Raw genomic sequence first — 72,089 nt, forward strand, 5'->3', positions numbered from 1 at the left:
TAATTTCTAAACTAAATTAACCTACCCAATTAGGTTAATCATTCATCATAGTATTTACAATGATTAATTAAATCCAAAATTTAAAGAAAAACTATAAAAATTCAAAATTAAAGAGTTAAAATGCAAAAATAAACTATTTTTTTTTATTTTGTGATTTTCATATTTTATAAAACAAACTAATTTACTAATTAATCTAAAAAAATATAAAATTAAATACTAAATGCAATGCGTGATATTTTTGCTATTTTCACTAATTAAAATGCACAAACAAAATGCAAACATTTAATAGACAATGCCACAAAAATCCACAAAATTGCAAACACTGAAAGAAATTATTTTGTTTTGAATTTATGGGAGTAATTCATATAGGGCAAAAATCACTTGCTCACAATCATATCTTGCCAGACTTAGCAAATCATTAAAAAGCTTTAAGCTTTATTACTCATCAAAAAGCCTTAATATTTTACCTTATTTTTCAACATTGTCTTCATCACGAGAATGAGTTGAGTTATTTGACAATGTTGAACCGTCATTCATAACTTTGTTTGATCTCTCTGAACCTACCTCTTGGGATCTCCAGTCTGCTAGGTAGAGTTACCGCCATGATGACTTGTCTTAGGCCTTAACCCCATTCCCTTTGATGATCTTTCAACTGCCGCTCTAGATAGGCCTTTTGTAAATGGATCCGACACGTTATCTCTTGACTTTACGTAGTTAATTATGATAATACCACTAGAGAGTAGTTGTCTAACGGTATTGTGTCGCCGTCGTATATGATGAGATTTTCCGTTATACGTAACGCTCTCTGCCCTACCTATTGCCGTTTGGCTATCACAATGTATAAAAATAGATGCCAAAGATTTGGGCCAAAATGGAATAGCTTCCAAGAAATTTCGGAGCTATTCAGCTTCTTCACCGACCTTATCTAAAGTTATGGATTCATATTCCATTGTAGAACGAGCGATGCACGTTTGTTTGGATGATTTCCAAGACACTGCTCCACCCCAATTGTGAAAATATATCCACTCGTGGATTTAACTTCAGATGATCCGGTGATCCAATTTGCATCACTATATCCCTCGATCATGGAAGGATATTTGTTATAACGCAATGCATAATTTTGGGTATGTTTCAGATACCCCAAAACTCGTTTCATTGCCATTCAATGTATTTTATTTGGATTACTTGTAAACTGACACAATTTGCTAATAGAGCATGCTATATCTGGTCGCGTACATTTCATGATGTACATCAAACTTCCCAATACTCTTGCATAGTCCACCTGTGAGTCACTTTCACCTTCATTCTTTTGAAGTGCATAACTCACGTCAATTGGAGTCTTGGCAATTTTGAAATCCAAATACTTGAACTAGTCAAGTACCTTTTCAATGTAGTGAGACTGTGATAATGTTAGACCTTGTGGAGTCTTGTGAATTCTGATTCCCAAGATCACATCAGTAACTCCTAAGTCTTTCATGTCGAATTTGCTAGCCAACATGCGCTTTGTAGCATTTATATCTGCCATATTTTTGCTCATTATCAACATGTCATCAACATATAAATAAATAATAACTTCATGTCCTCGAGTGTTTTTAATGTAAACACATTTGTCACACTCGTTGATTTTAAATCCATTTGCCAACATTGTTTGGTCAAATTTTGCATGTCATTATTTGGGTGCTTGTTTAAGTCCATAAAGCGACTTAACAAATTTGCACACTTTTTTTTCTTTACCAGGAACCACAAAACCCTCAGGTTGTTCCATGTAAATCTCTTTCTCTAATTCTCTATTTAAGAAAGCTGTTTTAACATCCATTTGATGGATTTCAAGACCAAACACGGCCGCTAGTGCCACTAACACTCTAATAGATGTTATCCTTGTTACTGGCGAGTAAGTATCAAAGTAATCAAGGCCATCCTTTTGTCTATTGATAATAGGCTAGATTTATGTAATTTGGCGACTGCTTATTCCCCAGCTTGACTAGGTTTGACTGTTGTAGGATAGTTAAATGATGGTAAATTGTCTCTAATTGTGAATTTCATGATTTACAGGAGCGAGTTACGCATATGAGGACTTAGAACTATAATTGGATATAGATTGAAGCAAGGGAAGCCCTCGGAGCTGAGTACATGGGAAGAAGAGAGAATGAAGGGCTGAAATGAGAACCCAAACTAGTGCGCCCACTAGCGCGACCGCGCTAGCCCAGGAATTTGAGGCAGAATGGTAGGCCATATGCACGGCCTTTAGCGCGACCGCGCTAGTCCAGCTCCGGAAAAATGAATTTCAGGGGTAAACTTGGAAGTTCGGGGGCAATCCCACAAAACCTAAAAGAGGTCCAGTTCGCCCAGAGGAGGATTATCAAGATCTGGATAGCAAAGTTCAAGGGAGGAGAAGCAAGAGGCAAGGAGGAGACTTCAACATAGAGTTCTTTATTTCTTCCTTTTGTATTTTACTATTTGTGATGAATTTGACTATTGTTATGATGAACACTAGTATGAGTAGCTAAATATTTAGTCTAAGGTTTTGATGGACCCTATTGAAGGATGAACTTCTTGTTATGTTAATATAGATTGCTTGGTTTAATCTCTATTTGTTTCAACTACGTTCTTGTTGTAGTTAATTGATAGGATCCTCAATTAGTTGTGCCTATCTAGTATGCATAACTCGGTAGAGAGTGCATATTTAGGTAATTGTTGAACAATACCACTCCCAGAGTATATGAGGGATCAATAACCGAGGGTTTAAAGGCGGGATTAGGGATAACGTAGCCTTGGGTACAATCTAAAGTTAGTTGTAATAAACAAAGCCAACTAGTGTAACTCGGGAGAATGCGTCTAGTAAATTATCGTGATTACTCGGGAGAAATTTACGGTAATAAGAGTACTCATGACTGATAGAGGCGATTAGGCGAATCTATGTGAAACATAACTGGAAGGGATTCCATCAATAGGGGAAATCATAACCTTAGATCCTTCTCTTTGTTGTTTACAACTTGATCATAGTTAGACTTTGTTTACTTAATTGCAGTCTGTCATAGTTAGTAAAAATATCCTTAATTGTTATTCAAAACGTTTGGGAAGTTGATTACGTATAATTAAGTGAGTCTGACAAGAGTAATTGATAGGTTAATTCTTTATGGGTTCGACTCTGGGCGAAATACTCCGATTATATTTGCAACGTCCATTTGTCCCTTTTTAATAAGGCATACTTGGGCGTGATTAAATTTTGGCTCTACTGTCGGGGACTTAATGGTGTTAGCAATTACAATTGAATGAAGTACAAAAATTCTTAGCGTGGTCAGCCTCTCTATATCCAATATATACATAGAAATTTTAACGTTTGTTGACTTGGTTGTATAGGTGCATGCCTAGAAACTCATCGAGAACTGATGAAATATTTGAAGCATTATCCGATGAATCGGGCCAATCAGAAAAACAAAAAACTGAACAATTCGAACCAGACATGGGGGATCACGAAGTAGACCCAGCTGCGCCATTAGCGCCCGTAGCACCTCTTGTGCCAGAGGCTGCGCTATATGACTGGGCACAACCCACAACAGAGAACTTAGCCACATCGATTTTAGTCCCGCAGATACAGGCTGAATCATTTCAAATCACGAATAACATGTTGCACCTGTTGCAAAACAAGGGACTATTTTCGGGGTCACAAATCGAAGACCCTCAACAGCACTTGAAGAATTTCCTGTCAATCTACAAAACTCAAAGGCAACCCAACGTAACTCAGGAAGCAATCAAACTGTTATTGTTTCCATTCTCAGTTACAGGAGCTGCCCAAACCCGGCTTAACTCACTCCTCATTAATTCCATAACAACTTGGGAGGAGTTAGTCAAGCAATTTGTGAACAAGTTTCCCCCACCCAACAAGACTGCTCAACAAATTGATGAAATTTTGAGTTTCAAATAGAGACTAATGGAGACACTGCAAGAGACATGGGAACTATTTAAAAGAATGTTGGTTATATGTCCGCACCACGGTATCCCAGATCAGATGTTGGGGCAGCGGTTTTACATGGGTTTGGCAGATGGTGTAAAAGGTAATGTTGATGCTTCAGCTGGTGGAGCATTTTTGAGCAAAACATGGAGAGAAAGCCAGAGTCTGCTTGACAAGATGACACAAAATTTGGGGTGGACAACCAGGAATGCACCTATCACTCTAGTAGTTCACTCAGTGCCTTTAGATCCATCCAACACTCTTGTTGAAAATATGGCCACGTTGATGACAATGAGCATACTCACCAAAAGAGTGGAAGAATCAAGGCAGAAGCAGCAGGTACATATTGTGGATACTACCAATGGGGCTTATGCACATCTTGCATTAATTAACCAATTGATAACTAGTGGAATGCAGAAAGTGATCATCATTACTATCATGAGGACATGAATTATGTGTCTAATTATGGAGGCCAGAGACAGGGTGGTCAAATTGGGGCCAACAAAATCTTCCGTACAGGCCAGTCCAGCCGCAACTCAACAATGGAAACATGGGAGGTATGAGACCTCACAATAGTATGACGCCTTACCAAAGGCCACAGGGATATAATAATCAAAATCAGCAGCAAGGGTATCGTCCTCCTCAACAGCAGCAGCATGGTGGAAGGCAGGAAGATGGGTTTGCTAGACTCGAGGCAATGATGCAACAGGTTATTGGGTCAAATGCAATCAATGAAAGAGTAGATACATATGAGTCAACTATTAAGAATATTGAAGTGCAAATGGGTTAGATTTTGATGTCTTTGAATAGTCGTCCTTATGGGACACTACCTGCAGACACTCAGATAAATCCAAAAGATCAAGGCCTAAAGTAGTTGATGGCAGTGAGTCTACGTAATGGCAGAGACTTAGACTTGGAGCAAGAGAGGATTCGAGAAAGCAGACAGGCTGAGACACTTGTACCAGTGCCCATTGAGCTAGATGAGTCAACGAGACTGACAGAGGTAACAATGCAACCTGCTAGGAAGTACATGACTCCCAGACTGAGGCTGAGAAAAAAAGCCGAGACAGCCCAGGAACTGGTAGTTGAGGTGGTAGTTGACAAAGAAAATACCCACATCATTTTAAAAAAGAGACCTCCCGCACCATTCCCACAGAGGCTGGCCAAATATCAAAAAGAGGAGCAATACAAGAAATTCTTGGAGATGCTGAAACAAATCCAGGTAAACATTCCATTGATTGATGCTTTGAAGGAGATGCCTGGTTATGAATAAATGATGAAAGACTTGATGTCCTAAAAATTCGATTTTCAAGACTTGGCCACGGTAACTCTTACTTAGACATAGTGCAGTGGTGACTAAACCAATTACTAAGAAGCTGTCTGACCCAAGGAGTTTCACAATTCCCTGCACTATTGGCAACTTTGCTTTCACCAAAGCACTTTGTGATTTGGGGGCTAGCATAAATCTTATGCCTCTGGTGATCTATAAGAGGTTGGGGATTGGAAGAGCTAGACCCACTTCAATGTTGTTGCAACTAGCTGACAGGACCGTGAAAAGACCCTCTGGTATCTTAGATGATGTGTTGATCCAGGTAGGAAAATTTGTGTTCTCTACAGATTTTGTGATGCTAGACTGCAAGGTGGACGAAGAAATTCCCATAATTTTGGGAAGGCCGTTCTTGGCCACTGGGAGAGCTCTCATTGGTTGTGAGACTAGAGAGCTAAAGATGAGGTTGAACGATGAGGAGATAACATTCAATGTGCAGAAACCTATGAGGCGACCAAGTGAATTCACCAATTGTTCTCTTATTGATGTCGTGGATGTAATCGTAGAAGCTGATGATGAGATGCTAACAATTTAGGACTCCCTTGCTGCATGTTTGGTAATTTGGATGAGGTGATGGGGGAAGAACTGACAGAATGGGTGCTGGCTTTAGAGGGCAGAGGGTTTTGGGATAAAACTCTTGAATTCAAGCCCCTACATTTAGAAAATAGAGAAACTCCTCCAGCCAAGCCATCTATAGAAGAACCACCAAAGTTGGAACTGAAGCCACTGCCCACCCATCTCAGGTATGAGTTCCTAGGACCTAACTCCACACTACCTATAATTATCTCATCTAGTTTGTTAGATGTGCAGGCACAACAACTTTTGCAGGTGCTTAAGGAGTGTAAGACTTCCATTGGGTGGACCATGGCAGACATTTTGTATGCATACAATTCTACTGGAACAGGGACACAAACTTTCCAGGGAATATCAAAGAAGGCTGAACCCCAACATGAAGGAAGTGGTGAAGAAAGAAGTGATAAAGTGGTTGGATGCGGGAATCATTTTCCCAATCTCTAACAGCAACTGGGTTAACTCGGTGCAATGTGTGCCTAAAAAGGGTGGCATGACAGTGGTAAAAAACGATAACAATGAGTAGATCTCTACAAGAACCATCACAGGATGCAAAATTTGCATGGACTACAGAAAATTAAATCTAGCCACCCGGAAAGACCACTTCCCGCTTCCCTTTATTGATCAGATGCTAGACAAATTGGCAGGGAGGTCTCACTTCTGTTTTTTGGATGGGTACTCAGGGTACAATCAAATTTCCATTGCACTAGAAGACAGAGAGAAGACCTCCTTCACTTTCTCATATGGCATTTATGCTTTTCGGAGGATGCCCTTTGGCTTATGCAATGCACCCGCCACATTCCAAAGGTGCAGGATAGCCATATTCACTGACATGGTAGAAGACATAATGGAGGTATTCATGGATGATTTTTCAGTGGTAGGAAACTCATTTGAAGATTGCCTTATAAATCTGACCCGTGTACTGAAATGATGTATTGAGACTAACCTGGTTCTTAATTGGGAGAAGTGCCATATCATGGTACAAGAGGGAATAGTCTTGGGACGCCGTGTATCAAGTAAAGGAATCGATGTGGATCATGCCAAAGTTGACGTGATAGCAAAGCTGCCTCCTCCCACTTCAGTCAAGGCAATCAGGATCTTCCTCGGCCATGCCGGTTTCTACCGGAGATTCATAAGAGACTTTTCAAAAATTGTCAACCCTCTCTGTAAGTTGTTAGAAAAAAATCATCCCTTCTTGTTTTCTGATGATTGCAGGGTAGCATTCGAGGAGTTAAAAAAGAGGCTAGTCACAACACCCATCATTATTGCCCCCGACTAGGAGCAACTATTCGAACTTATGTGTGACGCTAGTGACTATGCAGTGGGGGCAGTGCTGGGACAGTGGAAACACAAGCTAATGCACCTGATCTACTATGTAAGTAGAACGCTGAGTGGAGCCCAACTAAACTACACTTTGACTGAAAAGGAGATGCTAGCTGTGGTGTTTGCATTTGACAAGTTCAGATCATATCTGATTGAATCTAAGGTAATAGTATATACTGATCATGCAGCTCTCGGGTACTTGATTGAGAAGGAGTCTAAACCACGCCTGATTCGTTGGGGCTGTTACTGCAAGAGTTTGACCTCGAAATTCGTGACTGTAAGGGCATAGAAAACCAAGTCGTTGATTATCTATCACGACTTGAGGGAGCCAAAAACGTAGTTGAGGTTGAGGATATTCTGGAAATCTTTCCAGATGAGCAGCTGCTCGCTACAAGTCTTGAGGAAGTGCCATGGTATGCAGACTTCGCAAATTACCTGGCAAGCAGTATAGTGCCTTATGACCTTTCTTCTGTACAAAATAAAAAGTTTTTTCGTGACTGCCGCATGTATTATTTGGATGAACCTTATCTGTTTCGAATATGTGTTGACAATATGATCCGGAGGTGTGTCCCCGAGATAGACCAATCTTTGGTTTTGTGGGCATGTCATTCATCGGCTTATGGAAGGCATTTTGGAGGAGCCAGGACGGCCGCGAAAGTGCTAGAGGCCGGGTTCTATTGGCCAACAGTGTTCAAGGATGCTTACTAATGGGTGAAGGGCTGTAATGAATGTCAACGAGCCGGGAACATCTCCCATCGCCATGAGATGCCCATGAACCCAATTCAAGATGTTGAAGTGTTCGATGTCTGGGGGATTGATTTCATGGGCCCCTTCGTTAGCTCATTTGGCAATAAGTACATACTTGTTGCTGTAGATTACGTGTCCAAGTGGGTGGAAGCTGCATCACTTCCCACCAATGATGCAAGAGTGGTAGTGGGGTTTTTGAAAAAGAACATATTCACCCATTTTGGGACACCAAAAGCTATTATCAATGATGGAGGCACTCACTTCTGTAATCGAACTTTCGAGAACTTGCTGGCAAAGTACGATGTGTGCCACAAGGTGGCAACATCATATCATCCTCAAACCAATGGACAAGTCGAAGTGTCTAATAGAGAGATCAAGAGTGTATTGACTAAGACTGTAAATGCCACAAGAACTGATTGGGTGAAAAAGTTAGACGATGCACTCTGGGCCTATAGAACTACTTTTAAAACACCGATTGGTATGTCACCATATAAGTTGGTGTTCAGGAAGGCCTGCCACTTGCCAGTGGAACTTGAACATAGAGCTTGGTGGGCACTGAAACAGCTGAATCTAGACATTGAGGCTACGGGCGCAACGAGAATCACAGAACTGCATGAGCTCGACGAGTTTTGAAGTATGGATTTTGAAAGCACAAGGTTGTACAAGGAAAGGATGAAGAGGTTCCACGACCAGAATATTGTTGAGCAACATTTCAACCCTGGGGACATGGTATTGCTCTATAACTCAAGATTGAGGCTATTCCCGGGTAAGCTCAAGTCACGATGGTCTGGCCCATTTCGAGTGGTCGAAATATTCCCTTCAGGGGCTGTAGAGATTGCCTCAGAGAAAGACTCTCATACATTTAGAGTCAATAGGCAGAGATTGAAACTATATGTAGGCATGAATGAACCAAAGGAAGCGTCAGAGATCCACCTGACCGAACCTCAGAGGTCGAGCGAGCCTTAAAGATGCTTGTCTTCGTCGTGCCGCTATATTAAATCAGACGCTGAATGGGAGGCAACCCATTGATGGCAGTAGTTGTAATTTTGAGTTTAGGGAAATACTAACCAATGCAGGTGAGCTTGGGTAAGTTACAAGCCCATTGGCAGCGGAAATAACAAGTGAAAAATATGGGGAAAAAATTTATTCCCAGGAGCGCGCCCGCACTAGTGGTCGCACATATGGGCAAGTATTCTGCCTCAACTCCAAAATATTAGCACGACCGCGCTACAGATCACACACATGACCGCGCTAGTGGCCGCGCATATCGCCTAGTCTTCTGCCTAGACTAGCGCGACCGCGCTAGTCCAGCGTAACTGATGCGTTTTTAGTATGTTATTTTAAGTTGCTATTACTTTCTTTTGTTATTTTAGTAAGTAGTTTTCCTTTAGTCTAAATAATCCCTAATATCTAATTCCCAATCCCTTCTCATTCCCAAATCCTCCCAACACTTAACAAAAACAAACGACCCTCAAAACCCTAAGCCCCCTTCTTCAAGAACTCCATCTTCTTCATCTCCCATCTTCTTCAGATTTCCAACCCACCTTCCCCAAACTTCAAGTCACGTTCTAACTTCTTTTCTCAATTCTCCTCCCATTCTTACTACAGGTATGTTATCTTTGTGCCATTTTTCTTTTTCTTTTATATATATATGTTTTCTGATTTCGTTTTCTTTTCATTTATGTTTCTTTTTGTTTCTTAGTAGAATTTGTAGCATATGTTGTTGTGATTGAGGGTGGTAAGGTTGGTGGAGTTGTAACTTGAGTTAGTTTCTGATTTTGGGAACATTGTGGTTGTTTTGGGGTGGTAACATGTTTGAAATGGGGTGTGAGTGTATAATGCCCACAAGGTGTTTGTGTAAATGCCTCAGTAAATGTAATTGTGTAATTGTGACCCATTGTGCGTGTGAAGTCTGAGTAACCGCATTGCGTCACAATTTTGTTTTGGGTCGTGCTAATGATGTTCCGTTTTTCAGGTATTATGGCTCCATTTAGGAAATGCCGCACCACGGGTACCTCTTCTAGCAGTCAAGCTGGATTGTCCAGGGGGCGCGGGTCAGCGCCTGCTCGTCCCTTCGATAGTAGTAGGTTTGTATCTGCCAAGGCTCAGGATCGTTTTGTGGATAAGGCGCCTAAAAAGTCGATCCCAAAAAGGGTCATTGATATAGGATCGGTCCAGCTAGGTTGCCCTCACATGTATACAAAGCTGGTGAGGCGGGGGTTACAAACTTTCATTGACGAGTCGGGCGAGTGAATGTGATGGTGATTAGAGAGTTTTATGCCAATGTGAAAGAGCATGTCGATGGCATAGACACTGTGTGCTGAAAGGCGGTGAATGCCTCTGTTGAGGCTATACGGACGATGTACCAGATGCACCCTCTTGTGGTTCCTTATGATGACTATTATGAGGGATATAGCCGATCACACATGCAGTGAGCGAGGTTCTTTGAAACAATTTGTATACCCGGAAAGGAGATAGTATGGATGAAGTATGGTCGGAAGTTTCATTCCTCGGTGCTAACCTTTGAAGGGAAGTGTTGGTTGTATATTATCAACAACCGTCTGATCCCATCCTGCAACACTATGGAGGTAAATGGACCTCGAGGGGCCCTGATTTGGTGCTTCATTAATGGTCACAACTTTGACGTGGCCAAAGTGATTTATGAGGAGATGTTCACCCGTTGCCCAATCAAAAGGTATGAGTTCTTCTTCCCTTCGTTGGTTACTAAACTTTGCAGGGCGTCTCGAGTGCCGAAAAATCTAGATGTCAATGGGAGAGTGCCAAGAGACCACAAGTTCCGAGCTGACCAGGTGACTACTGGTAAGGAGCCGATGGCAGGTGGTGGTGATGCTAGTGATGATTATGATGACTCTGAGGAAGTAGAGGCTGAGCAAGAGGAGGCGGAAGCCGAGCCATAAGCCCATGAGCAAAATGAGGCAGCTGCAACACAATCTGGGACAGCAACACTATCTAGAGCTGCTCGGGTTACACGGTTCACAGCTTTGGAGCAGGAGGTGTCTAGATTGTGTACCTCGGTCACTGACTTGGGTACCCCTGTTGATGCAGTGGCTGACAGGCAGGTGAAATCGGAGAAGAAAATATTGGGTTGGTTGAGAACTCTGGGTCGTGCTTGCAATTTGAACCCAGACACTGTCTCCGACCAAGAGTGATCCTTCAGGGAAGTTCCTTTACCTCACTATTCATTATTTTGTATGCCATGGGGACACGCCTTCATTTTGAGTGTGGGGTGGGGGTTACTTGAATGTATATATGTATATGTAATAATTTGACTGATTAATGTTCCTTCGTTTCTTCTTGATTGTTTTTGGTGTTTTGAGTAATAGTACATTGGTTAAGTTTAAGGTAGGTAAGTTAACTTAAAAAGATGAGAGGAATATGAGGACTCTTCCTGATGACGGATCTTTTAGATAGTCTTCTTGAGGGGAGTAAGTCAAAAGAAAATACCAAAAAAATTTCGTATTTTTCTTGTTTTGTTTTAGGTAGTGTAGCAACTCCCCCTTGATTTTTCTTTGGGTCACGGTTCTTTTCTAAGGGTTTATCTTGAACTAGGTGTAGTTACTTTTTGTTTATTTTAGTTTTTTTAGTTAGTATTGATGGGATACGAGTTGAAATAGAAAGAGAAACCCTTGGCGTTGATACACCTGAACACAGTAGACACTAGAGTGTAACGCTTAGTCTCAGTGGTTGACTCTTGCTAAAGTGCCTTAAATTGTACATTTCTAACTGACTTGAATACTCAAAAAAGAGTGTCTGGATAAGCCAATCTGAAGTGAGTCATATGCCATGTGTGTGTGAGTTGTACTGTATTCTATGTTTTACATTTGATGCCTAGAACTTGCCCCGTGTGTTTGCAAAGCGAAATAGTAGCTTCATTCAGTCTTAGAAGTAATATAGGCATTTCTTTGTTGAGCCAGATATATAAAGTAGACCCACCTAAATGTAATACATCGTAGTCAACCCCGTTGACTCTTTAAGCCTGTTTCTTTGGCAACCACATTGCAAACCTTACCCAATTGTTTGAATGGACATCTATTTGAACCTCGTTACCTCATGTAAGCACTTGAATGGTAGTGAAATATGCAAAAGCTAAAGTGTGGGGTGGTGGTTTGGTTTTTAAGTGAAATCGATGAAATAGAGGAAATGTGCAGTTATTTGGAAAAGTAAAAGAATAAGCACCATTAAAGAGTAATTGTAATAGTTGATAAGTGGTGATTTGATAAAATTGCACCTAATGGAATGAGATGTTATAAATAAAAATGTGGTGAATGTCTGGTTGACATAAATATGGTTTTGAAAGTTAATGTAATTGTATTAAAAGTTCTTAGGGAGGTTAGCCACTATATCCAAATATATCATACCCGTCCCTTAGCCTACATTACAACCAAGTGAAGTCCTAACTGATCTTTGACTGAATGGGTTCGATTAGTAGAGTAGTACACTACGGGCAAGCCTATGGTGCGTCTTTGTGGCATATGAATGTTCTTTTTTAGAGTGAGCGGATTTTTTTAATCTAAGCTCCTAAATGTTCTCAATATTAATATTTGCGGAACTACTCTCTTGTGTGATGTGAGGGAATGTGATTCACGAAGGAAAGGTAAGTCTTGACTGATGTATTGAGTAACTTGAGTAAGTATGAATATTGCACGGCACGTGAGAGTCAACTTTTGAGGCAAAGATTGTTCACTACGAGGTGTAACTTTGGTGATTTGTTCTTGGTATGATACGTTAGAGGAAAAGACTTAGCGAAGGGACCTTTATAGAGTGTGATGGATTGCTCGAGGACTAACAATGATTTAAGTGTAGGGTGTTGATAATAGGCTAGATTTATGTAATCTGGCGACTGCTTATGCCCCAGCTTGACTAGGTTTGACTGTTGTATGATAGTTAAATTATGGTAAATTGGCTCTAATTGTGAATTTCATGATTTGCACGAGCGAGTTATGCGTATGAGGACTTAGAACTGTAATTGGAGCTAGATTGAAGCAAGAGAAACCCTCGGAGCTGAGTACGTGGGAAGAAGAGAGAAAGAAGGGCTGAAATGAGAACCCAGACTAGCGCGACTGCGCTAGCCCAGGAATTCGAGGCAGAATGGTAGGCCATATGCGCGGCCTTTAGCGCGCCCGGGCGAGACCGCGCTAGTCCAACTCCAAAAAAATGAATTTCATGGGTAAACTTAGAAGTTCGGGGGCAATCCCACAAAACCTAAAAGAGGTCCAGCTCGCCTAGAGGAGGATTATCAAGATCTGGATAGCGAAGTTCAATGGAGGAGAAACAAGAGGCAAGGAGGAGACTTCAACATAGAGTTCTTCATTTCTTCCTTTTGTATTTTACTATTTGTGATGAATTTAGCTATTGTTATGATGAACACTAGTATGAGTAGCTAAATATTTAGTCTAAGTTTTTGATAGACCCTATTGAAGAATGAACTTATTTTTATGTTAATATAGATTGCTTGGTTTAATCTCTGTTTGTTTCAACTATGTTCTGTTGTAGTTAATTGGTAAGATCCTCAATTAGCTGTGCCTATTTAGTATGCATAACTCGGGAGAGAGTGCATATTTAGGTAAGTGCTGAACAACAACACCTCCAGAGTATATGAGGGATCAATAACCGAGGGTTTAAAGGTGGGATTAGGGATAACGTAGCCTTGGGTGCAATCTAAAGTGAGCTATAATAAACAAAGCCAGCTAGCATAACTCGGGAGAGTGCGTCTAGTAAATTGTCATGATTACTGGGAGAGATTTACGGTAATAAGAGTGCTCATGACTGATAGAGGAGATTAGGCGAATCTATGTGAAACATAACTGGAAGGGATTCCAACAAAAGAGGAAATCATAACCTTAGATCCTTCTCTTAATTGTTTACAACTTGATCATAGTTAGTCTTTGTTTACTTAATTGCAGTCCTTCATAGATAGTGAAAATATCCTCAATTGTTATTCAAAACGTTTGGGAAGTTGATTATGTAGGATTAAGTGAGTCTGACAAGAGTAATTGATAGGTTAATTCCTTGTGGGTTCGACTCTGGGCGAAATACTCATATTATATTTGCAACGTTCGTTTGTCCTTTTTTAATAAGGCATAGTTGGGCATGATCATCTATACCCTTTGACAACAAGTCTTGCCTTATATTTGTCAATAGTGCCATCAGCTTTAATTTTTCGCTTAAATATCCATTTCGAACCTAAAGGCTTATTTCCCGGAGGAAGATCAACCAATTCTCATGTATGGTTACCCAAAATTGATTGAATCTTACTATTGACTGCCTCTTTCCAAAACACTGACTCAGAAGAGGACATAGCTGCTTTAAAAGTTTGAGGCTCATTTTCAAGCAAAAATAACACAAAATTTGGTCCAAAGGAAGTAGATGTTATTTGACATTTACTACGCCTTGGATCTTCTATACTTTGAGTATTTTTCCTTTGGTTCTTCCCCAGGTCGTTTAGGTCTTTCACTTAACAACTCGCATTCAGTTTTATATGGATAGATGCTTTCAAAGAATTCAGTATTATTTGATTCCATTACCGTATTGAATCTCGGGATTATCGGATTTATGAACCAAAAATTGACATGCTTTACTGTTTGTAGCATATCCAATAAAAACGCAATCTACTATTTTTGGTCCGATTTTAACCCTTTTAGGTAAATTAACTTGTACCTATACTAGACACCCACACACTTTGAAATATTTCAAGCTGGGTTTTCTTCCTTTTCATTTTTCATATGGAATAGATTGTGTTTTGCTGTGGGTTACTCTGTTGAGTATTGGGTTACCTGCAAGGATAGCTTCCCTCCACAAACTCTGCGGTGATCCGGAAATTATTAATAAAGAATTCATCATTTCCTTTAATGTCTGATTTTTCCTTTTTGCAATTCCGTTGGATTGAGGTGTGTAAGGTGCAGTAGATTGATGGATAATTCTATATTTCGAACATATTCTACAAACGGAGATTCATATTTTCCACCTCTATCACTTCTAATCATTTTGATCTTTTCATTCAATTGATTCTCCACTTCTTTATTGTATTGCTTAAATGCTTCAATTGCTTCATCTTTACTATTAAGTAAATAAACATAACAATATCGAGTGCAATCGTCAATAAAAATAAAATATTTTTTCCCACCTCGATATGATGTCGACTTCATATCGCAAATGTCAGTATGAATTAAGTCTAAAGGATTTGAATTCCTTTCAACAGGCTTATAAGGATGTTTTACAAACTTAGATTCAATACATATTTGACATTTCGATTTATTACACTCGAATTTAGGCAATACTTCTAAATTAATTAACTTCTGCAAGGTTTTATAATTGACATGTCCTAAACGAATATGTCATAAATCATTTGACTCCAATAAATAAGAAGAAGCTGAAATTTTATTTATACTGCCAACAACCATTACATTGAGTTTGAAAAGGCCCTCCGTGAGGTGGCCTTTTCCAACATATATTTCATTCTTGTTTACAATAACTTTATTAGAAACAAATACACATTTAAATCCATTCTTTACAAGTAAAGAAGTAGAAACTAAATTCTTCCTAATAGTAGGAACATGAAGAACATTGTTGAGCGTTAACACCTTGCCGAAAGTCATCTCCAGGAATATCTTTCCATAACCTCCAATCTTGGCCGTTGCATTATTTTCCATGGAAATCTCTTCTTCGGGACCAGCAGTAGAGTAAGTCGCAAATGCTTCTTTGACAGCACAAATATATCGAGTGGCTCTATAGTCAATCCACCACTCCTTCGGATTTTCAACTAGGTTGCATTCTGAAAGCATTGCACAAAGATCATCAATGTCATCATTCTTCTCTACTATGTTGACTTGTCCCTTTTTCTTATCCTTTTTCGGGAGATGACAATCAGGGGCTTTGTGACCAACTCTTCCACAATTGTAGCAGTTGCCCTTGAATTTCTTTTTGTTCTGCTCCTTAGTCTGTCCAGAAGACCTCTTCCCCTTCTTACTTTTTGGAGAAGTCTCCTCAACGATATTAGCTCCCATGATCGTTGAATTTCCACGAGACTTCTTCTCGGTTGTTTTGTTTTCTTCTTCAATCTTTAGACGTATCACAAGATCTTCCAACTTCATTTCTTTGCGCTTGTGCTTAAGATAGTTCTTGAAATCTCTCCACGAATGAGATGATTTTTCAATCATTGCAACCACTTGAAATGCTTCATTCACGACCATACCTTCAGCAATAAGGTCGTGAAAAATAAGTTGAAGCTCCTAAACTTGGGTTCCCACAGTTTTGCTGTCTATTATTTTATAGTCTAGAAACTTGGCAATCACGAACTCCTTCAAGCATGCATCTTCCGTCTTGTACTTCTTCTCAAGTGCGTTCCATAATTCTTTCAAAGCATTCACCGCACTGTACACATTGTACAAGTCATCCTCTCAAGTGCTTAAGATATAGCCTTTGCAAAGAAAATCTGCCTACTTCCACGCCTCAACAATCATGAACTTCTCATTGTCCGGCATGTCCGCAGCAGGCACTGGAGGCTCTTCACTAGTGAATTTCTGCATACCAAGTGTGGTAAGCTAGAAGACTACTCTTTGCTGTCATCCTTTGAAGTTGGCTCCAGAAACTTTCTCCGGTTTCTCGGCCGGAGGAACAGTAGTGCGTCTTGACAAGGCTATCGTCGTTGCAACAACAGTCGCAAAAGGATTTCCGTTATCAATTGTAATTTCTCACTGTCAACAACAGAAGAGTTCAATTAATGGCAAAACAAGAACAGTAAACAATACTGTAATCAATAAACAATACGTATGATAAGTAAAAATCGAAGTTTTGTATACTGTTTCACAGAAAACGATGAAGTTTTTATGTTCTTCAAATTGTTTTCTGAATTTCAATACTATGATGAAGTTTTTATATGTTCAAATCAGAATAGTAAAATTCAGACGGAGTAGAAATCGTTTTCTAAATTTCAATACTGTGATGAAGTTTTTATATCATCAAATCAGAATAGTAAAATTCAGACGGAGTAGAAAATCACATAGGTTTTAATCTCCACAAACAGAATACAAAATATAACAAAATAATTTCCTTAAGATTGTTATTAAAATTGTATTGCTATAAAATCAATAAAACAATAAACTTTCTGAAAAAACAGAAACAGAAAGTTAATAGAACTAGAATGTCAAAATAAATTCTGAAAATAGTATAGGAACGTCAAATAAAATTTTGAAAACAGTATAGGAATAAATCGAGCTCACTGAATACACAGTGTGTCCTTAAGGAAATTATTCCCCTCGAGTACCCAAGGTTCTGGAATATATCCTCCCAGGATAGAATGATTTAACTTACCGGAGTGTTGGTACCAAAAATGCCGATGAACAACGAACCACTCGAATGTTGTAAAACACATCGGATTTTTTATGTGCAAAAGAAGAAGAAGATCAGAAAATTTCGTAAGTAAAAATTCTGGGATTGAAGGAATATTTATAGCCAATTTGGCACTGCTTCTGAAAAGGTTTGCAACCTTTTAGAACAACTATAGCTGTTGGAACATGTGAGGAAAAATTGCGGGAAAAACAAATGGATTTAAAATTAATCCGGGAAAGAAAACGTGCTGGACCGGATCGCGGGTCATGGATTATTTCGGATTGAATTTTTGTTAATTAATTAATTAAATAATTGAAAAGAATTTTGTCCAAAAAGATTAATCAATCAATCTTTGACCAAATCCGAAGCCGAAGCCGAACGACGACGACGACGCGAGGCTTGCCTTCTTCTTAACTCTTTAAGAGCTAAAAGATAAGCTTATCTATCAAAGATTTTCTTTCCTTCTACCAATGACGGACAAAGTGCATTAGTAAAGTAAACTAATTCAAACTTTCACTTCCCTTTATTTCTTTTTTCACCATTTTCCGTTCACACATCTTTTGTTATTAATAGCAAAACCCAACAAAGTTTAAATGCAATTTTCTTTTTGGAGGAAGTGTTTTAATCTCGAGTAGATTTTCCTTGACATAAATTTGGATAAGTCAGGCCAATAGATTTTAAATACTATACATCTAAACCTCCGAAGAAGAAAAAGAAGAAGAAATTACTTAAAATAAAAAATAATTAATGAGAAATGAGTCAAATGCAACAAGTACAATCTAGTGCTTATGTGATTTTTCTTTTTAAAAAATGTGCACTTTTGACTCAATAAATTCTAGCGGTGTGCTATTTAAAAGAAATCCTGAAGATATACAGAACGCATATGTAAAACGCGACTTAAGTATAAAGCATAAGAAAAATAGACCCAAATTTGTAGTTCTTACAAACCATATGTCGGATGTGTCAAATGAACTTTTTTATTTTATATCTCACACAATTACTATTAATTGTGTGAGGTTATGGTGCTTTTTCAAAAATAAATATGTAACTTGTATTTCTTTGTCATGTTGTGATCATACTTTCTTTGAGCTGGTCTATCGGAAACACCTTCTTTACTTTCACAAGGTAGGAATATTTGCATGCAGGGATCTTTATGCAAATAGTCATTCATATTTACTGTTTATTTTTTTTTAGTCATATACATATATTATACATTAATTATATATAATTATACACATATAATATATAAATTGTGCGTATATTATACTGTAAGTGGTTGGGTGGACGGCTATTTGGATTAATTCTTCAAATAACCCGGACAACGTGAGAGAAGTGGAATGACTATGAGGCAGGGCCCACAAAAATCCAGATGTCAAAGATATGGCCTTACACAACTATGGTTAGTTATGTAAATGGCCAAATACATATACAACCCATTCAACTTGGCACCATTTTTCATTTGACACTTTATCTCTACCTTGTTTCATTTTGGCCCTCTAACTCTATTTTATATGTTCCATTTTGGCTCCCCAACTCTATTTCTTACGTTTCACTTTAACGCAAAAGCTGAAATCAGTGCAAAAAATATAGCTTGTGTGTATACACAAATATGAGGTGTAATAAATATCCAATTAAATATTGCCACCTGTTTTTTTATCCATGTCTAACGGGTCAATATTAAAATACTTGAACCCAACCGTATTTTTTCATCCATTGTTGCCCCATCTTCATACTAAGTTCCAAAGCTTTCATCTGCCGATTTCATACCTGGCCCGTTTAGATGAAATAAACCCACAAACAGGGGGTACGCAAGAATTTTTGTTAGCGGCGTCAAATTTATAGATGTACAGGAATTATAACTTCAAGTATCATACTTATAGACAAAAAATATTCTTAGTCTATCGGTTTTGTTGAATTCCAAGTTAGAAAAAGGTCCTGGATTCAATTCTAATTCATCACAATTTTTAACCATAAAGACTCTTTCAAATATTGGCAAAAAAAATATGCTAGTTGAGGTTCGAACTCTAAGTTTTTAGAGCAAAATCAAGCACATAACCAATGCACCAAGAGACAATTTATGTCAAGTGGTGTCATTTTTTACTACTTATCTGTTTCCTCACAGTATTAATACATATATTTAGTAAAAAATTTGACGAAGCGGTGTCGCGTGACACCGCTTCGCTAAGTGCATCCGCCTCTGCCAACAAAAAAGATGGTCGGGTTCAGGTATTCTAGTATTGACCTGTTTGACATTGATAAAAAAAATAAGTGGCAATTTTTAATTGGATATTTATTACACCTTAGATTTGTGCATACACACGAGCTATATTTTTTTGCACTGATTTCAGCTTTTGTGTTAAAATGAAACATAAGAAATAGTGTTGGAGGGCCAAAATGGAACATATAAAATAAAGTTGGAGGGTCAAAATGAAACAAGGTAGCGATAAAGTGCCAAAATAAAAAATGATGCAAGTTGGATGGATTGTAAATGTATTTGGCATAGAATAATAGCCTGTTTGGCCAAGATTTTTTTTGGGCCAAAAGTGTTTCTTTTTTGTCAAAAACACTTTTGCCCAAAAATTGAGTTGTTTGACCAAGCTTTTGAAAAGAAAAAAAATGCTTTTGAGGAGAAGCAGAAGCAGTTTTGGAGAAGTAGAAAAAAATAACTTTTCTCCAAAAGCACTTTTCTGAGAAGCACTTTAAGAAAAATAGACTTAGAAGCAGTTTTTAAAAACTTGGTCAAACACTAATTACTGCTTAAAAGTATTTTTCTAATTAATTAGCCAAACACAAACTATTTCTCGTCAAAAACACTTTTTTTAAAAGTACTTTGGAGAAAAACAAATAAGCTGATTTATAAGCTCCAGACGAGCTATAAATTTAGTTAAACAGATCGCTATGGTTCCAGCGACCTACAAGTTTCATTTTTTTTCAAAATTTTTTAATTAATAGGAGTAACTGCTATTTCCTCAATTTAAAGAAAGTAAAATTAATATTAATATTATATTCTATTCTCCTTAGTCCACCTTTCTTCTCCTCTCTCTCTCATCAGTCATCTTCTGTAGCACTTTTGTGTGTGCGTGTTTTTGCTGCTTCTCTGCACCCATTGCCCAAAACAAAAACAAATAATCAGATCAAACCTTAGATTCTATTGCTTCACTTTTATCAGCTGATCTCTCTCTCTATCAAATTCACAAGCAGTGACGTTTTTTTTTTCTTACTATAAAACTTTCATTTTCAATCGTTTTCACAGTTTCAGCTATCTGGGTCTTGCTAATTTTAGTTATTTCTTAATACCCACTTCAGTTCTTGAATTTTCAATTCACACCCAAAAAAAAAAGGTGACACCCAAAAAAAAAAAAGTTTCACCTTTTTTTTGAGTAGTTGCAAATTGCAATTTTTGGGGGGGCTATATATGATCATTGTAATCAGTAGTTTTCAGTTTTTTTTCCTAGGGCGTTTGGTGAATTTTGAATAGAGCTTGTATTCAATGTGATTGGAATTGAATTTTTTTATAAATGAATGGGAGGGTTTTAGAGATTTTAGGGCTAGTTTTGGAAGTGTCAGACTTTGGTGTCAATTGATAGAATGAATTCAGATGCCAACAGAGCTAGTGGACAAGTTGAAAGGGATATTGAGCAGGTACAAATTTAATATACTGTATTTTTTTAAATTTTTTTAAACTTGCACTTTTTACCATTGTTTAAACAATTGGAGTTTTATTGAGTATTATTGTTTTTTGTTAATTTTGTGTTTTATTACTGATAAGCTGAGTCCAACTAGTTTGGGATTGAGGTATAGTTGATTGAATTGTATAGCAACTGAAGTTTGTTGGGTATTGTTGCTTTTGTGGATTCTATTTTATTTAGATAAGCTGACCCTAACTAGTTTGAGATAGAGGCGTTAGGCTTACAGTAGACAATTGAGGCATAGCTGATTGAATTATATTTTATTATTGATTAGCTGACCAGCTGGTTTAGAATTGAGTAGTAGTTGATTGAAATGTATTTAGTTATTGATAAGTCGGCTCCAACTAGTTTGGAATGGAAGAGCAGTTGATTGAATTGTATTTGGCTATTGATGAGAATCCTTATTAGTTCGGGTTCGCGATAGAAGCATAGTTTGATTTTATTGTATTTCATTATTGGCAATCTCTGGAAACTTGTCGAATGCCCTATTATTTTTAACCTATGTGACTACTTCTTTTTTTACTTATGAGAATGTGGCAATACTTTCTCCACTTCTCATTTTCTTTTTTCGTGGTTTCGTATTTTAATGTTGAGAATATTTGTTGGCATTCTGTGGTGAGAATTCGTAATCAACTTCCTCTTTATGGTTTTATGCAGATGAATCATAAAAGAAAGCATGTTTAATTGAGGCACAATAATTCTGTAATCATTTATACATAGAATAGGAATGGCAAGTAAGGTAATAATACTAGGATAGCATGTTTTACAAAGAATTAGCAATTGGCATGTCATAAAATTGTGTGAATATTGTTGCTGCTGTTGACGTGCCAAGTCATATAAACCTTGATTTTGGTAGCAAGAGCAATGAAGTCATTTTAAGTAATTTCAGTTACCACCTAAATATAACTACTTCTGAAAATTGGGCTATTAGTGTTGCTTGTTCTTTGTTTATTTGTTATGTTCAAAGTCTCTCGACCTTTTAAACTTCTTTTCAGCTTCTATTTCTTATGATTTTCATCAGGCAATAACTGCTCTAAAGAAGGGTGCATACTTGCTCAAGTATGGAAGAAGGGGGAAGCCAAAGTTTTGTCCCTTTCGGTTGTCAAACGTAAGTATCAGTTCATGTTTCTTTATCCTGTGTAAATTACTTTGTATTCTTACCCCAATTTTTTCTTTGTCATCTATGAATATTCTCGTAAGATATCATTTGTACTAGTCAAAATAAAAAGAAAAAATATTTCTCTCTTTATTGTTGAGTGTAGCATGAGGTTGAGATGCAATTTACTCTTCTTTTCCCAATCATGTAGTTTAATATCTATGCTGGCCTTTGCTTTTGTCAATTATGCTACAAAACCGTGATATTTGACACTTGACGTGTAACTCCTTTATTCTATAATTTATTGGGCAAGAATAAGAACTTCTAGGGTCTATCAAGCAGCAGCTAGTAGTCTATCGGGTTCATTTTTTGATTGCCTTAAAAAATCAAATAAATTAATCTGTCAGGTTCTGCCGGAGATGTTTGATAATTGTCTAATTTTTGAGTTAATGTGCTTGATGTGACCCTTGTTTGTATAATACCCCAGTGTAAAATTGGATCAAGGAAGGGCAAGAGAAGGGTTTTAGTATCGTGTAATAGTATAAGCAGTAATAGAGAGAATATTACTATAAAAGGGGTTAGCAAACTATGCATTTCCTATTGTAATTTCCCTCTACATTCTCCGGTTGATTTTACAGCTGCTCTGAAGTTTGCGGAATCTTCAGTTTTGTGTCTTACTGTACATCGGTTACCCAAAATGTGTGTTGCAGCCTATCTACTTGAGAAACCCTTTTAGGTTCTGATCGAATTACCTAATGTTCACTTCACAAATGCTTACTGTATCAGTTCCTTTTACTTTCTATTTCTTCAGAATTGATGTACGTGCGTGTGTGGTGTGTCCATATGAGTTTTGTATTTCAGATAGGAGGATCATCATTCAAACGATAGAAATACTACATGACATAAGGAAAATGTGCATTATCAAGCATGAAAAGTAAGCATCAGTTAGTCCAGGCTCCTTAATCTTTCTGCTACTATGAAAACAATACGTGATATCTGAACTACCTCATACCAAAGACAAGCAAAAGTAGCATTTTATCTATGCAGAATAATATTTAAAGTTGAGTTACAAGCGAAATGCAGCAAAAGTTGGTAATCATATTGTCTTCCGAAGTTCTATCCTGTCATGTTATCCAACAACCAAAACTTTGAAACCATTCATTTATGCTGAAACAAAATGGATAATTTCCACAAACACATACACCTAGAGTGGTTCTTTATTCAGATATGCTGTTTTTCTCATACCTGAGAGAGAATCAACCATTTTTTAGAACGGTACTTTTTACTGTTTAAGGGTGCAGCATGTAGTTCAATGTCATTGAATCCATTTATTCTCTGTTTCCTTCTTCCGCTCTGTCCCAATAGTTGAGCTTCAGTCTCTTGTTAAGGTTTAACGCTTGATGCTGGCCATTTCTGTCTGTCTTTGCTGATGACTTTGGTTGTAACAAAACCTGTGGTTTCATAAGAAGAGTTCTTTCATGCTGCACAGATTGTCTGTCTATACCTTTACTAGAAATTGGATTTGCTGTTGTATCTCAGTTAAACGGAATTTCTTTTCTTTATTAAGTTGAAGTTTGGACTTTACCTATCAAAAGAAGTTCTATCAAAAAAAAAAAAGAAAAAAAATCTGAAGTCTGGACTACTTTGTGTCCTTTGAAATCTAGCTCTAATTGAGAATTAATGCTTTAGTATCTAAAAATTAATTCTGATTGTGGTTGCAGGATGAGTCTGCTTTAATATGGTTTTCAGGTAAAGAGGAGAAACACCTGAAGCTAAGTCATGTGTCAAGAATAATATCTGGGCAGCGCACTGTAAGTTCTCCCCATGGTGAAAAGCCTGTTTCTGTCCTGAAACTTTTTTGATTGGTTTCTCCATAATACGAACAAATCCGTCTCTGTATCTTTTTGTGTGGTATCAGTACTCATGATTGAAGAGTCTATACACTAGAAGGGGAACTTAAGTGATATCTGATGAAGTCACAGAGAACCTTAACACTGTTTGTGAATAGTTATGAACTTGCTAGAAGTTTTGGCTCTAGGCACGCTTCTCCTGGCATAATACTTTGTCTTCTGTTTGATGTAATAATTTAATTTTGTTAATAAAAACACTTGAGAGTAGATGAAAGATGAGGAAAAAGTAGATGGGTGAAGAATGAATAGGACCAAGGTCCAAACACTGCTAAAAGAAGGTTGCTCAATCCATAGTTGATTTGATTAATTGTGCTGTATGAATCTGTCAGTTTTTGTCTTTCTTGCCTTCTCCCACACATACACACACACATCTCTCGCTATAACTGTCAACCATAACAAGGCAAACGTTCTCGTTAGTATTCACTGATCTGAATTAATGCTCTATTCCAGCCAATTTTTCAAAGGTACCCACGACCCGAGAAGGAGTATCAGTCATTTTCACTTATATACAATGACAGATCACTGGATTTGGTAAGACTTTCATTAGTAACAGCTGTGTCTTTCATTTAGAGAAAAAAATTTATTGTGATTTTTGTTGCTTTGTATTATCCCCTTTTTGTCAGATAATGGTTCTTGCACCAAATTCATCACACCTTTGCTTGTCCCTTTCTCTTTTTAGATATGTAAAGATAAAGATGAAGCGGAGGTTTGGTTTAGTGGTTTGAAGGCCTTAATTTCTCGTGGGCACCAGAGAAAATGGAGAACAGAATCAAGGAGCGATGGAATTTCTTCTGGTGCTACTAGTCCTCGAACATATACACGAAGGAGCTCTCCTCTGCATTCTCCATTTAGTAGCGGTGACAGCTTGCAGAAGGTACCATAGCATCCACATGTCTACTTATGCATATGCAGATGAAATGTATCCGTAAATTTTTCATGTTTATATTTTGTTTGATTTCCCTCTCTGAGATTTTGAATGAGATCCTACATGTCCTTCAGGATGGTGGTGATCAGCTTCGGCTTCATAGTCCATATGAAAGCCCTCCTAAAAACGGTCTAGATAAGGCGTTTTCTGATGTAATTTTGTATGCTGTACCACCCAAAGGGTTTTTCCCTTCAGATTCTGCTAGTGCTTCTGTTCATTCCTTGTCTTCTGGAGGTTCAGATAGCATGCATGGTCAGATGAAGGGAATAGGGATGGATAATTTTAGAGTAAGCCTTTCAAGTGCAGTTAGCTCATCAAGTCAAGGTTCTGGTCATGATGATGGTGATGCTTTGGGGGATGTTTTTATATGGGGAGAAGGCACTGGGGATGGTGTCCTAGGTGGTGGACCTCATAGAGTTGGCAGTTCTTTTGGTGCAAAATTAGATTCTCTGTTTCCCAAAGCTTTAGAGTCTGCAGTGGTATTGGATGTTCAAAATATAGCTTGTGGTGGCCGACATGCAGCACTTGTGACAAAGCAGGGCGAGATTTTCTCCTGGGGTGAGGAATCAGGAGGTAGGCTTGGTCATGGTATTGATTCTGATGTTCTGCATCCGAAGCTTATAGATTCACTCAGCCATTCGAACATTGAGCTTGTTGCAAGTGGTGAGAATCATACTTGTGCCGTAACACTCTCCGGTGATTTGTACACATGGGGTGATGGTGATTTTGGTCTTCTTGGGCATGGAAATGAAGTTAGTCATTGGGTCCCCAAAAGAGTAAATGGACCCTTAGAGGGCATACACGTTTCCTATATCTCGTGTGGGCCCTGGCATACTGCGGTGGTGACCTCTGCTGGTCAATTATTTACTTTCGGCGATGGTACTTTTGGTGTTCTTGGTCATGGAGAGAGAAAAAGTGTTTCTAAACCTAGGGAAGTGGAGTCTTTAAAGGGGCTTCGAACTGTACGAGCAGCTTGTGGGGTTTGGCATACTGCAGCGGTTGTTGAAGTCATGGTCGGAAGCTCAAGTTCAAGTAATTGTTCATCAGGAAAACTTTTTACTTGGGGAGATGGTGATAAAGGTAGGCTTGGGCATGGTGATAAGGAGTCAAAACTTGTACCTACATGTGTTGCAGCTCTTGTTGAACCAAACTTTTGCCAGGTTGCTTGTGGACACAGCTTGACAGTTGCATTGACGACTTCTGGTCATGTATATACAATGGGGAGTCCTGTATATGGGCAATTAGGTCATCACCAAGCTGATGGGAAGCTGCCCCGTCGTGTTGAAGGCAAGCTGGCAAAGAGTTTTGTGGAGGAGATTGCTTGTGGTGCTTATCATGTTGCTGTCTTGACTTCTCGAACTGAAGTTTACACATGGGGAAAGGGGGCAAACGGAAGATTGGGTCATGGGGATACTGATGACAGAAATTCTCCAACTCTAGTGGAAGCTTTAAAAGACAAGCAAGTCAAAAGTATTGCTTGTGGTACTAATTTTACTGCTGCTATTTGCCTTCATAAATGGGTATCAGGGGTCGACCAATCCATGTGTTCTGGCTGTCGTCTTCCTTTTAACTTTAAAAGGAAACGCCACAACTGTTATAACTGTGGGCTTGTCTTTTGTCATTCATGTAGCAGCAAGAAATCACTGAGGGCATCAATGGCACCGAATCCCAATAAACCCTATCGTGTCTGTGACAATTGCTTCAGTAAATTGAAAAAAGCTATTGAAACCGATGCTTCTTCTCAGTCTTCTATGAGTCGACGAGGAAGCATGCATCAGGCATCAACTGATATAACAGACAAGGACACTAAGTCGGAAACAAGGTCTCGACCTCAACTAGCTAGATTTTCTTCAATGGAATCCTTCAAACAAGTAGAAAACCGTTCTTCCAAACAGAAGAAAAAACTTGAATTTAACAGCAGCCGTGTGTCACCTATTCCAAATGGTACCTCTCAGTGGGGAGCTCTCAACATTTCCAAGTCTTTTAATCCAGTATTTGGCTCGTCGAAGAAATTCTTTTCAGCTTCAGTTCCTGGATCAAGAATTGTTTCTCGAGCAACATCACCAATATCTAGACGGCCCAGTCCACCTCGTTCTACTACGCCAACTCCAACATTGGGTGGATTCACATCTCCAAAGATTGTTTTGGACGATGCTAAAAGGACAAATGATGGCCTTAGCCAAGAGGTTATCAAATTAAGAGCACAGGTATGTCATTTGTATTTGTGTAAGGAGCAGTCATCTACTTGTGACGCATTTTCCTCAGTTTGCTCCACATATTATCCGTGTTGCTGATGTGAGTTCAAAAACAAAGATTTAAGCTTCTCTATGATTCTAAGAATTTTTGGACACTTTCTGTAATGTGAAGTGTCAAACATGAGATGTGGGGCAAGAAATCCTCTAGAGTTTCTAGAGAACACCATATTCATAGCATCCGGCTGTCTGCTGGGCTTGAGATAACTTTTCAGATACTGTTTTAGTACTTGTGGTCAAAGATAAATGGTTATGCATGTCTATCGTACAATGCTGAGAAACTTCATCCAAGTTTATAAGAAGTATTACTTTATTGGTCGGTTCATTAGAGGTGTCATAAGACATGATAGTGTAACTAAATGGACAGTGAATCAGAGAATTTATTTGAGAGGTAAAATCAGAGAATTATTAGTAATATGTCATCTTGTACTGAATTTTTAACAATCTTTTGCGCCTCCAGGTCACTGATGTATCTTCTTTTAGGCACTATCTTGTGGAATGATCCCCTGGTTGCTGCTTTTCCCTGTTCATTGTATCTGACAGGCTAAAAACCTAACCTAAAGGACAATCAACTGATCAAAATTGCAATCCATCTAGAGATTAAAATAGATCGTTATTTGCAAGAGTGCGTGGCTGAATGTGGGAATCTCTTCACTCTTAATAATGACTCTACTAGTCTGCTTCATTGTAGATTGTGGAGGATTACCTTTTAGAAGTTCACACCTGCATAGAAGTAGTATCTACATTTGAACGTGAAACTTAAGTTGCTGTCAAGGCTTGTCTTCTCTGTAAAATCATAGAACAACTAAGATTATCCATCGGCATCTGGCATCCTATCATTTCCCAAAGATGCCTATAAGTGCATCTCTGTGGCATCCTTGCCCAACAGCGGATCCATGGTTCTTTTACATCAATGCAACGTGTATTGCGCAGATCAACTTGACCTTAAAGAGTAACGCTATCATAGAAACTACCTTTTAGGACTTGTGATTGTAGTAGTGAGAGGACAAAAAAAAAGGAGTTAGAAAAACATACTTCAGATCCTTGTATTTGGGCAAGTAGCTTTATTTGGTAAATGCCAGTTGTGGTGAAGAATGGTCGAATACAGTAATTAAACCCAATATATACCTGTTTCTGTACCATCTTGGTACGAGTTCAATAAAAGATCTTACCTACCCAAAAAAAGTAAGTAAAGCCAATTCGTTAGCTTGTGCGGAAACATGTCTCTCATTCATTTGCTTATTTTAAAGAAATATATCTCATCCCAAGAGTAATTAAACTAAAAAAGAAACTCGCTATCCAAAAAACAAAAATAGTAAACTAAAAAAGACATAAAAGAAAGTGTCTCTCATGCCTGTATATATTAGAATACAAAAAAGTTTAAGTAAAGAAAGCCTGTCTCTTTCCTATTCCGAAACGGAAAAAGGTGCAATATCTTGCATCAAGATCTTAATATGATTTCTCAAGCACATCATTTACAATGTAATAGATATGCATTTTATTCTACTAGTCTTTATTTACGTGCGCTGCATGTATATCCCATGATAATTCGTACAAAATTAATTCAAAGATTTAGAAAGGCGAGGAAGTGTATATTTTGAAATGCTTCTTGTGGAAATCGGGAAAAAAAACTTAAAAACTTTGAAAGTAAGTTTATTAGCTCTATAACAATCAAAATTAGTTTTTACTATTTTTATTATGTCACTGTAAAATGAAATGGTGAAGTTTTTTTGCCTTTTTAAGTTGTGGAAGGATGGGTTTATCAATGGATGTTTGGCTTTGCTTTGGAAGGAAAATACTCACGTTAATTTTGACTTAATATTTTACCTTATTTTTACTTTTTCAAAGAAAGAACGAAAAGGGATCTCCACGGGAAGCAAATTTGGGGTCTTGGGGCCAACATCGTGTCACTACGAAACTGAGTTATTTATTTAATCTTTTAGCTTGGAAAAAAGAACAAGAATAGGAACTCCAGAAAAAGAAAAGTTAGGGTCTCTAGGCCAACACCATGTAAGAATGTAATTAATTTTGCTTTAAGAATGATAATAGGTGCATGATGTCTAAATAATGAAGTTTTCGTATTAATTAAAAAGGTCAAATAATGAATATAAGGAGATACTGAAGTTTTTAAATGAATTCTATTTACAAGTCTATCCAAAATGGAATGCACTTATGAAAGATTAAAAAAGGTCTATTGACATGTGTTAGAGTAGTAAAGATAGACACTAGACCTTTGTTTCTTTTTTGCCTTTCTGCGTTCCTCTTTGTCTTTTTGTGTGTTCTGGGAGGAATAGGCAGAGGGGGCAAGAAGGGAATAATTGAGTCATCTACCAGATCAAGGCTTATCCCCATATAAAATGCAATTGGTTACACTAAAAATGTAAGCCTGCTGGAAAGTTGTGAATTATAGTCCATCAATGATCTCCTATTTTGACCGATTTTAATCTCCCGATCAGATACCCTTTTGTATAGAACCATGTACTTTATGATGTTCTCCAGTTTTGCTTAAGTACATCTCGTATGTAAAGATTTTAGGTTCGGATAAATATCAACCAATCATCTTCATGTAAATCCAAATCCAAGTGGAGTCGGCTAGTGAATCTTCTATATCCATTTTGTTCTATTCTAATTTATTACATTCCAATACCGGAGAATTTGCCTCTTTAGGCAAATCAGCGGTGTGGGGACCTTTTTTCCCATTTGGTCCTTCAATTGTGCTAGTTACCCCTTCGGTTGGATATGATCATTTCTAATCTTCTCTTTCTTTTTTTTAAATAAAGATGAATTTTTGTATTCTTGTCCATATTCAGCCTAATATCTTGCATATTCTTGTCCGTATTCATCTTAATATCTTGCATACTTATGGCATTCATCCATGGATATGTTGGGCTTTAAGCCTCAATATTTACTCCTAGATAATATGCATGTCTCAACCATCCTATAAAACTTACTGTTCACCTTTTAGTTATCTTTTTGTCCATGGCATTATCGCACTTTCCATTTCAGGCATCCTTTTTTAAATGCTGTGTTACATCTTATCTATAATGTCATTCTCATATAAGAGTGAGACTAGGATCTAAATTGTTTGTATGTATTTAAGCATCACGATTTTTTTTTAAATTGAATCATCCAAATCAAATGGATGTATTATTCATTAAAAAAAGCACTGTGTTGAACGATCTTCATCATAGGTGGAAAATCTCACGCGGAAGGCTCAACTTCAAGAGATAGAACTGGAAAGATCTGGTAAGCAGCTAAAGGAGGCAATAGCCATTGCTGGAGAAGAGACTGCCAAATGCAAAGCAGCAAAAGAAGTTATCAAGTCACTTACTGCTCAGGTAAGCTGCTTTAGTTTTTATGTCAAAAAGTTGCGCGCGCTCATGATGAAATGTTTCTCAGCGCAAATTTTTTCTGTTTTGAGTTAATGAAATGGGGCAACTCTTATAAATAAGAATGTGTTCCACTTAAAAATTTAATGCTGGAATAGGAGAATAAAGCTTTCATTTACTGTACTAAATTATTACTGCTTAATTTATTAAACAGTCTTTCAAGTAAGATGGTCTAACAACATTTAGATACATATACATATAGGTGTATGACATTTATGCAGTCGTTTGATATAGACACAAATTAATTTCTGTCCAACGAAGTATGTGGTTGTCATTACTCAGAGTATTTCTCTGTTTTGGTCTAGATGCGAGTGTGCACTTTCTTTTGTCATTGTGTTATCAGTTGTGCTAAAACACTTAATAATGCATACTTTTTCTTTTGTGTCTTTAGGTCATAAGTTTTTGTACATCTTGAATGACTACAATCTTATGGCATTTCTCGAATATGCATCTTGGAGTTGTCTTTTTGTTATGTCAAAGTAATTGCATGTGATTTTGGTTCAACAATCGTATTCGATCAACAATCTACTTCATCCTTTTCAAATAGAATATCATTTATTTCTCTCCCAAAACTATTGGGATTTCTTTCGTACCAATGTCCAGCTTCATGAAATCCGAGTTCCAACATTTTTTGTATACCTGCAAAAGTTAAGTGGACCCAAATTTTATATGTGATAAAATTGCAATTCTACTTTTTCTATTGGCAGTTAACCTTTTAAGTTCACATGGAATATAGCTTGCGTGTAAAAGGATGAAGGCACTCAGTCTGTAAAACAACAGAAGGAAAAAAAAAAGTTTCTTTATAATTTGCCGTTCATTTTTTTTTTGGATTTGTTTTAACAGTTCAAGCTTATCATAGTTTAGCTTGTTTTCCCTAGTGGTCAGATTATGTGCGATTGTTCATCAATATCCTTTTAGTGTAGTATTTTTGTTGCCCTTCTATTGAAGATAGAGATGATTTGTAAAGTTATTGAAAACATAATTTTCAGTTGACCTGCCTTTCATTAGCTTCTTTTGCTGATAATCTGTTTTGTCATCTTTATCTTTCATAGCTGAAGGAGATGGCTGAGAGGTTACCAGTAGGTGCTTCCCGGAACATCAAATCTCCTACATCTTTTTCCTTGGCTTCCAATCTTACCACTGGTGATATGCCAAATGGCTGTATTGACCGAGTTCATAGTCAACTAACTTTCCAAGATGTGGAGTCAAATGTATCTAACAGCCAACTACTTTCTAACGGATCAAGCAATGCCAGTAATCGCAATGCTGTTCAAAACAGGCAAGGGTTTCCAGAACCAACCCCAAGAAATGGGGCCAGAACAAAAGAAGGTGATTCTCGTAATGAGAATGAATGGGTCGAACAAGATGAACCAGGTGTATATATTACACTTACCTCCCTACCTGGAGGTGTCAAAGATCTTAAACGTGTTCGCTTCAGGTACGTTAACTATGGCTTAAGGTCATTAAATTTGATGGAATTAATCCTCTGCATTATTCTTGTCAAAATAAATGATCTCCGGTAATTATTCATTTGTTATTTCTGCGGGTAATTACTTTTTCAATTTCTCTGAGCACATTTCAAGGAATATGGTTTGAGCCTGGCCATGCTCTCTCTGTTAAAGTGATCCATCTCTCTTTAGTAGAAATGAGAAAAATATCCTCGTTAGGAATGGCTAGATGATCCCTAATTTTCCTTAAAATGGAAATTATTTAGGATCAGAGTGATATTAATCCAACTAAGTAGAATGCATTCAGTCCTACAAAAAAAAAATGTTGTGTTTGTGTGCTTTTAAACATTTGATGGGTTGATTACGATGACATTCTTTGTGTGAATGCTTTAAGTTGCATATAGCCACTTCTCCATTGGAATCAAAAGACTGATGTGTCCTAAATGCAGTCGAAAACGATTTAGCGAGAAACAAGCTGAACAGTGGTGGGCAGAGAACCGCGCAAGAGTTTATGAGCAATATAACGTCCGCATGGGGGACAAGTCAAGTGTTGGCAGTGTAAGCGAGGACTTACCACATTGAAACATGCTAATAAATTTGTAAGTGATTTTTTCTTTTCTTGACCTCTTCTTTTTCTTCTTCCCTGTCGGAAAATCTCTGCTTTACGGGGAAGATCATATTCATCGCTTAGTTTGGCTTCTCAAATCTGTGGGGTGGTATCGGGGGTTGTCATAAAAAAGAACTAGGAGTAGAGGTTTGCTTCTAAGTTTTCATTAGATTTTTCTTTATCTTCTTATGGCTTGACCTGTTATTTTTCCTTCTTCTTTTTTTTTTCCATTTTTCCCCTCCATAATGGTGTTTGTGGGGAATTGAGGGTGAGAGATGTAAAGTTTTAACTGCTTGCTCTTATTGAGAGTAGCTTCCTTGTAAATTTCTCAAGTAAATGCATCTTCTGGTTTCAAATCCCAACCCTCTTTCTACATTTCCATTTTTGCTGCAAGTGGTTCTGGTTATACAATTACTTAGTACTTGTTTGTCTCTCTTCCTCTCAACTTGTTGAAGCTTGCAGATTTGTTCAGTAATTTATTTATTTTTTGGATAACCTTGATGTCCGGTGCAGCTTGCACGCACCTCCACTAATTCCACGGGATACTGATTTGTTCAATATTTTGTAAATGCAAACTGACTGCTGCTTGTTTGAATCACTCTGCGCATCATTGTTTGAAGCACAGGCTTCACCCATGAAGCGACAACCCCTAGCTTCTCATCGCTTCGTCGTTTTAAGCAACGAAACGATGGCTTTTAATTGTACTGGTTGTATGGCAATGCTACTGTTCGTCCAAAAGTAACTAGTACTATGTAGTAACTCGTGTATGTTAAGTGGCAGGATGATGTTTTCCTATTAATAAAACCTAGAGGTGACTATTTTATTAAGCAAACAAAGGACAATCTTGAGGAGATTCAGACCTGCAAATTATGTTTGGGAGAAAGATAATATGCGTGCAAATTTTGTTTCACATAAAGAGAGAAACTTACCAGTCCATGCGGTGACATTTTCGCTATAAAGAAGTTGCAACTCAGGACACAACTCGCAATTCGGATCACAGTTGGGTGGCAAACAAGGGGATCAGGTCCGATATGAGCGGGTCGAAAATAGATAATACAAAAATGGATAAAATATCTAACCTGGATAAAAAATGGGTTAATCAGGGGATACTATGGATATCCATATTATTTATGGCTTCTTGAATGTGATGGAAGATCATCTTTCAGATAATTCTTACTCTTCCAAACTTGATAAATTACCAATTCGAGTCTTTACAAACGTAAAAGTTAAATCCATTAGTTGACCATTTTTAAGTGGATGATATGAACTTCATCGATATTTAATTCATATCTAAAAAGTTCACTTTTAGTAGAAGTAATCTCCGTAAGCGTTAAAGGGGTTGGCGCTTGAGTAGATGAAAAACGCAAATTTAAGCAAAGTTAAAATGTGAACGTCTACGCTGCTCTCTTAACATATGTCAATAATCATTTAAAAGGAAACAAAACATTATGGCATTACTCATTCAAGGTTTAGCCACGGCTTAGCTCAGGACCTCACTACGCGTCGTAGACTTAACTTCTTACCAACCCACAAAGGGTTGTGAAGCTGGAACAAGTACGAAGAATGAATCTATATCTGTGCACCATTGCATACAAGGTTTTACCTATATCTGTGCACACAATGAAAATGTATCAAACTGCAAATCTGGAGTTACCATTCCAACGCGCTATAAAACTTTTTCCCTTCTCTTTACCTTGTTATCTTTTTGATGTTTATTGTTACATGACGGAAAAAGCGGAACGAGGTAACCCCATAGCCTACCAACTGAGCCATAAACTGCAGCTGAAATGTTAGAGAAAAGCTCGATTATGAATCACCAACTTAAACATCATCACTTAACTGAAATACACAAAAAAAATATTGGAATTGCACAGGCACACTAGTCTGATAACGACTCGGATAATCAGAAATTTTAACTGCAGCTAGCAAAGATATGCTTAGTAAGACTTTCCACAGTGTATCAAGCTTCCAGCACCCAAGAAGAGACCAAAAATGGCTGCACTGCCCAAAGTAGTTTGTCCTATGTATCTGATTTTCATAAGGCCAGGCACCTGCAATTTCCATTAAAGTTAACTGGTATCATTAGGCTAATACATCGAAGCAAATTGCATTTAGCAGCAACACTTTCGAATCACATTCTCCACAATAATAAGTCTTAAACTTTTTTCCAAAATGGCAATATGGGCCAATTCATGTGCACCTCGACTATTCCACCGAGTACCTGTTACTTCCCACCACCATAAGCATCAAATAGTTTTCCCTCCAAAGCTTAGGCAGATGGAACGAAATCAGTGTTTTTTTCCTCTATACTGTGACAGTAACTTTATGCTCGCTAAAATGTTCATAACGGACCTCTCTCTCATTTACCAGATCCTTCTGATCTTTCTGTAATGTGTTAAATCTTGCCAACTTTCCAGAAATGAACTAACATCAGAGGAAATTACCAACGGATGCCAATAAAACAAAGATTACAAGTCTGTATGCTTTTACTTGTCATATTTCAGCATCTTAATCATAAATTCTAAAAGATCCATCTCTGTCATCGTCTACTTATCTGCCATTGCCAATTATAAGTTGCTTATAAGATGATATTAGATAAGAATGAGGCTTATGTCCAAAGAGAAAGTTAAACTTATAATTCAAACTGACTAACACATTGGTCAATAAAGATGAACTTTGGATGGAAAAGGGTAAGATGACGAGAACTTTGCATACTCTAGATCAGTAACACTTTGTAATGTGTTTGCTAAACAACACCAGGCATTGAGATCAGACACCCAAAGCGCAAGCTAGCTGATCACTGCGCATATACTGCAATGCATATAGCTATTTCTATACTGTTATAAATTCAACAATGACATAACAAAGGCCCTAATAGTAATTTGTTATCATCGGATCAGAGAGAGAGAGAGAAAGAACTTTACCCTGTATCTAATAGCCTCATAAGTCCCATAAACAGCACCTACAAGTAAATAAATACATGCATCAGATGCAATGTCAATATATTAAATACATTGCTAACATTCAATCTAGTCATTAATGTCGACCTCACTATTTTTCAGATTGAAATCATCAGAGTCAAATACTACTGATATCATTTCTAACAGAGACAAATGTGCTGAGAGTGATGATATGACAAAGTAGTTAATAAAGAATCTGTCACTGATGGCATCACAAAATCAAAATGGTTCTTCAGACACGCCCCAAAAAGGTCAGAACAGATTCCAAGTTCTAAAACCTCAAACCTCCCTATCACAGGATTACCAATCAGCCAAAATAAAGTTGGCAACTGTATACTGTCAACAACTCAGTCAAGAAAGACAGGGCTGTTTAGGAGCTTGGAATTTGGATACACAGTATTTAGGGGGCTTCAAAATACTCTAGTAGACTTGGCTATAACCATTGCATATGATCCATTGGATGTGTCAAAAAATTGAAATTACTTGTTAAAATGCCTCTATATAGCATAAACCCAGACTGTTCACCAAGAACCCAGTTAATCAAAAATTAGAGCTGATCTTTCTCCTTTTTCAGCTAAATCCAAGTAACTGGAAGTTCTTTGTTAAAGGGTCTCTACTATAAAATTTACCCAGTGCACTAATAACTTAAAGAAATGACCTCTACACTTAAAGGTGCCGAGCTACAGCATTTCCATTCATTCGTTGCCATACCAAAAAAGAAAGAGCCATGTCCAACGGATAATAAATAGAATAAATAACCCATCAAGCATTTCTCATATAAACAAGAACAAAATTTGAGGTACAAATAGAATCAACATGTAAATTTAAAAAGAAAAAAAGAAATGGAAGTTATTTAAAAAGGGGTCTGAATCTATATTACAACACTTGCCCAATTCACCAAAAACTGAAAAGATATGATCTTTACACATAAAGATGCCTAACTACGGTATTTTCTTTCATTCTTTGCTTAAAAAAAACAAGAAACAGATATATCTAACACATGATAAATTGAAGAAATAACCCATCAAACATTTCTCATACAATAAAGAACAAGACTTTAGAAATAAAAAGAATCATTGACAGGGGCAGAGCCATAGTGTTTGTTGCCAGTTCGACCGAACCAAGTAGCTTTTGTTCAAACCTTGTATTTGTATTAAAAAATCCAATGAATATGTACAAATTAATAATTCAGAACTCAGTAACGTAAAAGGATTATAATCCCAAACCCATAAGTTCAAATCCTAGCTCCCGCCTCTGATCATCGAGCAAATTTAATAATAAAAAAATAACACTTACCCAGTTCCCCGAAAACTGAAAATATATGATTTTTACACTTAAAGGTGCTTAACTACAACTTTTTGATTAATTCTTTGCTCCAAAACATAAAAGAAACAGATATATCTAACCAACAATAAACAGAAATAACCCATCAAATATTTCTCGTATAATAAATACAAATTCGAAGATTAAACAGAATCAACAAGTATTGAGAAATAAAAAAGGGGGTAGTAGGGTTTTTTTTTTTGAAAAAAAAAAATATTGAAAAGGGGTTTTAGGGTTTATTACCAACAGCGCCACCAACTGCACCGCCTACAGCAACCCCAGCAGTTATTCTCGCTAGACAACTATCTTTTGCCATCTCTCTCTCTCTCACACACACACACAGTGACTTTGGTTCTACTTCTCAGAGGGTTTTTGAGAGTTTCGATAAATAAGTCCAATTGGTTATGATATGCAAGTTGCAACCTTATATTCTCAAATTACTCCCTAATTAAGTTTATTTGTTGGAAAAGTTAAGTTAATTTATTTAAAGTGATACCACTTTTATAAATTTTACTATATTAGTATCTATAAACGTGTGTTGCACGTTAATAATGATACATGATGGTTTAAATATTTATTTATATGAAGGAATAATAAATTTAATTAATAAGAAAAATTTTATATATCATACTATAACAATCATCTAAATGGCGAAAAATATTATTACATTACCATAATACGTGAATTCAAAATGAAAGGATATCATCAGAACTTACATAAATGATCAATTTTAGTCATATTAAGTAGATAATTATGTAATGTAGTTTAAAGGTATTTAATGCGATGATATCTTACCGAATACTTCTTTATAGACGGTGTTTGTTTTGTATATATTTCCTTCATGCTTTGATTACTCTGTCATAATCAGAACTCTTGTTGTTGATATTGATATCTCTCTTGAAAGCGCAACATATAGTTATTCGTGTAAGAAAATATATTGTGGTAAATATAGTTCAATATTTAGGATGTTTGTCCTTGTGTTTTATTTATTATAACTACAAAATATAAACAAACTGAAACTTATTTTCACACAAATTTAAAAGGATATTCTTTAGTTTCGGAAGACGAAAATTGAATTCGGAGATAAATTTATACTTAGAAGCATATTGACCAGTATTATAAGTTCTGCATGTATGACGTTATTGTCAAAACTTCTATATACCATATGTGTACTATTACATAAGCTATTCAACGGATCTAAGTTTTCAGTAGCATGACAGATATACTTTTCTTCAAAATCAACCTATATGCAATGGAAGATTAATTTTAACTTAGTCTATTATATATATATGGTGACACTAACATACATAATAAATAATAAATTTGAGAACAAACATGTACGGTAGAAGGTCATTTGGTATTAAAATATTTAAGTATCCTTCTTAGTAGTTATTGTTGGCATGAGTCAAAACTGAAAAATATTTTATTTTTACCATAAAACTTAGCAATCAACCTTTTATTTAGTTAATCAACATATCCAGTTCTGCTAGCTAAGATAGCTTTTTAAATTCTACCATATAATTTGCACAAATTGTGTTCTAATTTAATGATGAAAATATATATTTTCCTTATTAAATGCACTACTATTACTATTGGGGTTATAGCCAAGTGTTCTAGAAGAATCAAATCATCTTTTATTGGATGCTCTTCTTTGTTTTTGACGAATCAATAAGTCACTAAATGTTGCATTTGTTCTTACTTTTATATTTCTTGTCATTTGAATATTTTTCATTTGAGGTCATAAGTATAATTTTGGCAAGCTAGCTTTTACAGTTTCTGCTTTGGTCAATTTTGGAACTACTAATCGTACTTGACAGAAATCACCTCCCAAACTATTACTTTTTCACCAAACGATTCATCGATATCCAATATATCTCTAAAATTCTAGGCGATTGTTTCGATCGTTTTACGTTTAGCCAAAAGTGCTTCATTCCATATTATCACTTTTGTTTTCCTTATAAATTTACCACTATTGCTCTGATTTGATATATTTGTGATGATTATTTAAGTTATTTAAAGAGGCATATCAAATCTGAATTGAGTTATACGTCCTCGTACTAAAATCGTTGCTAGTACACCACTTGTTCTTATTATTAACAATATCATGCCTCTTGATATGACATTTGCAGGTAATGCATGACATAAGAATATTATTTCGATTCCGTCGGAGACATCCATAAAGGATAATCCCGCTATACCAGAGTCGATTATTTATAATATAGTCTTGAAAGCTTATTCTTGTTTAGGATTTAGCTTTGACTGTGCCTACTCAAACACTTGTATGACCTTTTTAATATTATATTAATCTTTTTTACTTTGTGATCTATTTTTTTTAAAAAAAAATTCTAACACTCTTTTTATGGAATAAATTTATGTACTCTAAGATTTGTTTTAACTTGAAAAATAATTTTACTCATATGATGAATTTAAAAAATAATTTAATTGGATTCTCTTGCAAATAATTAATTAGAAGATCTGATTATTTGATTTTAACATAAAATATAATTTATTTTCTGTTGATTTAGATTCTTAATATTAATTCATCTCATGTTTGAATATTTAACCGTGATTATAACTTTTTCCACCATAATTTTTTTTAAAGAGTAAAAAGATCGATGACATTCCACTTTTAGATCTTTATGTTTGCAAAATCATTAGTGGTATTGACTCTTACCAACCTTTTTCTTTCTTTTCTCACACATTTATATTCTTAAAAATTTTCTTAGCTGTTCTTTAATAATTGGGTATATTTTTCTATATTACACGAAAAATTAATAATAAAAAATATTATTTGAGGAAAGCAGTTCAAATATAATATAATAATATATTGTTGTGAATTTTTTTCTCAATTTCAACGCTTTATGCAGTCCGTTTAGCATTACTTTTATTTTTTTTGGTATTGAATATTATAGAGTGGTAATATATTATTGATATGGAGGATTTTTATGAAATATATTTTATTAAACCTTCCTACATATTTTAATAAGAATTGAATAGACAAGATTGTATTAATTTTAAAATATTAAATATTAAAAAAATTAACATAGAAGTTATTGTAGTTCAAAAAAATAAGTTACTACAGCTATGTTATTTCCCTATGAGTTCTTATGTTTAATATTTTAGGGCTATTTTGGTCTGTCAATATTATATTCGTGCTTTTATAATAATATAGACTCTCATATTTTTAAATGGTTTTGGACAATATAATATATTTTCAAATTGAATTAGTAATAGGAATTTTTTAAGAAGTATATCCTAGAAGTAATAGGATATCAAGGCTAATATATATTCCCAAAAATAATTATACTAATAGGATTCCTAAAGGTAATCATGTAGGATTTCTAATGTGTAGTATTATGTCCTAAAACTAATAGGATTACAAGGCTAATGTCTAGAATTCCGATTATGTTCTTTTATTATGAGTTATTATGCTTAATATTAAAAGATTATTTTTGTAAACCAATATTTTATTCATGCTTTTATAATAATATAGATTAAAGTTACAAGTAAAAAAAACATTTAAATTGCTTGGTATAAGGAAACATGACAACCATTTAATGATGGATATATTATTTATGTTTTTTAATTCGACCTTTTCTACAAAGAAAAACTCCAGAATTTATTTTTGTAGTATCTAAATTACTTACTTTGTGATGTAGCAAAATGTCTCGTATGTCTGGTGACTTTCTATTCAAATTATTCGAAAAATATTCAATTTTACTTCCTCACCTTTGATTATGTGTAAAGTTATTTTTAAGGTCAGTGCAAAATGAGATTTTTTTCCTAACGATGTAATATTAGACCAAAAGTTAAATGGATGGCAAAATTATTCAATTTTAGATGCCCCCTCCCCTCCTTTTGTATTATGTTTTTGTATGGACTTGCAATAACCAATTCTATCAAGACAGACAACTCATATAGGGAAGCTTGAGGATCACCCATTGTGAAAGACAATCGCATTTGGACAATATGTATGTAATCTAATGTCTTGACACATCAGTTGAGTCGGTCATTGGCCCATCATCCGTTCATAACGAGTTTGGCATAAAGAAAATTCAAATAACCATCACGTTTTTACTAAATTCCGTTGATATATAAGTCATAATGAGTGACATTGGCAAGTCATCCATCTTATTTCAATGTTAATATATAAACAATCATATTACGGTCAATTAGCACCTAAGTATTTTTTTCTCAATGATAGGACTACTTTGGTCTCATTTATGTAAATGGTTGTTCTACATAACCAACTTCGAGGTATCAGATATTAATTTTCAAAATGAGTTAGTTTTTTCTACAAACTGCTGAAATAAGAAATCGATCAATAATTGTACATAATAAACATTTGTTACAATACCATTTTATAATCAATCTATCAAGTTGAAAAAAAGGTGAGGAATTTACTGTAACTACACCAATAATATATTCATATGCTCAACTTTCATACACAATCAAATGTCAAAAAAGATTAAAAAAAAATTACCTCGAACATTCACACATAACGAACAAAACAACATAGGTAAATAAGGGCCCGCAATTAACAAATAGTTAAATATCTTCCAAGGATTACTTCTAATCATAGGCCTTTATTGTTAGAATGTGGTGACTCGGAAGCCAATCCCTCTTATTTCAAGTTTGAAAATATGTGGCTTCAAGTAGTGTGAGCACGTCATTTTTGTCCTATATGAATTACTCCCATAAATTCAAAACAAAATAATTTCTTTCAGTGTTTGTAATTTTGTGAATTTTCGTGGCATTTTCTGTTAATTGTTTGTATTTTGTTTGTGCATTTTAATTAGTGAAAAATACAAAAAAAAATATGTTGCATTTGCATTTAAGATTTAATTCTACATTTTAGGATTAATTAACAAATTAGTTATTTTATAAAAATGGGAAAAATCACAAAAAATAGCTTATTTTGCACTTTTTAATTTTAATCTCGAATTTTGGTAATTTTTCCTTGAATTTGGTTTTTAATTAGTTGTGGTAATTATTTAGAGTTAGTTAATTTAATTTGATAGGATAATTTAGTTTGGGATTTAATTTAGGTTTTATTTTTAATTTTTAATTTTGAAAAAAAAACTTGAAATTGAAAAAAGAGAAAAAAGGTTTTAAAACAAGAGAATTTGAATTTTGGGCTTATCAATTGAATTTCCCCCCAGGCCCAAACAATATTCCGCTAATACCCGGCCCAAACCCGTTACTGCACCCAGTCCAAGCCAGCCTAACCAAACGACGTAGTATGGGGGCGTTACTACGTCGTTTCGAGTTCACCAGTGTCAATTAATCCTGTCCCTCCATCCCCGGCTCATCCAACGGTTGGGAAGTGGTGTCGTTTGAGTATTTAAATATCTGAACAGCCCCCTACCCCTCACTCATCGTCCCTCTCTCACCTCTCAGAGCCCCCTTATCGCTGATAAACCCTAGCGACGCCGCCCTAATTCCCACCGCCTTAGCCCGGCGGCGCCAATGCCATGCACCACCAAAATAACACCTCTGAACCCCCGTCTCACCCTCATTCCAGAAATCCACTCTGTTTCCTTCGAATATTAGTGAAGCTCATCGAATCTGGATTTGAAGGGACAACCTTAAAAGTCCAAAGGTCAGAATCGGCGAGGGTTAAAAGATTTTAGGCCTAAATAGATATTACTCGTGTGTTCTTGATATTAAGAACCTACGATTAACTTCGGATCGGGCCGGAATCGATGAGTTGAAGGATGTTCCTTAGGCCCTTTTGTCCGAGTCCTCTTGGGTATGTCTCTTTTCTTCTCCTCAGTTCTTTTCCTTCTCTACTCCTGCGTTTCTTCTATTATTTGTTGTCCCGTTAGGTCTTTTGTGCTTGTTTATGGGTTGTTTATTATGTATGCTATTTTAAAATATTAGGTCACTTAGCTTGATTAATGAGGTTGGTTTTTATCTGGTAATTTCTTTAATTTTAGCCCAGTACTTGATTTTTGTTTTTGAAGTTGTTCAGACTCGTCTCTATAATGAACATTTGTTTCAATCAATTCGACTTGATTTGGGTTTGGGTTTATGCCTCTAATCTTTTGATTTACTGGTTTGGGCCGAACCTGAATTAATTTAATTGGGTCGAATCGACCCATGCTCTGTCCGATTCCTTCAGGTAATAACAGGGTCATTAAGGGGTAATTTGGGTAGTCTAGGCTTGGGAATCTCTTTGTAACTGGCTGGGGAAGCTTCTAGGAAGCTGGGGTGGGGGCTAATCGGTAAATCTAATTTTTAAACTAAGGTTTCCTGAGCAAAAATGAAAATGTAAAAAGGGTTGAAGTGTAAAAATTGACTCCTGGAGTCTGCCCTAGTAGCTTGCCTATAAAGGCATCCAAAACTTGCCATTCAAGGTAGACCCAAGAGCTGAAGAGATAAGAAATCCCCAGAAAAACAAAAGCGGCTAAAAAAAACTGGAGGAGAACACTGTTTTATAGAGCTTTTCCTGCTTAAATTTCGGGATCCTCGATTTGCTGAAGCAATGTACGCTTTATTTGGGTGTGAAATGGTTTGAGATCGAGATTGGTTGAAAGATTTCTGGTTTATTATTTGACTGAAGTTAGTTTCTGGGCTATTGTACCTCATTGCTGGGTTTCAAAAATTGGTTTTCTAGTTCATTTCTTGTTGCTGAGTTCTGCTGCTATGGTTGTTTCGTGCTTTCACCCCTTCTCCTTTTGGCAATCTCCAGGTATGCCCTTAAAAACTTGCCATGGAACTGAATATTGACTAGCATGTATGAAGATCTGGAAATTCAAGTTGAAGCTTAAATGGAAACATTGAATTTTTGATGTAATTACTATTGGTTACTACCATTATGTGCAATTAAATGCTTCAGTTTTGTGGCAGTTCAGTTTCTGATTCATGTTGGTTTGTTTACTCATGATAGAAGCTTAGAATGGTTTAGTTGTTTAGATTAAATGTGTAATTTCAGAGTATGGGGGTACTGTGATAGTGTTTGAATCCTATTTGTATGAACGAACTGTTAAACTTTTTTGTAAGGGGAAACTGCTTGAAGGTGTCAGATTGTTGTCTTGGTTTGAAATCAAGGTTTGTTGTATTGAGTGGTGTCCATGACTCTGTTTTGCACTCTGAAAGGCGTCATGGTATTGTATTTAGTTAAAGTAGTTTCATAGTCTATGTCAATTCTAATCCCATATGTTTGTTTGTAGGAAGTTAGTTTAAGAAAATTTAAAATGCAAGCATAAGCATTTCGTCAATTATGGTATCAACATGGTTTCAGTAAAAAGGGTAATATGTTACAGGTTCTCGGGCTTGTCTTATGAGCCCAATGACTTGGGTTGTTATCGTAAGGTCTTTTACTTAGTAAATTTGACCCAAAAATGCAGGCTGGGATAAAATTGCAAGTTCATGTCAGTTGACTTGTACTTGCATATTGGAATTTAGAGATGGAATCGTTAATACAATAGCGTGTCTCGATTAGATTTGCATTTTGATAATGTTTATGCCAGCAATTGTTTTTGCCTGAAATCGGGGCTTAAGTAAGTCCAGTAAGGGAATTAACATTTGTTTTGACTGCATGGCCTAAACCAGAAGACATGGGCCAGTGGGGTTATATGCTCTTGCATTCTTGACTCCTTCTTTGCAATTGATACTTGGGCCTCAATTTAGGCCCAAGCTTTGAAATATGAAGTACAGATAGCCTTATAATTAATATGTTGGGTTTGAGCATTGACTTAAAAGCATCCAATAGTATTCTTCAAATTTCATTTGGTTGGTTTGGTTAGTGAGAGTGCTCCATCTTAAACAAGAATAGCTTATGGCCCACATGTACTAGTTTATAGACGCTTTAATTAGAATAGATTGAGGTGTGTCATGCTTAACAAAAGTGATAATTGCATGGCCCTCATTTTAACTAACTTCGTTTTGATCCTTAGAATTCGAGGTGCGCCATTTAGCAAATTTCCATGGCCCTCGCAAAGTTGCAAATTTGTAATTGCTTTAGGCGCGTTATTTTAATATATTACCTTCCTAAACTCGGGTGCACATTTATGTGACCCAAATCCAAATCTCAACAATGTTAGATAAAATATGTCGAGAGCCGCGGGTGCATTTATGTGACGTGGTTCAAGACGTAGTTTAAATGACGCTGTAATCTTCCTTAAAAGTAATTCAAAGCGGCATAAAGTTAAAATTTGCACATAGGTTCATAATTGTTTAAAATCAGATAATTAAGCTGAATATAACAGTTGAGCGACCGTGCTAGAACCACAGAACTCGGGAATGCCTAACACCTTCTCCCGGGTTAACAGAATTCCTTACCCGGATTTTTGATTCGCGGACTGTTAAATAGAGTCAATCTTTCCTCGACTCGGGATTTTAAACCGGTGACTTGGGACACCTTAGACTATCCCAAGTGGCGACTCTGAATTCTTAATAAAAATAATCTCGTTTCGACTGTCACTTTAAGTTGGAAAAAACTCCTTTATACACCCTTCCGGGGGTGTAAGCAAAAAGGAGGTGTGACAGCTCTGGAGACTCTGCTGGGGATCGAACCCAGAATCTCTGGTTCAGGGTTCAGAATTCGAGCTTAGATAAATTGTTATATTTGGCTTTAGCTGATTTTTGTTACATGTCTGGGCCTAATGTGCTAAGTGATGCTTTTTACCGCTTTGATATTATCTGAACTGTATATAAACTGCTACGAAACCCTTCTCTTCTCATCTTTGGGAATGTGCTCGCTGGTCGAGACTCCCTATTCTGTTAGTATCATACCTTGAAATAAGAAAAAAGCTCGAACAAGTTACAAAGTCGGATGGCCTTTTGGTTCCCGGTACGTAGCCCCCTCCTCGGCTCGAGTTGTCCGCTCGGGTACACAAGTCTAAAACAATATACCCAGGTTTTTAACTTAGAATAACTCAGCCTCATGCCGGATCCCTAGTAGGCATGTTTGTTTGCATCATGTGCATTTGAATTTGGAGACTCAACACAGAGGTTGGGTCTGTCTAGGACAGGTGTACCCGAAATCTAAAGACCATTATGATGCATCTTACTTGCTACTTACGCATTCATTTGCTTTGGATTTTCATGTTGACCGGCTTACAAGGAAAATTTAGATGGTTGAGAGGGATAAGCGCCTGTTTTGAAAAATCAATGTCCCAAACATACCGAAACTCTGCCGAAATTTTGAAAAAAAAAAAGAAGAAGAGAATTTTGTAGTTTTCAAAGAAAAGAAAAAAAAAGAGGGAAAATCTTTGTGTTTTAGAAAGGTAAAATAATTGGTTTTATTTTGACAAATTTGTCCGAACTACGCCAGTTTGATTCTCATAGGGTGTGAGATACGTAGGCAACCCTCATCGGGTCCAACTTCTTTTTGCAAAAATAGCCCAAAGGAAACAAAAATTTTACTTTTATTTGAAAATAATTAGGGTAATGTCATTCTTGTCAAAAATAGCCGAAAGTCCCTAAAAGGGCACCGGAAGGCTGCTTTTGCAAGAACAGCCACATGTGGCCATTTTTCAAGGTTTTCACTGGTTAGCCAACACAGCCTTAAAATCCTTGTCTCCGAGGTGCTGAAAGGCCGTATTTGCAAAACCGGATTTTATTTAATTTGAAAAAAAAGTGTCAATTTGTTTTTGAGTCAATTGAATCGTGATTTTTGCTTAACCACCCTAATAAATGTGCAGAATGAGCACAAGTCAGAATTTGCCAATAACAATCGTGAACAAGATCCCTTTGGAGTTGCATATGTGGTGGGATGATCTGGGTAAATCGGGACAAGACACGGTCAATCTATACTTGGGAGGCCTCACTGGGTTGTTGAAGATTAACCATAGGGGAGACATCATAAAGGCGTTGGTTACATTTTGGGACCCGGCCGACAACGTATTTCATTTCTCAGATTTTGAACTTACCCCAACATTGGAAGAAATAGCCGGATATATCGGGAATCCCAAAGTTCCCCTAAGACACCAGTACCTAATTGCTCCAAGGGTCGTAGCCGTACACAGGTTCTTAGACTTTTTGAAAATAAGCAGGGGGTCCACAACCCAGACTTGGCAGCTGGTTTTGTTACTTTGCAGTTTATATACAACAGATATGGTCATGTAGGAGGGTTCAAAAAGCTGGAAAATAAAATTTGCAGCAAAGGAAACCGCCTTAAGTGGGAAGAACACAGGTGTTTCGCATTTATGGTGGTATTTTTGGGACTTTTGGTGTTTCCTAGAAAAGATGGGAATATTGACATACGAGTAGCCGGAGTTGTCAGCACTTTGCTTACTCAGGCCAACAACACCCTCGCACCCATGATAGTAGCTGAAATCTTTCGCGCTCTCACAGCCTGCAAAGCCAGAGGAGACTTTTTCGAGGGGTGCAACGTGTTGTTGCAGATAAGGATAATTGAACACTTATGCCATTGTCCTCAATTTATGAGCTATGGGTCGATAGAGAAAACATGCGTAGAAGAATTTTACACAAGGGTTAACGGGATCAGCCTGCTGGAGGGGGTCACAGAGTGGGTAGCGCGCCTCCGTTCCATCACTGCAAACCAAATATAGTGGATATTTAGATGGCTGTCTGTGGATGAGGTCATATACATGCCAGCCACCGGGCCTCATTTCCTCTTGATGGGACTCAGGAGTATCCAACCTTATGCTCCATATCGGGTTTTGAGGTAGCTGGGGAGATGCCAGATAGTTCCGAGAGATGAAGATCTTAGTGCCTAAGTAGTCGAGATCGGACCTAACGGCCAGTTTCATGAAGCAACAGTCCGCCAAATTAGGAGCGAATGTCAATACTTAACAGCCAATACCTGTGTACGTGATCGATCCAAAGGTGAGGTTTCACTAGGGTACCTTACTTGGTATAGGAGAGAAAGTGAGTTTGGGAGGCCGGCTAAAAGACCCCATCTTCAGGAATTCGTCGAGGCGTCACAGGAACAATGGGCTTGGTTGACTAAGAAGAATGAGTACAGGGCCACAATAGGAAGGTTGGAAAAATAAGTTAAAGAACTTCAATTCGAGAATAGCTTGCAAGCAGCGGCGGACGAAGGTGAAAAGAAAAGGCTAGCCAAAGAAAATAAGGCCCTTCGAACCCAAATTCAGAAAATGAAAATAGCGGCAGAAAACCCCGCCCGAAGTGCCAAAGATGAAAAACTCATAAATAACCTGAGGCAGAAAGTAAGTGACTATATTTTTGATTTGAACAAGGCAGAAAGTGAACTAGCCAGGGTTCGAAAGCAATTGGCTAAAAACACAGATGAACGAGCACGCCTGGTTAAGCAGTTGAAAGAGAAGTACGACAATGAGGTCGCGGGATTAAAGAAAAGGGTCATCGCCACGGAAAACAAAATGATCAAATAGGCGAAAGACTTCAAGGTTGAAAGGGAACATTGCTATCCAGCATTGGCAAAATTAGAAATAGAATTGCAACAACTTCAGGAGCAGAATCATGCGACCGATCAAACTTTGGAAGCCAGAACCCAGCAGATCGGGTGCTTGTTGCAAGAAAAAGGTGTCATAAGAGAAAGAATTAGAACCATCATCAATTACATTGTTGTGAAGTGCCAAGACTGTGAGGATATGACTCGCACTACCTTCTTCGCAGCAGTGATGACATTTGTTAAACAGATAATGAGTGACTTGGATCGACTTCAAAGGGATCTTGCTTATAGGCCCACGGCGAGACCGAATGATGTCCCGCGGGCACCAGGAGCATTAATGTATTCATAATTTCTCATTTGAGTCTGTATTTCCTTTTCTGTTAGAGTCTGTCAGTTGTGTTGAGTTTGTATTTTTTTTTTGCTGGAGTCTGTCAATTGTGTTCGAGTCTGTATTTTCTTTTGTTGGAGTATGATAGTTTATTTTTGGAGTCTATATTTCGTCTCTTCATCCACGTCTGTTAGTTTCTCTTGGAGTCTGTTAGTTTGGAGTCTTTGTAATCAAAGCATTTGCTTTTATGAAAATTGAAAATCCCAGGAAATGTTTACTTTCACACTTATCTCCCAGAACTACGCTCGGTCTGATTCATGCGGGGTCATGATACGTAGGTAATCTCCATAGGATTCGACCATAACCAAAAAAAAATAAGAAAGAAAAGAGAAAAGAAGAAAAACGAAAAGATAGAGGAAAAACAAGAGAGGAAAAGAAAGGAAAAAGAAGAATAAAAAAATCAAGAGAAAGAAGCAATAGCAAAACAAGAGGGAAATGAGAAAATAAAAACAAAGAGAAAGCAAGGGCAAGAGTGAAAACATAAAAAGAAAAAAAGAGAAGAAAAGTCGGGATGACGCAAGCAACCGATCAAATGCATGATAGAAATGGTTAACTGCTTAGGTGCATTCATTCCCCAAGTGTGCGGTTACCAATCTGTTAAAGCCCTAACCACTAACAAAGTTGATGTTGATGTATTGAGTTCATGCAGGTGGTTAGTTGATTGACATTCTGGCAACTCACTCATACAATACCCGATCAAAAGACAAGCTGAACATGACCAACCAAGAATTGGAGGCAAGTATTGTCGACCCATCAAAAGAGGTGGAAGAATTGGATGTTAATGCGATGAAGGAAGACAGGTATAAGTTAAAACAACAAATGGCTGAAATGTACCAGGCCTGGGCAAAGGGTCATCCACCACCGGTTTATCTCGCCAACCCCACTTATATCCCACCATTGGCTCAACCTCAGGAACCTCCCACTGTGAACTCATCTCCAACCTTTCCCCTCTACCAATAATGCCACATCACCACTTCCCATACATCACAAGCTCCTCCACCCAGACAAGTCCCGCACCCTCATCCACCAATCACACCTATTTTTGTGGCACCTCCACCTACTGCTTTATACCGACCTTCCAGTGAACCTCTGTTATAAACTCACGACAACCAGTATTATCCCCCTAAACCCACCTTCAAAGTTCCGGAACCATATTCTTACACCCCTTATCTTTATCTCCCGACATAGACCGAGAAGCCACCCAAAAATCCCGAGCATAAAGAGATGATCAGAAAGGTGAAAAACTTAAAACAATCATTCAGAGATATGAGGGGTTTGAGGGGTCAAGTAAGTGTGGCCTATAAAGATTTATGTCTATTCCCAGATGTTCAGTTACCAGCAGGGTTCAAAATGCCCAAGTTTGATCTGTACGACGGGCATGGTGACCCAGTAGCACACTTAAGAGGATTTTGTAGCAAGATGAGAGGAGAAGGCGGAAGAGATAAATTGTTGATGGCATATTTCAGCCAAAGTTTGAGTGGATCGGCATTAGAATAGTATACCATACAAGATCACAACAGGTGGTACACATGGGACGATTTGGCCCAAGCCTTTGCCTGCCATTTTCAGTACAATTTTGAAATTATCCCAGACCGTCTGTCATTAACAAAGATTGAGAAGAAGCCCGGTGAGAGTTTCAGGGAATATGGATTTCGGTGGAGAGAGCAAGCAGCGAGGGTTGACCCTCTGATGAAAGAAAGTGAGATGGTTGATTATTTCTTGCAGGCTTTGGAACCCACTTATTTTGGTCACTTGGTATCAGCAGTGGGCAAGTCCTTTAATGAGGTTGTAAAAATGGGAGGCATGGTTGAGGAGGGACTCAAGTCCAACAAGATCATGAGTTATTCAGCAATCAAAGCGACCACCCAGGCCATTCAAAACAGTACTCGAGGTGTACTCGGGAAGAAGAAGAAAGAGGACGTTACGACAATTGAGTCGGGAGCTTGGGTCGGATCCAGGAACCTTCCACGTTACTACAACCCATCTAGATCCTATCACCAAACTTACCCCCACACTCCGTATAGCCCACCATAACACTACTACCCACCGCCAGATCCCCATTTTTCCGTCCATCACGCACAAACCTATACCCAACCTTCTGCTCACGCACAATGGCATGCGCCAGCTCCACAAAGTCCAACCCAGCTCCACAAAATACCTACCCCCCAAGAGCCTACAGAAATCCCCCTGGAACAGGTTTTCGTCCAAATCAAGCCTTTAAGAATGAGAGGTTACAGAAGTAGAAGACTTTCATTCCGTTGGGAAAATCATATACTAGTCTATTCCATAGATTGAGATAGTTGGGTATGTTGAATCCGATCGAGGCTAAACTGCCAAATCCCCCTCCCAGAAATCTTGACCGCTCGGTGAGTTGTGAGTATTGTTCAGGGATCCCGGGTCATGACACAGAGAAATGTTGGAAATTGAAAACAGCTATTCAAGAGCTCATTGATACTAATCGGATTGAGGTCCAAGCCCCGGAGGCACCCAACATCAACTAGAACCCATTTCCGGCCCATCATGAGACCAATATGATTGAGATAATGCATAAGAGAGGGGAGCCTAAGAAGCCTTCGCAAACCGTCATGATGATTCGGGCTAGTGAAGCCAAGCCGTTTGAAAAGTCAACAAGTGAGAAGTCTGTGATCAAGTTGAACGGGGCAAATAATGAACCATCTATGGAGGTCAAGAAGGGGTCCTCAAGTGACGTTGCAGGAAAACATGAAAGAGCAAAAATGGTTGTGCCAGGAGTGACGAACAAGCCTGTAGTAATTGTGAAGGGCGCCCGCACAGATCCTGTCATTATCAAACCGGTAACTCAATTACCGATAGTCAACAGCAAGGCAGTCCCATGGAATTATGAACGAGTGACAGTGACTTACGAGGGGAAAGAGGTTAAAGAAGAAGTGTGTGAGACCCATGGTTTGACTCGATCGGGGAGATACTTTGCCCCCGAAGAGTTTAGAAAAACTAAGATCTCCAAAGATAACCCGGTGTTGGTGAAGAAAGCTTTGACCGAGGAAGAAGTAGAGGAATTTTTGAGAAAGATAAAAGTGCAGGACTATTCCATTGTGGAGCAGTTAAGGAAGACACCGGCTCAGATCTCGCTATTGTCATTATTGATCCATTCAGACGAGCACCGTCGGGCTTTGATGAAGATCTTGAACGAAGCCCATGTTCCAGACAAAATATCAGTAAACCACTTGGAAAAGATAGCTAACAAGATATTTGAGGTAAACAGAGTCATTTTTTCTGATGATGAGCTGCCCGTTGAGGGTACTGAGCACAATAGAGCCCTCTATCTAACGGTGAAATGTGAAGATTCCGTGGTTGCTCGGGTACTGGTTGACAATGGCTCCAGTGCAAATATTTGCCCTCTTTCCACTCTGAACAAGTTGAAGGTGGATGATGAAAGAATTCACAAGAACAGTATCTGCATTCGGGGATTCGACGGTGGAGGGAAAGATTCAATCGGGGACACAGTGCTCGAGCTTACAATAGGGCTAGTTGAATTTACTATGGAATTCCAGGTGCTCGATGTGGCTGTTTCTTACAATTTGTTATTAGGTCGACCCTGGATTCATGCTGGCAAAGCAGTCCCGTCCACTTTATATCAAATGGTTAAGTTTGAATGGGATAGACAGGAAATTTTTGTGCATGGCGAAGACAATTTGTGTGTTCCTAGTGATGCTGTTGTTCTGTTCATAGAGTTTGAAGATGACAAGGGGCCATGGGTTTATCAGGTTTTTGACACGGTATCGGTAGAGAAAATTCCTGAAGGGAAGTGCGTGCCGACTCCAAGGGTAGCTGTTGTATCAGTCATGGTAGCCGTTGAAATATTGAAAAATGGTTTTGTACCGGGCAAGGGTTTGGGTGCATCTCTGCAAGGTATCGTACAACCGGTTTCTCTTCCTAAAAACTTGGATACATTTGGCCTGGGGTTCAAGCCCATAGTCGTAGACGTGAGAAGAGCCAGAAAAATGAAACAGAGAGCATGGGCCCTTCTGAAGCCAGTCCCGCGTCTTTCCAGATCATTTGTCAGGCCTGGTACCAGAAAATGCCTAGTAACGATAGTCCCCAGTTCGGTGGTTGATAAGGATGGAGATTTGATGGAAAAGTTTGAGAGGATATTCGACGAAGTGAACACGGTGGAAGCTAGAGAGGGTTCTAGCATGGCGGATGTGCAATTTGTTAGACCCAGTGCAAAGATTAACAATTGAGAAGCTACTCCTCTCCCCACCAGGAAGGAGTTTTGATAGTTTGCTATGATTTTCTTTCAGTTTACCTGGATTATCCCAGGGTTGCAGTTCAGATTCTATGTTCCGTACGTTTGGATGTATAACCCTTGTTATCTCTAATTTCAATGAAATGCAATTTTCCTTTTTCTCCCTTCCCCATAGTTTTATTTTTGTTTTTCTTTCCTTCCTTGTACAGTTCTTTTTATGTTAGCTTCAATGATATGACATGCATGCGGAATCTCCGGCTCAATCTTAAAAGCCAATCTAATTCTAAAATAGTAATTCAAGAAATGGAGTGTGATGTTGAATCGGAATATGACGAAGATGAAGCCTTTGAAGAGATTAGTAAAGAATTAAGCCATTTTGAAGAAAAACCCAAGCCTAACCTGAGTGATACAGAAGCAATCAATTTAGGAGACCAAGATAATGTTTGGGAAACTAAAATAAGTGTCCATCTTGAACCACAACTCAGAGAGGAGATAATTAAAACACTATTCGAGTATAAAGATGTTTTTGAATGGTCCTATGACAACATTCCAGGTCTAAGCATTGGCTTAGTGGTTCACAAATTGCCCACTGATCCGGCATTCCTCCTTGTCAAATAGAAGTTGAGGAAATTTAAAACTGATATGAGTGTGAAAATTAAGGAAAAGGTCACCAAAACAGTTTGAGGCCAAAGTCATTCGGGTCACCCGGTATCCCACCTGGTTAGCCAATGTTGTGCATGTGCCGAAGAAGGATGGTAAGACCAGGGTGTGTGTTGATTATCGAGATCTCAACAAGGCAAGTCCTAAGGATAACTTCCCATTGTCGAACATCCATATATTGATCGATAATTGTGCCAAACATGAAATTGGTTCTTTTGTGGATTGTTATGTGGGTTACCACCAGATCTTAATGGATGAGGAGTATGCAGAAAAGACAACATTCATCACGTCATGGGGAACGTACTGTTATCGGGTCATGACATTCGGTCTAAAAAATGCCGGGGCAACCTATATGAGGGCAATGATGACCATATTCCACAACATGATACACAGGGAGATCGAGGTTTAGGTGGATGATGTGATTGTAAAGTCTAGAAAGCAGTTTGACCATGTCAAAGACCTGAGAAAGTTCTTCCAAAGGCTTCGTAGGTACAATCTCAAGCTTAATCCTGCAAAGTGCGCATTCGGTGTTCCGTCTGGAAAGTTGTTGGGATTCATAGTCAGCCGCTGAGATATTGAATTAGACCCGTCAAAAATCAAAGCTATCCAGGAGTTGCCACCCCAAAAGAACAAGACTGAGGTGATGAGTCTGTTGGGGAGATTGAATTACATCAACCGGTTTATCACTCAGCTCACGACAACTTGTGAGCCTATTTTCAAACTGTTAAAGAAAGATGTTGTAGGCTAGTGGACAGACGAATGTCAGGAGGCATTTAATAAGATAAAGGGATACTTGTCAAACCCACCTATGTTGGTCCCGCCGGAACCAAGGAGACCTTTGATTCTGTATTTTACAGTCTTGGACAATTCATTTGGATGCATGCTGGGAAAGCATGACATCACTAGCAGAAAGGAGCAGGCCATATATTATCTCAGCAAGAAGTTCACATCTTACGAGGTTAAGTACACTCATCTTGAGAGGACGTGTTGCGCCCTAACTTGGGTAGCCCAGAAACTGAAACATTATTTGTCATTTTATACTACTTACCTTATCTCTTGCTTGGATCCGTTGAAGTATATCTTCCAGAAGCCTATGCCCACGAGAAGGCTCGCAAAGTGGCAGATCTTGCTCACAGAATTTGACATTGTCTACGTGACCCGGACTGCGATGAAAGCACAAGCATTGGCCGACCATTTGGTTGAGAATCCCGTGGATGAAGAATACGAACCTTTGAAGACGTATTTCCTTGATGAAGAGGTAATGCGCATTAAAGAGTTGGAATAAAGTGAAAGGACAGTATGGAAACTTTTCTTTGATGGGGCCGCTAACATGAAAGGCATTGGGATAGGAGCGGTACTTGTTTCTGAAATAGGGCATCATTAGCTTCGGTTCTACTGTACTAACAACATGGATGAGTACGAGGCATGCATTTTGGGTTTAAGGATGGCTGTGGATATGGGTATCCAGGAAGTCTTGGTCTTGGGTGACTCAGACCTGCTGGTGCACCAGATTCAAGGAGAATGGGAAACTAGGGATTTAAAACTCATACCGTACCAGTAATGTTTGCATGATCTTTGTCAGCGTTTCCAATCAATAGATTTTAGGCATATTCCGAGGATTCATAATGAGGTCGTTGATGTTTTGGATACTTTGGCGTCTATGTTACATCATCCAGATAAGGCTTATGTAGACCCGTTGCATATTCAGGTCCGCGATCAGCATGCTTATTGTAACGTGGTGGAAGAAGAATCGATGGCAAACCGTGGTTCCACGATATCAAGGAATACATCCGGATGAGAGTATATCCAATACAAGCTACAGGTGATCAGAAGAGAACAATTCATCGTTTGGCAAGCGGATTTTTCTTCAGTGGGGGAGTTTTGTACAAAAGGACTCCAGATCTAGGACTGCTGAGATGCATAGATGCTAGACAGGCCACAACTATTATGACCGAAGTACATTCTGGAGTCTGTGGACCGCACATGAGTGGGTACGTGTTGGCAAAGAAGATTCTCCGAGCAGGTTATTATTGGCTCACTATGGAGCGAGACTGTATCAGTTTCGTGCGTAAATGTCATCAGTGCCAAGTGCATGGAGATTTGATTCATTCTCCACCATCTGAATTACATACAATGTCTACACCATGGCCTTTTGTTGCTTGGGGAATGGATGTCATTGGACCAATCAAGCCAGCAGCGTCCAACGGGAACAGGTTTATTCTGGTGGACATTGATTATTTCACCAAGTGGGTAGAGGCTAAAACATTCAAGTCTGTAACCAAGAAGGCGGTGGTTGATTTTGTGCATTCAAATATCATTTGCCAGTTTGGGATACCGAAGGTGATCATTACAGACAATGGGGCGAATCTCAATAGTCATTTGATGGAAGAGGTATGTCAGCAGTTCAAGATTACACATCGCAATTCTACCTTGTACCGCCCTAAGGCAAACAGAGCAGTTGAGGCAGCCAACAAGAATATAAAGAAGATACTTCGAAAAATGGTGGAAGGTTCTAGGCAGTGGTATGAAAAGCTGTCGTTTGCATTGTTAGGTTACCACACTACTGTCCGTACTTCAGTAGGGGCGACTCCTTATTTATTGGTGTATGGCACCGAAGCAGTGATACCCGCAGAAGTGGAAATTCCATCCCTTCGAATTGCCGCGAAGGCTGAGATCGATGATGATGAGTGGGTCAAAACCCGCTTAGAACAATTGAGTTTGATCGATGAGAAGAGACTGGCAGCAGTGTGTCATGGCCAGTTGTATCGACATAGAATAGCAAGAGCATACAATAAGAAGGTGCGTCCACGGAGGTTTGAAGTGGGTCAGTTAGTAGTGAAACACATTCTTCCTCATCAGGTTGAAGCAAAAGGAAAATTCGCCCCAAATTGGCAGGGGCCGTTCGTTGTAACTAGAGTGTTATCCAGTGGTGCATTGTATTTGACAGATGTAGAAGGAAAATGTGTAGAAATGACTATCAATTCTGATGCAGTCAAGAGATACTATGTTTGATTTCTTTCTTTGATTGTACTTGTTTGTAGTTGGCATATCTCGAATATTGAAATGATGAAGGCATTTTGTTCTGCTATCTAAACACTTTATCCCTTGTCACCCCTTTTGAGCCTTACTTGTTTTCTTTAAAACTCTCTTTCGGAATCAGTAACAAATATCAGAAACACAAGCGTAAAAGATAAGTAAAGGAAGGATATAAAAATAGAAAGAAAAGAAAAGAGAAAGAAAAGAATAAAAAGAAAAAAGAGAGGAAGAAAAACAACAAAAGTGAAAAAGAAAGCAAAAGAGAGAGTAAAGAAAGAGAAAAAGAAAAATCACAACAACAAAGTAATTTCTATGACATAAACTACGTTCGACCTGATTCCTTTTAAGGATACGTAGGCAGCCTCACGGTTTGGTCTCATCAAAACAAAAATTTAAAAGTCCCCAAGCAAGAAACTGGGGCAGAAGTTGTGATTGTTGTAAGAAATCTGGTTCCAAGAGTTGTAATTTTGAACCCATGATGAGTTGTTTTGAGACTTTTTATACCCTTTCTTTTTAACCCCATCCAAAAGCCCACATTATTGTCCAATGAAAGACCTTCCGATCAGTCTTCAAGAAATGCCAAGGCGAGCAGGTAGAGGCGATTCATATCAGGGGCAACACTCTGGTCCAAATAGGAAAAGAAATAAAAAATGAGAGTCTTATTGGTGAAAACCCTCACGGGCACTGTAAGGCGACGAGAGCAGAGAGAAATAAAAATGAGAAAGTCTTATTGGTGAAAACCCTCATGGGCACCGTAAGGCAACGGTAAGTTGACAGATGAACGGATGAGAGAGGTCTGCTGGTAAAAACTTTTTAAGGCACCGCAGGATGAACAAGGTCGGGATCTGGATGAAGAAATCGGGTTATGGAAATTTCGGGGCAACAAAGTGTGGCAACTGGAAGTTGTTTGGTTGGACATATTGAGCCGATTAATCTAAAATGCATGTCATGATCATTGGTGCCAGCTGCTCCACCCAGATAAGTCCTTTTTTCTTTTTCCTCTTCAGATAGTCTTCCAGTTTTGGATTTTCTTATCCTTAACCCTGAAAGTCATGCATTTCATTTCTTTCGGGTTTATTTCTCTAAGATGTTCCCAATGTCAGTTCTGTTTAAGCAAATAAGAAGGAATTTCAAAGTTTACTACCAGCTTCAAGATTGCAAAGTACAGTGTGGTAAGAGCATACCAAAGATAGCATGGTGTAAGGTGGGATAAAGTGCCGACAAAAGTTCCATCGGCAGAATGATTTAGTAATTTCATGGGAAATGCAGAGTTTCAGTTAAAGGGGTCAGAGGTGTGAAACAACGGTTTGGGTATAGAACACTCGGGTCATCCAAAGTCATGGGGTTTTGAAAGTCAGTCAGAAAGTCAAGTGGTTCAGGGCCAGTTCGGGGAAGCCAGTCAAAGCAAAACAATGCAGCGGAAGGACCTTCAGCAAAGAATGTCATCAACTAACCACCACATTTTAAACTGACGAGTTTTTCTTTGATTAAACAGGGGCAGAAAATTTCGTTTGTTTCGGAGAAACCCTCCGTGGAGAAAGGCAGTTACCAAACAAGTTTGATTTTTGATTTTCAGGACCCTCCTGGAAAATGGGACCTAGTTTAAAGTTCAGAAATAGCATGATTTAGCATAAATGTATCCCAAAAGAATATAAGTTAGCTAAAATTTGCATGTTCGAGACAGGATTCAATTAGGAGTTTTCAGGACCCTCATGAATAATGAGACTTAGCTTTAAGATTTCGATTAGATAACAATATGTAGTGTAAACTCTGTTGTAGGTTAGTATAATGCAGCCATAAAAGTTGTCACCCTTGAGATAAAATTTGACCTTTGATTTTCAGGACCCTCCTGGATAATGGAGAGTAGTTTAAAGATCCTCTTAGATAGCAAGATTTAACAGAAGTCACATCTTTAGAAGATATAACTTAGATTTAAAATTGTCGGTTAATTAAGAGTTGTCAGGACCCCCTGGATAATGGGACCTAGCTTTCAAATTCTTAATAATACTTGGTAATATGATTTAGTTTTACACTCACAACTGTGCCCAGCCACCAAACTGGGGAAAAAATTTTTCTTTGTTTTTGTCTATTTCGTTGAAGTCAGGAGCCCACCTGGAGAACATGGAATACATTCAAGTTTAGCAGTCAGGAGCCCGCCTGGAGAGCAGGGAATACATTCAAGTTTAACAGTCAGGAGACCGCCTAGAGAGCAGGGAATACATTCAAAGTTAGCAATCAGGAGCCCGCCTGGAGAGCAGGGAATACATTTCAAGTTAGAAGTCAGGAACCCACCTAGAGAGCAGGGAATGCATTCAAAGTTTAGCAGTCAGGAGCCCGCCTGGAGAGCAGGGAATACATTTCAAGGCAATAGTCAAGAGCCCGCGTGAAGAACAAGGGAGTACAATTTAAAGTTTTAGCTTTCAAGTTCTTATTGATATTTGGTAATGTGATCCGTCTTACACTTACATCTGTGCCCAACCTCCAAACTGGGGCAGAAAATTTTCTTTGTTTTGTCTATTTCATTGAAGTCAGGAGCCCGCCTGAAGAGCAGGGAATATATTTCAAGACAGCGGTTAGGAGCCCGCTGGAGAGCAGAGAATACATTCAAGTTTAGCAATCAGGAGCACGCCTGGAGAGCAGGGAATACATTCAAGTTCAGCAATTAGGAGCCCTCCTGGAGAGCAAGGAATACATTTCAAGTTCAGCAATCAGGAGCCCGCCTGGAGAGCAGGGAATACATTTCAAGTTAAGTAATCAGGAGCCCGCCTGGAGAGCAGGGAATACATTCAAGTTCAGCAGTCAAGCGTCCATCTGGAGAGAAGAAAAAACATCTCAACGTGCAGCTGGCAGTCAGGCATCCACCTGGAGAAATGGAAAACATCTCAGATTACAATGCAAGGCGGCAACAAGGGGATTCCACCAGGAGAGTACAAGTCAACAAGGCAACAAGAACCACAAGAGCAAGTCTGAAGTTACATATAGGATTTTGTAATGCATAGATCATAGCATAGTCTAGGTTCTTTTTATTTTATCGTGGTGTAATAAGGGGATGCAGTAAGCAGTAGCAGCAGCAACAACAATAGTGAAATCACAGCTTCATGGTAGTCCCAGCTACCAAACATTCCTAAATTACACTGACCTGATTCCTTTTTAGCCAAGGATATGTAGGCAACCTCGGAAGCAGGGTGCGGTCAAATCTTTCAAAAAATGCTTCCCACTGAGTATTCAAATGGGCAAAAATACTCGTATCCGCTCGCTTTATCTTTGCACGAAAACTCTTCGTGTTTCTGAGCAAAGAGGGGCAGCTGTGAGCACGTGATTTTTTGCCCTATATGATTTACTCCCATAAATTCAAAACAAAATAATTTCTTTCAGTGTTTGCAATTTTGTGGATTTTCGTGGCATTTTCTGTTAATTGTTTGCATTTTGTTTGTGCATTTTAATTAGTGAAAAATACAAAAAAATATGTTGCATTTGAATTTAGAATTTAATTCTATATTTTAGGATTAATTACCAAATTAGTTGTTTTATAAAAATGGAAAAAATCACAAAAAATAGTTTATTTTGCACTTTTTAATTTTAATCTCGAATTTTGGTAATTTTCCTTGAATTTGATTTTTAATTAGTTGTGGTAATTATTTAGAGTTAGTTAATTTAATTTGATAGGATAATTTGGTTTGGGATTTAATTTAGGTTTTATTTTTAATTTTTAATTTTGAAAAAAAGAAGAAAAAGAAAACTTGAAATTGAAAAAAGAGAAAAAAGATTTTGAAACAAGAGAATTTGAATTTTGGGCTTATCAATTTTCCTTCAAGCCCAAACAATATTCCGCTAATACCCGGCCCAAACAATATTCCGCTAATACCCGGCCCAAACCCGTTACTGCACCCAGTCCAATCCAGCCTGACCAAACGACGTAGTATGGGGACGTTACTACGTCGTTTCGAGTTCACCAGTGTCGAATTAATCCTGGCCCTCCATCCTCGGCTCATCCAACGGTTGGGAAGTGGGGTCGTTTGAGTATTTAAATGTCTGAACAGCCCCCCTACCCCTCACTCATCGTCCCTCTCTCACCTCTCAAAGCCCCTTTATCCCTGATAAATCCTAGCGACGCCGCCCTAATTCCCACCGCCTTAGCCCGGTGGCGCCAATGCCATGCACCACAAAAATAACACCCCTGAACCCCCGTCTCACCCTCATTCCAGAAATCCACTCCGTTTCCTTCGAATATTAGTGAAGCTCATCGAATCTGGATTTGAAGGGACAACCTTAAAAGTCCAAAGGTCAGAATCGGCGAGGGTTAAAAGATTTTAGGCTTAAAAGATTCGGGCCGGAATCGATGAGTTGCAGGCTGTTCCTTAGGCCCTTTTGTCTGGGTCCTCTTGGGTATGTCTCTTTTCTTCTCCTCAGTTCTTTTCCTTCTCTACTCCTTTGTTTCTTCTATTATTTGTTGTCCTGCTAAGTCTTTTGTGCTCGTTTATGGGTTGTTTATTATGTATGTTATTTTAAAATATTAGGTCACTTAGCTTGATTAATGAGGTTGGTTTTTATCTGGTAATTTCTTTAATTTTAGTCCAGTACTTGATTTCTGTTTTTGAAGTTGTTCAGACTCATCTCTGTTATGAACATTTGTTTCAATCAATTCGACTTGGTTTGGGTTTGGGTTTATGCCTCTGATCTTTTGATTTACTGGTTTGGGCCGAACTTGAATTAATTCAGTTGGGTCGAATCAACCCATGCTTTGTCTGGTTCCTTCAGGTAATAACAAGGTCATTAAGGGGTAATTTGGGTAGTCTAGGCTTGGGAATCTCTTTGTAACTGACTGGGGAAGCTTCTAGGAAGCTGGGGTGGGGGCTAATTGGTAAATCTAATTTTTAAACTAAGGTTTCCTGAGCAAAAATGAAAATATAGAAAGGGTTGAAGTGTAAAAATTGACTCCTGGAGTCTGCCCTAGTAGCTTGCCTATAAAGGCATCCAAAACTTGTCATTCAAGGCAGACCCAAGAGTTGAATAGATAAGAAATCCCCAGAAAAACAAAAAAGGCTAAAAAAAAACTGGAGGAGAACACTGTTTCATAGAGCTTTTCTTGCTAAAATTTCGGGATCCTCAATTTGCTGAAGCAATGTATGCTTTATTTGGGTGTGAAATGGTTTGAGATCGAGATTGGTTGAAAGATTTCTGGTTTATTATTCGACTGAAGTTAGTTTCTGGGCTATTGTACCTCATTGCTGGGTTTCAAAAATTGGTTTTCTAGTTCATTTCTTGTTGCTGAGTTTTGCTGCTATGGTTGTTTCGTGCTTTCACCCCTTCTCCTTTTGGAAATCTCCAGGTATGCCCTCAAAAACTTGCCATGGAACTAAATATTGACTAGCATGTATGAAGATCTGGAAATTCAAGTTGAAGCTTAAATGGAAACATTGAATTTTTTATGTAATTACTGTTGGTTACTACCATTATGTGCAATTAAATGCTTCAGTTTTGTAGCAGTCCAGTTTCTGATTCATGTTGGTTTATTTACTCATGATAGTAGCTTAGAATGGTTTAGTTGTTTAGATTAAATGTGTAATTTCAGAGTATGGGGGTACTATGATAGTGTTTGAATCCTATTTGTATGAACGAACTGTTAAACATTTTTGTAAGGGGAAACTGCTTGAAGGTGTCAGATTGTTGTCTTGGTTTGAAATCAAGGTTTGTTGTATTGAGTGGTGTCCATGACTCTGTTTTGCACTCTGAAAGGCGTCATGGTATTGTATTTAGTTAAAGTAGTTTCTTGGTCTATGTCAATTCTAATCCCATATGTTTGTTTGTAGGAAGTTAGTTTAAGAAAATTTAATATGCAAGCATGAGCATTTCGTCAATTATGGTATCAGCATGATTTCAGTAAAAAGGGTAATATGTTACAGGTTCTCGGGCTTGTCTCATGAGCCCAATGACTTGGGTTGTTATCGTAAGGCCTTTCACTTAGTAAATTTGACCCAAAAATGCAGGCTGGGATAAAATTGCAAGTTCATGTCAGTTAACTTGTACTTGCATATTGGAATTTAGAGATGGAATCGTTAATACAATAGCGTGTCTCGATTAGATTTGCATTTTGATAATGTTTATGCCAACAATTGCTTTTGTCTGAAATCGGGGCTTAAGTAAGTCCAGTAAGAGAATTAACATTTGTTTTGACTGCATGGCCTAAACCAGAAGACATGGGCTAGTGGGGTTATATGCTCTTGCTTTCTTGACTCCTTCTTTGCAATTGATACTTGGGCCTCAATATAGGCCCAAGCTTTGAAAGATGAAGTACAGATAGCCTTATAATTAATAAGTTGGGTTTGAGCATTGACTTAAAAGCAGCCAATAGTTTTCTTCAAATTTCATTTGGTTGGTTTGGTTAGTGAGAGTGCACCATCTTAAACAAGAATAGCTTATGGCCCACATGTACTAGTTTATAGACACTTTAATTAGAATAGATTGAGGTGTGTCATGCTTAACAAAAGTGATAATTGCATGACCCTCATTTTAACTAACTTCGTTTTGATCCTTAGAATTCGAGGTGCGCCATTTAGCAAATTTCTATGGCCCTCGCAAAGTTGCAAATTTGTAATTGCTTTAGGCGCGTTATTTTAATATATTACCTTCCTAAACTCGGGTGCACATTTATGTGACCCAAATCCAAATCTCAACAACATTAGATAAAATATGTCAAGAGTTGCGGATGCATTTATGTGACATGGTTCAAGACATATTTTAAATGACGCTGCAATCTTCCTTAAAAGTAATTCAAAGCGGCATAAAGTTAAAATTTGCACATAGGTTCATAATTATTTAAAATCAGATAATTAAGCTGAATATAATAGTTGAGCGACCATGCTAGAACCACGAAACTCGGGAATGCATAACACCTTCTCTCGGGTTAACAGAATTCTTTACCCGAATGTCTGGTTCGCGGACTGTTAAACAGAGTCAACCTTTCCTCGACTCGGGATTTTAAACCGGTGACTTGGGACACCTTAGACTATCCCAAGTGGCAACTCTGAATTTTTAATAAAAATAATCCCATTTCGATTGTCACTTTAAGTTGAAAAAAACTCCTTTATACACCCTTCCGGGGGTGTCAGCAAAAAGGAGGTGTGACAAGTAGTAGGTTTTATGGACAAGGTCAAAGGATGGTGGCACAGCTACACAATTGGGGGCAGTCATGATTTCATCCTAACACAATAAAAAAAGTTTGAAATAGAACATCATAGTTTGGAACAACGAGTCATTTGGCAGAGTGGAAGCACAGAGGAACAAACTGCTTGAGGACCTCGCATTATTAGAACTAGCAACTGGAACAAGACCTATTACCCAAACAGAAAATGAGAAATCCATGCAGCTGAAATTTGACCTTAAAAGAATGGCAAAGGCTGAGGAAGTCTCATGGAGACAAAAGTTCAGATATTTATGGCCCAAAGAAGGGGAAAAAATATCAGGTTCTTCCAAAGAATGTCAATCTCCAATAGAAGAAATAACAGCATGGATAAAGCTAATGATATGAGACGAGCTTAAAGACAAGGAAGTCATCAAAGCAGAAATTTTGAGTTTCTACCAAGACTTTTACACTGAAAATGAACAATGGGGGCCTGAATATAATTGTGCAAATCTTCTAAGTTTATCTCTCACAGAGAAGGCATGGTTAGAGAGAGAATTTCAGGAATATGAGGTGTTGGCTACAATCAACTCGCTCCAGACAAAAATCGAGACCCCGACGATTTTACAATGGTTTTTTTTCAAAGGTCATGGGACTTTATTAAACCAGATTTAATAGGAGCTCTTAATCATTTTCACCAACATTGTTATATGGTGAGGTCCAATAATATTTTTTTATTGCTCTAGGCCCTAATAGGAAAGATGCTATAGATCTTAGAGATTTCAGGCCCATAAGTCTTATTGGAAGTGTCTATGAGATAACAACTAAACTCCTAGCTGAGAGGATCAAGACAGTTATTGACAAGCTGATTACAAAAGAGCAAAATGCTTTTTTGAAAAATAGACAGATCACAAATGCATCGTTGATAGCTAATGAGCTGCTAGATGGGAGGTTGAAAAGTGGTGTTTTCGGTATCCTTTGCAAGCTGGACATAGAAAAAACCTTTGATCAAATTAATTAGTCATACCTTCTTTCTATTCTGAAAGGAATGGGGTTTGGTCACAAATAGATAAGATCAATCAAGGACAACCTTACTACTGTTAAGTATTCCATCTTGGTGAATAGAGTTCTAATTGTTATTTTTTCACCGCAGAAAAAAATTAGACAAGGAAATCCACTTTCTCCTTTTCTTTTTGTCCTTGCAATGGAGGGCTCGAGCAGAATGCTATATAAGGCAAAACAAATGCAGTGGATTGAAGGGTTCAAGAAGGGCAACAACATAGTTGACTCAGTAGTTGACTCAGTTACAATGTCATATTTACTATCTCATGATTACACATTAATATGCAAAAAAGTATGATTTACCCTATGAATACAGTGCATAACTTGGAAGAGTTGGTTAGAATTACCAGTTTTGTAATTGGCTCATTCCAGCAACATATTTAGGCCTTCCATTGGGAGATAAATACAAAGCAATAGGGGTTTGGAATAGAATTCTTGAGAAGGTGAAAAAAATTGGCAGCATGGCAAATGCAATACCTCTCAGTGGGAGGAAGATTGATACTGATCAATAATGTCTTGGACAACCTACCAACATGCATCATGTCCTTATTTCCTATGCCTATCAAGATCCAAAGACAATCGGACAAAATCAGAAGATCCTTTATTTGGAAAGAAAACAGTGAAGGCCACAAGTTTCATCTTGTAAAATGGTCTAAGGTAATTCAACTTAAGGACCAAGGTGGATTGGGTGTTAGAGACTTGGCCAAGCGCAATAAGAGTTTTCTTATAAACTGGTGGTGGAGATATGTCCAGGAAGGAACATGTTTATGAAAAATGTAGTGAATGCTAAGTACGGGAAGCTATACCACCGGAGTAGCAAACAGAGTATAGCCCCTCGTGGTGTTGGTCTTTGGAAATTTATCAACAGTCTGAAAGAGGAATTCTTTCGGGATATTTCATTTAGAGGTGGAGATGGTGCCTCAGTTAGATTTTGGAAGGATAGATGGCTTCACAATCAACCATTATAAAACACTCATCCAACCCTATACCAAATAATAGTTGATCCAGACTTTAAAATTGTCCAATGTAGATCAGGAAATATATGGGATCCCCTCTTCAGAAGACACATGCATAAATGGAAACTTGGGAAGCTTTTTCATCTTTTCTAGCTACTAGAAATCTTTCAAATGAATAGACAAGCTCAAGACAATTTAAGGTGAGGCAATCTGAACGGAGGTTGTTATTCAGTAAAGGCAGGATAAAAGAAATTGTATGCTAGCAATAAAGTAATTGAGCATTGACCATTGAAACTTATATGGAATACAAAACTCCCTACAAGGTCATGTGATTCACTTGGATAACTCTTAAAGGTGCTATTTTGACTCAAGACAATTTATGCATAAGGAATTTACAGCTGGTGAATAGATATTACATGTGTATATACAACTCAGAATCTATAATCTATTCGCTATTGCGCTGTAGAGTGGCTGCAAATTTGTGGCACATATTCCTTTCAATTTTTGGCATAAGTTGGACAACCTCACAAGGTATAAAAGAAGCAGTTGAAAGTTGGAGTTAATGGAAAATTGACATAACCATGTATGTCTTGGTATATTTGGAGAGAAAGGGATCGCAAATGCTTTGATGACATATCAACTCCCAACAGCTCCATGAAGGCAAAGTGCCTTAGGAATCTATATAGTTGGAGCAACCTTTTTCTTGTAAATGAGTTAATTCCATTTCTAGATTTTATTAGCTCTTTGTCTTTGGCTTGATTGCCAACCTTAGTTTTTTGGTGCTTTTGATTAGCTCCCTCACTAGAACTGTATTTTTGTGTTAATGGAGCTAACCAATCTCACTTGTATTGTGTTGCATCTTCTCGATGCTAGTAATATAACATCTTACTTCATCAAACAAAAATTACCTTAAGCATTATCTAGCGTTTTCAAAGGGTATGCTTTTAATTTATTTCAGAATGAACATCATTCATCTTGTTACCGTCGAATATTCTGATACTTATTGTCCACAAAAAATTGTCAAAATTATAAAATATTAATAGTAATACAATACAAAGATTGTATTGTATATTATAATGTGAAATGATTAGCATACAAATTCCAGTAATTATTAAAAAATAAGATTTCTATTACATGAAATCATTGATGAACCTTATGCATTTTAGATGGACAATAAATATTGAAATAGTGTAGGCATGTAAAATTTATTGAATTTAAATTCATAAATAATTTGGACTATATTTTAAATATGCTAGTCCAAATAAATATTATTGCGCTAATATAATTGAATTAATTATATAAGTCCAATATATATGGATTAAATAAATAAGTCTTAATCCATTGGGCTAGCCCATTTAATTGGGCTAAAGTGATGGGCCCACTTCATTAAGCTCAAGATGTCATCTTCCTAAAGGCCCAGTTTTGTGTCACGTGTCAAATGACATGGCGTTCCAAGTCAAGCGGAAGAGCCAATAGGACCATGCCACGTGTCAAAATGACAAGGCATGTCCAGTCGCGCTAAAAGGCCAATGAAATCGTGCCACATGTGCAAGTGACATCTTCAAATGCAGCCATGTCATACTTCAATTTGATTGGTTGAAAAGAGTTTGTTCTTATCACAACTCTTCCCTTCCACAACTATAAATAGGGGTCTTCATAACTCAGAAAAGATACCAGAAGTTATAACAAGATGCAAGAAAGAGCTCGTGAATCAGACGATACAAATTCCTCCACAAATTTCAAGCTTCAAGTTCAATTTCAAGAAATCAAGTTCAAGCTCAAGAATGAAGAACAAATTAAGTTCAAGCTCAAGAACGAAGACCAAATCAAGTTCAAGTCCAAGCAATCAAGCTCAGCTCAAGAACATGATCATCGTTCGTGGCAACAAATACATATTCAAGATCAAGCTCAAAGACCCTTGAATTTATTTAATATTGAAAAGAAGAATAAGAGGATTCATAGAGATTGTACACTCAAATATTTGAAATAAAATACTACGATTGTTGCGATATTTTTCGGTCTTGATTTTATTTTCTCGACTCAAATTTATTGTCTACAAATTCTGGCACGCCCAGTGGGACAATCTCTACCTCTCATCTCAACTTTTCAATCACCAAAGTTCAAGAACATTGAAATGGCTTCGAAGAAAATCAACTCCAAATTAACATCTACCAAGGCTGCTAACTCCAGGTTCTATGCTGATGTAGAAAACATCCTCGATATCACCTTTGGAAGCTTCGGACCAGTTACGAGGAGCAAAGCAAGCTCTTTAGGACAACAAACACCCCAAATGTCGTCCGCATCAACCCCTGTTTTCGGATCTTCATCCTCAAAAGGAGCAAGATCTTCCACAAATGCATCTGAAGGAGGAAGCGATGTTGCTGAAAAGATCAAGAAAACTCTTGCTCTGCTTGACCTCTCTGGCTCCAAGCCTCTGCTGTGAAGGAAGATGATGATGCTTCAAGCGATGGATCCTCCCCACTTACACCACATAAAGTGAGCCAGTCAAGGATCAATCTGTGTGAAAATCCATGCTACTCTCCGTTATCGACGACAATCATGCAAGCCGTGGTGACAAACACTTCATCTATGGAGGAGAAGTTGGCAAACTTGACGGAAACAATCACTGGCTTGAGCAAATGCATGCAAAATCAATAGGCTAGAATTGACAAGCTAACAGACAGAGTGAGAATCTTGATGGAAGAAGAATCTACCCATGCACCCGGCAAGCTCCCAAAAGTTTTAGAGAGTGACTCTCCCCCAAGACAAGCAGCATCCACTAAGGCTATCCCTGTCTCATCTGAAGGGATGATTCCAATCGATCAACTGAAGGAGTTCATCGAAGGAACCATTAATAACAAATATGAAGTTGCTGCCAAATCCTCCCTTACATATGCAAAGCCGTACACTGCAAGGGTCGATATGTTGAAGATGCCTGCTGGCTATCAACCTCCGAAGTTTCAACAATTTGATGGTAAAGGTAACCCAAAGCAACATATTGCATACTTCGTTGAGACGTGCAACAATGCTGGGACTTATGGAGATTACCTCATCAAGCAGTTTGTTCGCTCACTAAAAGGAAATACTTTTGACGGGTGCACGGACCTCGAGGCTGGATTTATCGATAGCTGGGATCAACTAGAGCAAGAGTTCCTCAATCGCTTTTAAAGCACAAGATGCACGGTGAGTATGATAGAGCTTACAAATACTCGTCAACGAAAGGGGGAACCAGTTATCGAATTTATCAATCGTTGGAGGAATGCAAGCCTCAACTGCAAAGACAGGCTTAGTGAAGCTTCAGGCATAGAGATGTGCATCCAAGGCATGCATTGGGGATTGCGCTACATCTTGCAAGGTATCAAGCCTAGCACATTTGAAGAACTTGCAACTCGTACCCATGACATGGAATTGAGCATGACTTCCATTGGAAATGAAAGTCTACCCATCTATGAAACTCGCAAAGTGAATGACAAGCAAGAAGTCAGGAAATGGGGCAAGTTCGTACCCAAGTCTGAAAGCAAAGAAGCTATGAATGTCAATACGTCACTTGTGAAGTTCACGGCGAAGGAGAGCAAGAAGCAGAGTATGAAATCCATTTCATTTCAAGATAAGCCAAGTGGGAAGCTGACTCTAAAAAAAATGCAAGAGAAAGAGTACCCATTCCTGGATTCTGATGTGCCAGCCATTTTCGAAGAACTCTTCGAGTTAAATCTCATCAAGCTTCCGGAGATGAAGCGACCAAATGAAGTTGGGAAAACAAATGACCCAAACTACTGCAAATATCACCGACTTGTAAGCCACCCTCTAGAGAAGTGCTTTATCTTCAAGGATAAAGTCATGGACTTGGCTCGCGAAAAGAAGATCGTGCTTGAAGATGAGAAATCAAGCGCAAACCAAGTCTCTATCACCTTTGGCACATTCAGTCCCGATGAATTATGTAATTTTAAAGAAAGTAAAAATGAAGAATTACTGGAGAGCGACAAAGCTGAAGTCAACCAACCTGATGATGATGAAGGTTGGACGTTGGTGACTCGTCGTAGGCGCCACAAAAGGAGCCCACAAAAAGAATTAGTGGAACAACCAACAAGAAAAATGATGGTAAAAAGACCAATAAAAAAGAATCCAGTTAGACATTTGAAGAAAGCAAAAGTGGAGATGCACCACCCTCAAAAACCACGAAATCCAGTGACCTTGGAGGAGTTCTTACCAAGTTGGTTTCACACGAAGATTTCCCATGAGGGCGTTCATGCCTCTTGTTGCCACGCTGACAAAGAGGAAGAAAAGAGTGATGACCTACAGTTGGAACCATCTTTGGAAAAGCCCATCGAGTCCACTCCTCAAGAAGTTAATGTTTGTGAAAAAAAGGTCACATTCACAAATGATGATCTTTTGCTAGGTGACACTCCTCATAACCGCCCATTATACATGGTTGGCTATATGTGCGATGAAAGGGTAAATCGGATTTTGGTTGATGGAGGATCCTCAGTGAACATTTTGCCAATCCATACTGTGAAAAAACTTGGTATTCCCATGAACGAACTCTCAGAAAGTCGTGTGATGATCCAAGGATTTAACCAAGGGGGCAAAGATCCATAGGCGCAATCAAGCTAGGAATCACTATTGAAGATATGCAATCAAGTGCATGGCTGCATGTGATCGATGCGAAGACTTCATACAATGTTTTACTTGGGAGGCCTTGGATACATGAGAATAAAGTTATTCCATCTACCTACCATCAATGTTTAAAATACTACGAGGGTGAAGTCGAGAAGACGGTAGTTGCCGATGATGAGCCATTCACCGAGGCTGAGTCACACTTTGCCGATGCAAAGTTCTACTTGAAGAACCGTATTGTGAAGGAGCTAAAAGTTGATGATGGTACGAAAAGCAAGAATGACGAACCCATAACTAAAAGAGCTGATGTGACTATTGGTAAAGCCAAAACTGTTACTGAGGAGGTACCTGCCAACGTGAGTAAATCTCATAAAGGGGGTATTGCATCTTATGGAAAGAAAGTAAGTCCCGCGCTCCAATATGTCCCTAAAAGGAAGAAAGACAAGGGCGGATCACATAATCTCCAAACCAAGATTCAAAGGGAGTTAACTCTTCCGGTAAAACGAATTGAGGCAGTAAAGTTGTCCTCAAAGCCACTTGCAGGGTTTGTAGCCCAAAATCGTTTGCAGAATGTGGCACTCCCTACAAAACGAACAGATGAAGGTTTCGACGCTTACAAGCTATTTGCAAAAGCTGGATACAATCCCAACGAGCCGTCAAAGTTAGAGAAGCTCCCATTAGAAGCTGCAACGAGGCAACCCCGTGAAGGTCTGGGATACAAGCAACCGTCACCAATGCGCATCTCAATAAAAAGGGCAAGTAGCAATTATATCACTGTAGAAGACGAATCTGCCGCTTCTAATAGGCCTTCTATCTTTGATCAGCTTGGAAAATCAACTGTGAGAACTTCTGTATTTGAGAGATTGGGTCCATTAAAGAAGGGGAATAAATTCCAGAGAAATCATCGAAATACAAGAACACCCGCTTCACCCAAAATTCAGGAGATCTCTAAGGATTTCCAAAGTTTAGTTCTTTCCAGAATGAGGCGACAAACAAAACTGGTGGTTTCATGTGAAGAAGTACTGAAGGTAAAGCCATATACTGTGGTCTACACTAAGGAACGTAACGAAGATGAAGAAAGTGTAGGTTCTTCGTATCATATCACTGTACAAGGAGAGAATGGTGTTTCGTCTTCGATAGAAGATAATGTGGAATTGGAGGATGTTTCGCCATGTTATCATATATCCTTCAATGATGGGGACCCTCAAGAAGATGAGGATGCGAAAGATGCTCCACCTGAACTTGAAGAAGGAGTGAAGACGACATTTGATGCCTTAAAAGAAGTTAACCTTGGCACCGATGAGGAGCCAAGACCCACCTACCTAAGTGCTTTACTAGAAGCTGATGAAGAAAGCACTTATATTGAGTTACTCAAAGAATTCAGGGATGGTTTTGCTTGGAGTTACAAAGAGATGTATGGCTTGGACCCGAAAGTAGCAGTCTATCACCTTGCAGTCAGAAATGGTGCTCACCCTGTTAAACAAGCTCAAAGGCGTTTTAGGACAGACTTGGTTCCCCTAATTGAAACTGAAGTTAACAAACTCATTGAAGTTGGATTTATTCGGGAAGTTAAATACCCAACATGGGTTTCAAGTATTGTCCCTGTAAGGAAGAAGAATGGCCAAATTCGAGTATGCATTGACTTCAGGGACCTTAATAATGCATGTCCCAAAGATGAATTCCCGCTTCCTATTCCAGAGCTGATGATCGATGCTACTACTGGTTACGAGGCAATGTCTTTCATAGATGGTTCATCGGGCTATAACCAAATTCGCATGGCACCAAAAGATGAAGATCTTACTGCATTTCGCACCCCAA

At 38.0% G+C, this 72,089-nt stretch overlaps 2 protein-coding genes across 2 annotated transcripts; one reads left to right on the top strand and one right to left on the bottom strand.

The window, feature by feature from the left end:
- Nucleotides 1-20,243: 20,243 nt before the first annotated feature.
- On the top strand, nt 20,244-32,945 carry LOC107794925 (PH, RCC1 and FYVE domains-containing protein 1). Its single transcript, XM_075237386.1, has 9 exons — nt 20,244-20,909; nt 21,978-22,064; nt 23,774-23,863; nt 24,413-24,493; nt 24,642-24,836; nt 24,962-27,094; nt 30,331-30,477; nt 31,581-31,966; nt 32,426-32,945. The coding sequence occupies exons 1-9, from the start codon at nt 20,856-20,858 to the stop codon at nt 32,556-32,558; spliced, it is 3,306 nt and encodes a 1,101-aa protein (XP_075093487.1). The 5' UTR covers nt 20,244-20,855; the 3' UTR covers nt 32,559-32,945.
- Nucleotides 32,946-34,218: 1,273 nt separating this feature from the next.
- LOC107794924 (uncharacterized) lies at nt 34,219-37,273 on the bottom strand. Its single transcript, XM_016617485.2, has 3 exons — nt 37,110-37,273; nt 35,508-35,545; nt 34,219-34,634 (listed from the first exon to the last, which is right to left on the bottom strand). Exons 1-3 carry the CDS (start codon nt 37,180-37,182, stop codon nt 34,521-34,523), a joined length of 225 nt encoding a protein of 74 aa, XP_016472971.1. The 5' UTR covers nt 37,183-37,273; the 3' UTR covers nt 34,219-34,520.
- Between the last annotated feature and the right edge of the window lie 34,816 nt (nt 37,274-72,089).

This window comes from Nicotiana tabacum, chromosome 18 (genome assembly GCF_000715075.1).
Source record: "Nicotiana tabacum cultivar K326 chromosome 18, ASM71507v2, whole genome shotgun sequence".
NCBI classification, from domain to species: Eukaryota; Viridiplantae; Streptophyta; class Magnoliopsida; order Solanales; family Solanaceae; genus Nicotiana; species Nicotiana tabacum.

What these genes read in the sequence shown, in the direction of transcription:
- LOC107794925 (XM_075237386.1), top strand. Translation starts at nt 20,856, where the DNA reads ATGAATTCAGATGCCAACAGAGCTAGTGGACAAGTTGAAAGGGATATT. An exon ending in TAATATCTGGGCAGCGCACT is followed by an intron (nt 23,864 to 24,412) that starts GTAAGTTCTCCC and finishes GCTCTATTCCAG; the next exon opens with CCAATTTTTCAAAGGTACCC. An exon ending in GCGGTGACAGCTTGCAGAAG is followed by an intron (nt 24,837 to 24,961) that starts GTACCATAGCAT and finishes CATGTCCTTCAG; the next exon opens with GATGGTGGTGATCAGCTTCG.
- LOC107794924 (XM_016617485.2), bottom strand. Translation starts at nt 37,182, where the DNA reads ATGGCAAAAGATAGTTGTCTAGCGAGAATAACTGCTGGGGTTGCTGTA. An exon ending in TGCAGTTGGTGGCGCTGTTG is followed by an intron (nt 35,546 to 37,109) that starts GTAATAAACCCT and finishes ATTTACTTGTAG; the next exon opens with GTGCTGTTTATGGGACTTAT. An exon ending in ATGAGGCTATTAGATACAGG is followed by an intron (nt 34,635 to 35,507) that starts GTAAAGTTCTTT and finishes TGGAAATTGCAG; the next exon opens with GTGCCTGGCCTTATGAAAAT.